The following is a 72089-nucleotide window of genomic DNA, read 5'->3' on the forward strand; positions in this document are numbered from 1 at the left end:
CTGCTCGTAGCTCGCGTTCCTGTTTTCAAGCTTAATACTGCATGTGGCAACCACACTCTATTGCCATCATTTTTATTCTTTGCTCAAATAATTCCCATCTTTCCGTCACACTCCTTTCTGCGCTTTGAAATAATTCATGATATACTTCTTTGTGTTATCAACAAACCCTTCATGCGTAAATTATGTTAGTATTCAGTTTCTATGTTTCCCATACACCCTGAGCTACACCGGTGCTTGTGATTTGTTGTCAAGCTTGCCTTACGTAGACTTGATGTCGGGAAAGCAATTGCGTTAATACAAGTTATAAAGCGTTTTACAACAGCGAAAGAACAACCAGTCGTCGCGCAATGCGAATACACTCTAAGCCAAAAATGGCCAAAATGGGAGCAACGGCTGTTTTTACTCCTTCAGACCGACTGTTACTCTCCGAAAAGACCAAGCGGAACAAGATGGCCGACTTGTTCGAGAATGGGGGAGCAACTGTATTCATCTTAAGTTCGTAAGGGAGCAACGGAAGGAGGAACCGCTGTAAATGCTCTCGTCACGCAACGGTTACTCCCCGGCAGGACACCGCACACAAATATGCATGCCGCCCACATTGATATTCATGGGCCAGATTATTGTTTGTTCTGTGTGCCAAACTTCACCAAACCAAAACAGTGATTTATTTTAGCATCCGTAGATAATAAGATAGCAGCGCTGGCTGAACACAGAAGGCCTGAGAATACAGTACGGCAAATACCTAGCACACGCAGCAGCATAATGGAGAGTTGGCACGTCAAAGCGGACCGAACGCCGAAACACGTGCAAAACAACGATAAAAAAAGCCTAGACACGCCGTTCGTACGCGAAGTAAGGGCGTCAAAGTCGATCAAGCACCGAAACACGTGCATAAGGAGCCCCCCCCCCCCCCCCCCCGCCCAGATATATCGGTGAAGGAAAAAAAAAAAGCGGACCCAGACGCGCTTTTCATCAGCCATACACTTAGTAGCACGCTTCACCGTGTAGTTTGAGGGCAGAATGACAAATCTGCGCCATCTGCGCCCGCACGACAAGTGTGGCGCTAGTGTAGCAAACGATGTAAGTTACAAAGTAATTTTTATTCAGTGTTTATGTTGACTAGCACTAAATAAAATTACACTCAACTTTTTATATTTGTTTATGAGTTTTAGTGTACCTCAGTTTTTTTTTATAATTGTATTAGGAGAACACACTGAAATTATTGCGCTGACGCCTGTGCTGCCACTGCTCGACGTTTTTTTTTTTTTCGGCGCAACTAGGTTCGCGTTCGCACTACTTACTTATTTTCATATGGTCTGTGGTTGGCGAGCACATGGACGTGCCAGCTTGTGAGCTATGTTTTGATCGTGTGTGTGTGTCGCAGATTTGCGTTTCTACTTATTCGTGATGAAGGTTAGTGTATATTTATCTTTATGGAGCGCGAACTAGTTGTGGATTTTGCTGCTGGGGGGAACAAACACATCGTAAACACGTCTTCAGCTATCTGCAAGCCTGTTCGCTCGTCGGACAAAGGACTGAGCATGCATCAGCGTGCAGGTGAGTGGCATTTCCAGCAACATTTAATGCTCTTACAATACATTGTTGAGTGGTTGCGCTATTGAAAGAGAAATGATTTGCTCTTATTCACCGTATCCATTGCTAGCCGTATCGGACTAAATTACCTCTATTACCGCCTGCATACCCTCTTGCTTCCCCTGTCACCTCTGCAGTGCCAGTGTACTTTTGCAGTTAAAAGTTCATTTCCGCAACACTACCTCACTTGAAAAAACATTGGGGCGGGGTTGTAGCTGCATTCAAACTGGCACTTTTCTACCACTGACTTCATGTAATGTTAACGGCTGAGTGTTGGGGCCTTGGGCCGCATTTTTTAGAGATGTAAAGTGTATGTAAATCAGTAAGTGAACAAATCATTGTCGCATCACTTCACTGGCATAGCCAGGCGGTTGCGCACAGAATTTTTTTAGGCCGGGCGTAGGGAGCCCAAATTGACGACCATATTCGCTTGCCCGGCCTATTCAGATAAGCGGACCCCCCCCCCCCCCCTCCCCGCACGCCTAAAAAAAAAAAAAAAATCTGCCTACATCACTGCGTCACTTGCTTCACCTCTGCGCTGAACGTACTATTTTATAAGCGCACCATCAAGCCAGCAGTTTACATATTGACAGAACAATTGGAGGAGGAATGACCCAAATCTTTCAGATTTCTTTAGTGATGCAAAACCTTAGCAAAACTGAATATTGTAAAAGACAATCATAAATGCTGTATGTTCTCGTTAGCGCTGTCATTATTCTGTATCATGAAATCTTTATGCGCTGTGAAAACTTGGCATGCCGTTGAAGTCACATATCGACGTTAATACCAATCGACGAAAATTTCGACAACCTCAATAACGCCGTTTGTGATTTGCCGCATGCACATAATTAGGCTGATTCCCACTTGGCTGTTCTTAACCTGACTTCACTGCTACCAAATGAAACAATATTTGATGCATGTCTTTTACTTTTTTTTTTCAGGGATATGACACAAATTTGGTTATACTGCAGATAAAGATGCTCCTAACGATGCTAAAGTACAGAAAGCAAGTGAATTTTGGTAAGTGCAGACTTTTTGTACTACGTATATGAAAGCATCGCTTTTTAGGGGCAAACTGTGCATGTGTTGGCCAGAGAATAGTTCATTATGCCACATGGTTACACTGGCACTGACAATTCGACATGGCTCCGCTGGCCCGTGTGTGTGCTCACACTGTTACCTTTAAGATAAAATGTTTATGTTTCATTGCAGGGATTGCTGTTTGTACTAAAAAGCCAACTGCCAAGATTTGTTTACGCTGGTACTCCTAAAAGTGTGCTTTCCCTATTTACATGGATTTTGGCTTGCACAAAGCATAACACTTGGGCCTAGATTCACAAAGCTGTCCATGCGCAGGCCTTCATAACAGCGTTTCTTGACTTGCCTTTACCCTGTTTTCTGCAGATGTTTCGTGGGTTTAAAAGTGCCACAGCATGTTGACCTCCCCCACTCTGAAATATTCGCGTTCAAAGTTCCGCAAGAGTGGGCTCAACTTTCTTGTGCACCTCTTTGCTAGTCCAAGATACTGAAGTGTTATGCTCTTACTAGAGGTGACAGTGTTTCTAATGTTTGTATTTCCATCACATTGACCAAGTATGCGATCTTGGCTTGACTGGTAGCACATCCTCAACAAATGTCTTTGTGGCACATGTAGAAGGCAGTACAAAATAAATAGGCAGACATTCACACCGGGAGCTAACTTCTAATAATGCTTTTTTTTTTGGAAACCATGGTGTGCTTATTCCAATTTGTCTAACAAGCAGTAACCTGTTTGGCTGTGAACCAACAAGACGTTGAACTAATAAAAGCTTCACATCTTGTTGCTCTCAAATATATATGTATTGGCAAGCTATCTGTGACACTGTCAAACAAAGAATCAGAATATCTGTGCATGCCTTAAGATATATTGCTTCGTTTACATATCTCGCGGCTGTGACTCGTCAACCGAGTGAACAAATGCACCCTAGTTTTCTAAATTTAAAGCATTTTTTGAAGGTAGCACGGTCTACATTTATTTGTCTATAGTTTTGTCCAGCCGTTTGCGTCAGGTACAAAGAAATATACTGAAGATTATCATGTAGCCTCTGCAAATGGTTGCTTTCAAGCAGGCTTTGCATGCTTGGCTTGTGCCTACAGGTATTGCACAATTCAAGACGCAGCAGCGTATGATAGAACAGTAGAATCGAGAGCAACTATGTGCACGAGCTAAATAAGTATTTTAACATGAGCGGACAGTACGTGTTATTTGCCACACACATGACCTCATTTAGAATGCCCATTGGTGAATGGGCTCATAGAAATGTCACTCAGCTGTGTATAGGAAACAAGTTAACTGAACCTAAGGGTATCTTTAACTGCTACAAATGTGCCTTGTTGAGGTGCTGCACATTTTCTTCCAGAATATTGCTGTCTGAGACATCATGTGAAGAGCGTCTACCACATCAGCATTTATATGGCTTGCCAAGTAACGTTTGACCGAACCTTCCTTTTTTTTCACATTTCGCTTTGCAGTAGACATCCTAGAATATAAGCGCTGCTGCAGTGTGTGTGACTCATTGTTATGAATTGATCCTGGCATGTTTAACCTCACATTTCTATTTTTTTTTCTTGCAGCAATGAGATGCTTCACATATGCCTGCGGTGACGTTCTGCTGCGCTAGCCTGATGGAAACACCAGCTGCGAAACTTGAGTTCTTCAGAATTGGAGAAGTTGCCCTTCTCTCACCAATGATGACACAGACTGCCCTATGCTAGAAATTCAAGATTGTTTTTCCACGGATGACGCAGAAAACCTTTGATGTATTATGGTGTTTGTTTAGCGCTGGCTGTGGTGTGGCGAAGTCTACTTTTACGCGTGGTCACACGTCGCCTCATAAAAAGAACAATAAAGCATTTATTTTCCTTTCAATATTGTCCACTTTTTGTGTTAGAAGCACCCAAGCAGTGCTCTTCCAAGGAGCTCTCGCCATGTGTTAAGCGTGTGACAAGCATACTCGAGATAAATACTCATTTCCCCAAGGAGTAACTGGAAGCATGTGCAGTTGGTTTTCAGAGAGTAACTGCGAACACGTGAGAGGAACGGTAAAGAGTAACTGTTGCTCTTAGAAGAGCAACTGGTGGGAGTAATGGTTGGTCGGCAGGGAGCAACTGGTGGGAGTTACTGTTGGTCTGCAGGGAGGAACTGGAGGGAGTAACTGTTCATCCCCCGAAGGAGGAACTGAAAGTAGAGCAACGGTTCCTCCCTCTGCAGTTACTCCTTTTAGGGGAGTAATGGGAGTGGCAATGCAATTGCTCCCTGAAAGGAGCAACCCCTATACCCCTGTTGCTCCGTTTTGGCTTAGAGTGTAGCGTAACGAGTGGGCCGTCCAATGCTCTAAACCATCACAAAAGCTCGTCATTGTTCCCCTACTAACTGTGGGGCATACCTACTTCCTCATCGTCGTCAGCCACTGCATGGACAACTGGTACAAAATTCCTTGCAATTGTTTAGTGGATACCGCGCTTCTCAGAAGAATGACGAAAAATAGCATAGGCAATGCTGGCCTACTACCCAAAAGTTTTTTATTAATGCCCTAGTGGGTACCAAGCAAGTGTGCTTGCAGTAGTTACCTAAGGAGTGTTTTGAAAAGGCTTTGAAAGGCCGCTCTTCTAGCTTTCGCTGTGACTGTGCTGCACCTATATACCGCGAAGGCCAGGTGTTTTTTTTATTTTAGTCTGGTGCGAGCGAGTTGAAGTTCATTAGCCTAAAGTATGAACTGTTTTTAGTCTTCATCCACGGTACGTTGTGATCTTGAGAACGTCGTGGATTGTTAAGTGGTGGGTTTCCTGGAAGTTGCTTATTACGGCTCTAAAGGCATGCCTAATGTTATCTCTGTTATATTGGTAGCATTTTCTTCAACATAGCATTACACGTCACTTGTAACTAAACGCACGTACATACACAGCAGTTTTACATACACAGCAGCTCAAAAGCCTTCCTTGTTACAATGCCACCGACATCATAAAAACATAAATAAATATATCGACAAATAAATCAACAAATAAACAAATTTTACACTATGCACAGCATTTTGCTTTTTGCAGCAATGGAATCCTGCTTGTTCTGTCCACACTTTAATGCACATAAGTTTATGAGGTGATTTAGGGGCTGATACACTCATACGTATGGTCTCTTACGTGCATGAAAACGTACAGATTTTACATGTGATTCCCGCAGGCTGATACGCGATTATTGGCTCACAAACGTGAGTGTTTATGCATGTTAGTCACACATCATAGAAATTAAGGGCGCACAAGAGGAGCACAGAAAAGAGGTTGCGGCACACGAGCGCTGATTGTTTCAAGCCAGCGCCTGTGTGTCTCAGCTCCTCGTCTTTCGTCCTTTGCGCACGCTTTTCGCTCCTATCGTGAGACAGGTATAGACATGACGGCTACGAAAGTGCTAGACGTAATGCATTGCAACGTTGCCCTCCTGGCAGTGTGTAATAATCGAGCTTTACAGAATATTTGTCCACTTCCCGCCCATTTATATATATGTTATTCGCATGACCTGTGTCATAACGAAATCCACCGCGGTTGATCAGTGGCTAGAGTGCTCAGCTGCTGACCATATCGTGGTCTTGGGACGTAAAACATAAGATATTATTATTGAGTCACAACAACGTATACTTCGCACGCTTTAGGCGACATATGTATTTTGTGCTTACCTTACTATAATAATAATATCTAGGGTTTTACGTCACAATACCACGATATGATTATGAGAGACGCCATAGTGAAGTGCTCCAGAAATTTCGATCATCTGGTGTTCCTTAACGTGCACTAACATAGCACAGCGCATGGGCCTGTGCCACTTCGCCTCCATTGAAATGTGACTGCCACAACCGGGATCGAGCCCATGACCTTCAGGTCAGCAGCCGGGTACCGTAAACACTGCTCCACTGAGGCAGACTTCTGTTGAATTTAATTTTCGTACTGTCTTTTACACGATACTAAAACCACTGGTGCGCTTATGTCTCATTGCAACTGGTCATGCAGGCTGTACCGTAGGCGCCTGGACTCACGATACGGCAACTGTTACTGCCTCAACTGTCATGGGCAGGAGCAACACAACGCCTCCATCTTCAACTACCACACCGTTTCGGCACCGAACGCCGGTGAGAGAAATGACTATATGCAATTTGCCACAGTGAACTGTGTGCCGTCAATACTGTGATACTGCACGAAGCTGCTCAAAATATGTATCGATTTGTCTAAGGCCTTCCGATAGTAATGCTCGCTTCCAAGATGCCAAAAGACGTCATGGAGGATAGCGTAGAATTGTCATGGTTGTTATACTTGATAAGTTTGACGTTATCAGACAGTTATTCGGTCAATAAAACATCAATTTCATGAACGAAAACGCGCGTCTACTAGAATTATTCACACCGATAGCCTAAAGTGGCTAGTGGCGGGTTCAGTCTTATGTGCAATGATGAATCAACAGGTCAGCCAAGACTAAAGGAGAAAAAGATCGTATGCGCTTTCATCCAAGTTTAGCTTGGACACTGTTACTTTTACGCTGCGTAACTGTGGCGGCATTTAATATGTGAAGAAGTCGGATAGCATTGTATTCCTTTAAAGATAAAGTTCTTTTCACTTCCTAGCGTACGTCGAAACACACGCGAACATGCATGCATATCCCGCCAACTAGTGAACAACGAAAGTATGTTTACAGCTTCAAGAACGTGCAATGAGGTCAATGTTTCACAGCAGAATATCTGCATGGGCGATCGACGAGTGAGCGGCGTGGCTCATATTCAAAGGGTGGGCCCGGGATGAGAATATACGCTTCGGTGCCTATATCTAACGAGAGCGATTGATGAAGCTAACAAAGAAAAGGCGAAAGACTGCTGCAGTGTTAACGCAGGCTACCCACACACCCCAAAAGTAAGGAAAGCATGCCCGTTGCGTCTCATAATGGACGCTTGACGATCGCCACGTAGGTGAAGTCATACAATGAAGCACTCACGAGGACATAAATGACCCATAAATCACCCGTAGGTCGAAATTTAGCTGGTGTTGCAGTCGTGCACGAGTCTACAGTAAACACTTAGTCATGAATTTTTTTTTGCAATAGTGCCATAATAGCGTAGTTACACGTATTTGATGATATTAAAACATACCTCGCTTGTTTTTGCCATTTTCTTTGTTACGCAGCGTTCGCCAACTCGTCTCTCATACTGGGCGAGTGCTGAAATTCACAGAGAGGAGAGGCGGTTGTTTCTAGAAATTTGCGGGGTGCCCGCGACTCGTCGCGCTGCTGCGTTTGGCAATGTGGATTGTGACGGCATCAGGAACTTAAATCTGAACGTTTACTTGAAACCTTGCAAAATTATCAAAATTAGTTTAGGGGACCTTTAAGAAAGTGGAGTTTGAAGCACCAGCACAAGCTATATTTATTGTGAAGCCGTATTTGCTGGAAGTGATTGGACAGACAAAAAAAGAAAGTTCGGAAAAGCACATTCACGCCAAGACCACTGTTAGATATTGTTTCAGTGAAGAACAGCAAGTACCCAAAAACATTAAATAAAGCTCTGTGAGTGCAGCCTTACCACCTAAATAAAAAAACATGCACTATTCTGGCACCTTTGGCATTGCCTTTCGCTTGTCTGAATTTAAATTATTCTGAATGTTTAGGGACCGCGGTGACATACGTCTGTCTACCGAGCTCCAACTCTAGATAACTTTGTCACGCGGAGATAACAGCGAGATGGAGCTGCCTGCAAACCGTTCAAGTACTTCATTTGAAACTAAAGAGAGACAATTCTGACAGCTGGATTTTTTGTTTGACACCCAGAAGATAATGAAGCCAAGGGACAAGGGAGGTATAGAATACATTAATAGTACTGTTTAAAGTGTACTGTATTTGTGACACTGATGGAAATGAACTTAATTGGGCGGAAAGACAACTTGCCGTCAGCAAGGATATAACCTGCGACCTTTAGATTACGCACCCGGTGATTTTACCAATTGAGCTACGGCGGTGGTCGTTTTGTTCACTTTATGTGGTATTTATGCTCATGCAAACTCTACGAGTCTCGTTCCTGCCGTTGGTCAGCAAAAAATTTAGAGCTCACCCAGACTAACTCATGAACCACTCCTCGCCCATAGCGATCACTCGAACTCACACTTACCTCTGTGTTTCTTCAACCACCCTCATTCGGACGCAGACTTGTTAAAATTTTAGGGCCGAAGCTTCTTACAGCGGCACCCGTTCGTCTCTCGTAGTCCTAGTAGTAGTCGTAGTGTGTAACAAGTCTTACATTTTGACCACCAAGGTGGTGCCGGTGAGAGATTTCTTCTGTGCGTTGTTGAACAATAAAAAATTCGCAGCGTGCGCGTTAACTAAAAGCCGAATTCTCCTGTCTCTCATTCCCCATTAGCAGCCATTGGCATGTACATTGAGCACTATCTGACAAGAAAGGGTTGCTACGTTATACTCGCTGGGCATAACCTTCTTGGTTTTAGAAAGGTTTAGCGAGCGTTGGGCCATAGTGCCATGGATACAGTGAACTAGTATATACCATGAACTCGAAGTGGTTAGAATGCCCGCTGGATGGCGGTGCATATGCGGAATATATGATGAAAAGATGCGAGATGGTGGTACTTGGAGTGTTTAATAGATGGACGAACGGACAAACAGACAGATGCATGGACAGACTCACGGATGCACCAACGCATGGACGCATGGATGGACGCAGGGGTGGATGCATGGACGAACGCAGGGACGGACACCCAGATAGACATGTGGACGCACGAACAGACGCACGCACGGACGGGCGAATGGACGCGCGGACGGTCACACAGACGGACGCATGGCCGGACGGATGCTTAGCACCATTCTCCCTCATTCACTCCGTGGATATGTTGCCATTTTTTTTCTCTCTCGAGCTCAGTCGGACTCAAGCTGACGAAAACATTAATCACTTGAACTCACCCGGACTCATATTCATGGCTCTATCTGACTAAGAGTGAGTCAGCTCATTTGTTCGTTAGCGTGCTATTAGCTGTTCATCCGAGGCGTCAATACTTTTCAGCCCCAACATTTCGAATAATCGGGACTTCACTTAATGCTTTGATCTCGTATTTTTAAATACGAGTTATCAGTGGTAGCGCCACTAAGAATATTTTTATTGAAAGGGATGCCTTACACGAGATCTTTTTACCAAGCCCTTCCTAAGAAAAAGAGTGGAGAAAAAGTACACCCACCTCACTCCCTGAATAACTCGCACATCTATTCAAACAATATTGAGCTGGTGAATGAACGCTACTTTGTTGACGTTGGAGTAGACGTAATTAGTATAAACGTGACCTGACGTAAGGCTGATAGTGATGCTGAAGCTAAGTAGATAGGACAAGAGGTTAGCAAAACAATGTGAACCTCACTCTGACTCATTCATGAAATATACCTCACCCTTAGGACTCACTCGAACTCGGACTTCCTTAAATTTCTACAAATGACACTCACTCGGACTCAGGCTGGCTCAATCTGAGTTTGAGTTAGTCCTCTTGATGAGTTCGCCGACCAATGGTTTTGGCAGAATTGACGCATTCAGGTAGTATGCGAGGGCTTATCGGTTAAATGTCCATGAGTTAATAGTTTACGTATTACGTGATGCCAGCTGGCGAAGAGAAAGTGCTCCACACTCGCTGTCATGGCAGCATGTGTCGCTGACCAATACTTAGAAATACCCTGCAAAGTGGACGTGGGGACGGATACCACCGTAGCTCATCGGGGAAGAGCATCGGACGCGTAATCGAATGGTTGCAGGTTCGGTTCCTGCCAACGCCAACTTGTATTTTCGTCCACTTTAATTACTTCGATTTTATATCACAATGCCTACAATACACTTAAAACAGCGTAATAACGTCTCTGATACTTTCCTTGGCTTCATTAGGTGCGAATTTTTATTTGAAACTGGACATTGAGACTGCTTAAAGAGTGAACGCAATTTACTCAACTTACGTCTTTTCTTGCAGCTCATTAGCTGCCCTACCTCCAGCCTATTGTATTGCATGCTAACTGTTACTAAGTTTTCATTTTTGCGCCACGTTATTACCTTAACAAGGAGAAGCAAACACGACGACGCAGGCCTGACACTTACACTGGACGTGCAACCGCAAGAGTACCTGCCGACCAGCACTGCCATGGGTTTTTTGGTTATGGTGCACGGACGTGGCTTCAGGGCTGATGCTTGCGCCGACTCCGTCTTCGCACAGCCTGGTTACATCACATACATCGGCCTGATACAGGTGTGTACTGGCGTACTCTGAACCAGTTAGCATTTCTTATTGAATCACTTGTTAATTATTCGTTCATTAATAATTATTGAATTATTATTATGATGTGAAGCCTTTTGTAGATACGTGTGCCTAGTTTTATTTTAAAGGGAACCTGAATAAAGCGAAAGAAAAACTTACCATATTTCACGTCGTTGATAAAGCAGTGCATGCGTACGAGCCAACTCGTAATAATGATAACGGTGGAGAGGAGGCAATGGCTGATTATTTCTTTACTTGTTGCCAAAAACATATATTATGAGATTTAGTTCGTAAATGCCACATTGGTTGTCACGTCTAAAAACAACTGCAATGGCTTCAGTGGAGCAAGAAAATTCAGAACACAATCCTCGCGGCAAAGAGGTAAGAAAACAAACGATTGCGAGAAAAACCTCCACTAACGCACGCCATCGGTCACTGCCTCCTTGCTTCAATGCCCGCGTATACAGGCTGTCGATTGAAGTACAGTGACTCCGCTTTTCCCAATAGTAAGACAAACGAAGGCATTACATTATTCCTCTCGTGGTCAGAATCACACTAGCATTTTCAAGAAAGCACGTTTAGTTTAGTACAGATGCAGCGGCTTGCTGCATTCTTATTATTGCATTCCGTCATCTAAATGCCGGTTGTCAGAGAGGGCTAAGGTCCTGACGTCGTGCGTCCACAAGTGAATGACATTATCTCTATCTGAGTCACCATAGCCGCGTGACGTGCTACCGCAGGGGAGCTAAATGGTCTACTGACTTGTTTTATGCCTCGTGATGCATGTGCCTTTTGTAGTAAGTGGCCCAACACAGGTTTCCTTCTCCGTCATCATAATTGTGGAGGAACGGTGGGAGAACGATATGACGGAAATATGCAGATGTCCAACAACAAACCAGCCGTGTGAAATGTCGAAATTTGGCCATTGTGTGTCAAAACACGCTCACAATACTTTATCACCAAAGTATTGACTTTAAAACTTAACTAAGTTAGATTATCTACCAACATCACCGAGGCAGTATTAGTGCACATATGGAATAGCAAGTTCTCGTGCAATCATGTTTTGAACGAAAATAACTGTTGATTACAATACTCCCTCACGCAGCTGTTCTCGACACTATGAGAGTAGCATGGTTTTAAGTGTACTGCGCTATGAGTGTACTGCAGCTATAAGTGTACTGCGCTTTGCGTTCCGCAGAACACGGAACGTAAAGTAGGGAACGGAATTCAGGAATGCATGCGTTCATTGTAATTCATTCACCCTTGTGCTAATCATTGGCTCGGTCACGCAGCAGGACGACGCAAAACGGACGACTGAACTAGAGCATATTAATAGCGCTCTGCATATTACATAGCTGAGTTCATTCCGCAGATGAGAAATTTGACAATAAGAATGCATGGTCCATGCAACTACCTACGCGCACAAAATTAAATCATCGTCAATCATCATGATCATGATAACCTATAAAATCTCGACGAATGCCTCTTTCTTGTCTTAAACATGAATATTGGGCCTCTCGCCGTGCTCATCAAAACAGTGGAAAGCACGGAACTGCTCACACTTATAAATCGAATCTATTAGTCTTGTCAGCAGGCTGATCTTTTACTCGACATAGTGTGTGTTGTGCCGATAAATATTGATTTCTTCTTTTTTTTTGTCTAAAATTAGTTGTCTATACTGTACATTCATCGCGTGGGGCAGCTGTTAGAAGGCCTGCATCTTATTATTTTTTAAATATATTTCTACTCAAACTCTTCTAAGACCTTTCTTTTCCCTCCTCCCCCCATCATGCATAATAACAACTGGCAAATATACGTTGCCTGAACACTCTCCATACAACGAAGACGTTTCCCTCTTTCTCACCAGTGTACAACACTGGTGGAGAATATTCAAAAAGCTTATTATTACGGGCCTGGTAGCCAGCAGTGCTATTGGTGTGAATTACACTAGAGAAGTGAGTTGGGCTAGCTAGTGTGTACTGAGTACAGGTACAACTAATTAGCGCAAAACTTTATTGCTGCAAGACTCGAAGGCTATTCACGGCAATTGCATTTTTGACGGTCTTTGAGGGGGCTGAACAATATTGTTGAGGATTGTTTTTTTTTGCACTATGGGGACAATATACCCAGCAGATTTTAAAGTGATTAAAGCTAGTGTAATTATAGCGGAATCGTAAGCAACCATATACTGGTATCTCACTTGTGAACCTTAGCCTACAAGAACTTGGTCTGAAAGCTTCGAGGACACTATTCACGAGAATATCCTTGATTTCATAAACCCATTGCATTAAAATGAAAGAAAAATCATCCACATATCTAAACAATTTTGCAAGAAATGTTTTGTCAACGCACGCGTGTATTGCCAAAGTAGGAAAAAATCAATGGCTTAAAAGCGGCGCGAAGTGTGAAACAATACACCTTTTTAACAGAGCCTGGTATCACCATCAGAATAAAAAGTGTAAGGGAAAGAGAAAATCTAAACATTTCCATGACATTGCTGTTAGAGATCCACGAAATGCTCTGAAAGGCAATATGACCACAATTTTTTACGCATTGCCTAAACCCACTGCGTCTATTCGCTTAAGGCCACATAGCGGGTGCATAGCACTTTCTAAAAGATTTCGTGCACCAAGTGTTTGGCGTATATGCACTAGGGACAGGACGTCGCTATCGTGTTCAACTCTCGAAGCTTAAGGATCCCCCAATTTCTGACGCTTGAGGATATGCTGGACAGGCTACAGTGTCAGCCTTTTTGACACCAGTTCCGATCAAAGCAAGAAAGATTCCTTGGGAACTTCGAAGCATCATTTAAGCATAATATGAATTATCAGAGGGCCTTAATGATGTTCGTGTGGTGAAGAGTAGACTGTATGACCACCTGCTGCTTCCACTCAGCACCAGTCTGCGATTTTGCTCACTCTGTCTGCTTATTATGCAGTGAAGCTGTTTAAAACTAGACGTGATTGGCAAGCGCATCTTATCAGACAACTGTAATCATGATAAATTAGTATTTGCGACAAAAATTGGGTAAGTCCCGCTACTCAACACTGGTCCAGCAAAAATGAAGAAGGCGACTGTTCGAGTGACAAATCACAAACGGGTATATGCCATAGAAATAGGGTAAATACCACAAAGCAGAACTTCCATCTAAAACGAAGAAGGCAGCACTTCACCCAAGAAATGATGGCGGAATGATGGCGGAATGATGGCGACGAGCTGAAGACCGCGAGTACGTACAACGAGAGTACGCTAGGCAGCGGGAAAGGCAATGGCTACTGGTGTGTACGGATAGCTTTTCGTTTGACAACGCTTGCCGCAGCTGTGAAGCTAGCGGACTCAGGAGATGTGGTGGACTTTCCTCCGTATGTGACGCCGACGAGCTGCATCCGGTGGACTGCATCTTTGCTTGTAGGTGAAGTGAAAAAGAGCGACAGAAGCCAGAAAATCACAAAACCTGAGAGACCACCAAACAAATTTTTCCATCATGCAAAAGCTGATTATTCAATAAATAAAACCACCAAAAGATGAAATAGTCATGGCTAATTTTTAGTTAAACAGAATCGTATACAAATATTTCATTAGAGGACTGAATGCTGGGGAGTAATCAAACGAGCGTGTCTTACCTCTTTAGCCTTGGCCATCCTAGAATAGAAAGTTGTCACCGAGTATAAGCGCCCGTAGATGTACGGTAGCACGCTTGGTTTGAGCGCAGGCTTCTGTCTCCAGAGATCGGAGATCTGTGGTGTCTCTGAGACTATGTGCGGTTTGTTTAACAAGAATTTCTTTTCGTTGAGAATTAACGTAGGGAACAGACTTAACATCACCTATAGCTCAGGCCCAGCAATAACCTTGGGGCAACCTAAAAACGATCAGCAGCCCCCCAGCTAAGGTTTACCTAGAAGCAACCAGATTAGTCTTCGCAATGGCCCAGTTTTGCAGCTGCAAGCCGCGGCTTAGTTCACGCCTCGTCAATTTCTTTTCTGCCTATTTTTACATTTTCTCGTATTTTGTGAACATACCCGCCTTTCTCTTCTCTCCCTCTCTATTTCAGCGAAGGCGCGCAGCTCTTCCGGAGCCATATCAGCCTCCATGCAGAGACACCTGGCCCAGCAGACTCAAGTACTATCTGCAAAACACCACGCGCTACACTCGCGAAGTACGCACTGCTTTTTAAACCACATGTATTTACGCACTGTATCGAAAGTTTTTTTCCGGTGGGTGCAAGTTACTTTCAAGTTATTTGAACATAAACAAAATTATTACCACCATAGCGGCCTTATGGCTCTGCAAATATGACGTTAACCAAATACTGGGGCAGCACGTTTGACATATGGCCTTGTCAGGCACCTTGCAAACATGGTGGAAGAGAAAAGACCAGAGTCTGACACATTCACGTCTTTGCCGTGTCGAGCATGTTCTGGATAGCTAATTTATTGGAATAGGCGCCGCTCTCCCCGCCTTCACGTCTCCGCAGGAAGCTCATAATACACGCCAAGGAGCAAATATAAGTAAACCGAGCAGATATAAGTAAACTATATGAACAGCTTTGCTGACATGAAACGTCAAGCTGTGTTGAAGACCCATGGCAAAGTTTCTATCATTCACAAAGAATGGTGCTGTATTGAAGGCGACGACGGCTTATGAAAAAAGCAACCAGATTAGGTAGACGGTCGCAGTGAGTACTCACTGCGATCGTCAGGCATTTTTGTTTAGAGAGAGTGCTTAGTCAATGTATTTAGCCCTTTTAGATTAACTGCTCACTAAACTTCCCTTAGAATACATCCATCTTGTTTATGTTTTTATTGTCTCGACTAATTAGCACACAGTTGATTATTTAGGGCAAAATAACAGTGTTTAGGGAGTCACGAGAATTTTTTAACTGAAAGTTCCTGTTGCCTATGCAGGCCCATGCAAGAACCATACATGAGATAAAAAAATTCCTGAAAATGTGCAGCCAACATTTATGCGAGTGGTTTTGTATTCCTAAAATAAGCAAATTAAGAAGAGAAGAACATTTGTAGGGGCGTTGGTTCAAGCGACACACCGTCATTTTCAAGTATTTATATTCTGCTCAGCTTCTACCATGTTAAGAATGAATGAAGGCAGGGTAAATTTAGGGGCTCGTTTTGTTTGTTAGACACAATATTGATGAAACATAACTGACAGTGATGCCAAAAGAAGTATATGGGATGTTATTAGAAACAATTGTAATGTAAATCTGAAGAAAGAAAAGTAGACGCAAAGATAACATGCACCCGTCAGGATCCGAACCGGCGACCTTCGAATAACGCATTCGATGCTATAGATATCACTGAGCTACGGTATAATATAGTATATGTTTCAGAGCACAAATGTGTGGCACACTATGGCCTCCGAGATCGCGCGCCAGCTTGGAGGCATGGTCATGCACGCTCAAGAGAAACGATAGTTATAGCGCGAGAACAAAATGACGACACAGAGACGAGAAGGACACGAAGGACACGAGCGCTATGGACATAGCGCTCACATAGCGCTCGCATAGCGCTCGTGTCCTTCATGTCCTTCTTGTCTCTGTGTCGTCATTTTGTTCTCGCGCTATAACTATCGTCATGCCACACCAACTAGCTCAAGCTGCCACACTTCAAGAGAAACGCTTCGGCTGGTGATGAACATAGCGTAACGTATACGTCGGCGGCGGCAGTTCTCTTTATAAATGACTTTTTTCCGTTATACTGTCACCTACATTCCAGATAGTTAATTGCAAGCCTTTTCGCGATGTACGAGAGCTTTCTGAAACCTTTGAATGCTCTATATTAGATTATAGTTTGTCCAGAAAATAGTTATTGCCTACATACGGCTTACACACTTACGTTACTTGGCTATGTTGCTTGCCTATGTTGCTTGTAGCGTACTCGTGTCTTGTGTGTTTTTAATTTTTTCAAACATAGGACTGCTTGAAAATATGCCACCAAGAAATGATCCGGTCCAGATGCAAGTGCGAGTCCCAGAATTTGCCCTTCTCTTCACGCGAGGACCGTTTGAAGACGCCTGTGTGTGGAGGTTGGTTAATGTCTGCAGATAATATGTACTATAATATATCTGGTGCTTTACGGCGTAACTACGATGTGATTACGAAGCACGCTGCAGTGAAAGTATTTGGAAACTTCGAATGTCTGGTGTTCTATAACGTGCACTGACCTTGCGCAGTACACAGTCATCTAGCATTTCACTTCCTCCGAAATTCGACCATCGCTGCCGGTGTCGAACCAGCGACCTTCGGATGGGCACCCGAGCTCCGCAACTATTGTACTGCTGTGGCGCACACAGCAAGTGCGGTGGAAACATGTCAGAGGGGTGACGATGTTATACAGCGTAGAATATTACTTTTCATTTTCTACCTGCTATCGAGCTACATTGTTTCAAAATTTTGTATATAATACACATGAAACAGTACATGCTTCTACCATGGGCGGCACCGGGCTAGAGGTGCCGACCACGTACCTAGCGGTTTTTCATAATGGTTCGAGGGACACACAGACTCGGTGCTCTGCTGTATTCACCTACTCTACAGGTGCCCCCGTAGGTGGAGGTCTCTTGGCATTGATTAACTTCTCGCTCTATTGGCGAGCACGCGGTGTTGCTGTGAGGTGCATAGTTGTCGGTTATCCTGGCGGCAAAATAGATGAAAGCGCGCATCCGGCCAGGTGCTCGGCAGAACCTAGGTCACGTTGCTTGGGAGGTCACCTCAATAGTGGAAAATTGGGGGCAGGAAGCTGCCATGCCTGAAACAGAGGCCGCTTTTATTTTTAAGTATTCTGGTATATGCGTATAGCTTCATATATTTATATCCATGAGGCGCAAATCACGACGTAGTGTCTGCGAATAATTCAAACCCGCACAATATTCTGAAACACTCAATATTTTATTCTAAGATACAAAAGGAAGTGATGCGTTTCTTTTGTGAGAATCGCAGTAATTCATCGGGATTAGCGTGTGAATAATATTATTCTGCAGTGATAAACCAACTGCAAATTGTAACGAGCTGCCAAACATTGTAGTGCCTTCATCGATGCAATCGGCAACAATTAATGCAGTACATTGAGGTAAAGTACAGACACACAAGACTGCGCAGAAGGTTCGGTTGATCCTATGTGAATTGGAGCTGGTCATTTCTTAGCCGCAGGCCCAAAGAAAAAAAAGGAGAAAAGAGAACAAGATAGAATAATTGAAATTGTTGGGGTTTAACGTCTCAGAGACACCGCAGTGGAGGGCTCCGGAAGTTTCGACCACCTCGAGTTCTTTAACGAGTGTCTCAATCTAAGCACATATGGGCCTCAAGCATTTTCGCCTCCGTCGAAAATGCGGCCGCCGTGGCTGGGATTCGACAACGTGACCTGCGGGCCAGAAGCCGAGTGCCTTAACTGCCTGACCACCGTGGCGGGCGAAGAACAAGAAGAGAGGAGGCAGGAAGGTTAACCAGGCAGATGCCCGGTTTGCTACCCTGCGCTGTGGGAATGGGAAAGGGGAGAATAATGATGATAGATATGGGAAAGAGAGCGGACACGTTGTGTCCTCGTATACGGACAGTGGACACGGTGCCTCAAGGGGATGCAAAGTTCAGTAAATAGCTTGCATTACGACGTCAATCTTGCTGATACGGCATAATAACCAACAATAGACGTCTCGAGAACTCCATATAGTGAAAGCTTAAGTACTTCCCGACAAGTGTTCTTATCAATTTAATTATATTTGCCAGCCTGCTGATGGATAGCCTGTCGCATGAGCAAATTTATCGAATTTCAACGCAGAAAAACACTGGGACTGCGTTCGCCAAGTTCGTGCTATCATGGACCTGCCGTACGTGCAGCGATACTGCCGCTGTTTCCGGTCCTGCGTGTGAGTATTTCTCGGCCGTCCATATTGTGGCGACTCGTTTGATGAAACCAAGGCCGGTCGACATTAAACATCCGCTTTAATAAACAGCCGGTGACTCTGACTATGTTCAACAGCTGCATCACCGAATCGCAGCATTGAAATACGAAGAGTGAATACAACACTTCACGAATAGAATAGGGATGTTATATTTATCTAAATATGTAAGCATCAAAATCTCTTCTTGTTGTATCGTGAAAGTAGTCTGATTGTTCTTGTTATCTGTACTCATTCTGGCATTTCCCACTCTGGTGGAATACTTATAGCGTGTCGTCACAATTTTGGCTCACTATTTTCCCGAACCGGCTAGGTTGCTTGTGGCTATGTATGTATGTATAGAAGGGACGGCAGTGAGCGCGCCGAATGGAGGTAGAAGAGGACAATGACGATCGCGGGTGCGCAGTGGTACGCGGCAGACACTGGCTGCGAGCAGTTGCGGCCGAGGCTTAGAGAAATAAACAAGGATCCCGGTCTGGCACCGCGTTTTCCCGGCGTGGTTCTGGGCCGAGAAGCCCCTACAAACGCTATCGATTGCCTCACAAATAAATGAACGAATCACATGTAACGAATGGTTTTGTAAAATTAACAAATTGGTTGGTGTATTTTATTAAAGTTGTTGCAAGTGACAATTTTTTGCAGGGTTTCTCATTGTTTCATCCGAATGACTTGAGGGCTTCAAATTCTGCGGCTCAAAACGTTTCCAATCGCTTTTCTCAGTAATTATAGAATGACATCATTATAGGAGTTTACTGTCTGATAAATCAACTACATCAATGTTTCCGGACACCATAGTCCACTCACGTTACAGTGTTGCCGAACACAATTCACAGCGGAATAATTGCGCTTCACAGCGCATGCTCAAGCTTATGACGTGCGCTGATGTAACTTCCGTCACCCCGTATCATCCATTCGCCGTGTATACTTCCAATACACTTGTCGGGACGAGAGAGGAGAGAAACCTCTTGATGTATGTAACTGCGCTCTTTCTCAACGAATTCGAGAAGTTTTTGCGGCAATCTATTTGTAAGGCAATAAATTCTGTGGCTGAGGACGTTCAATCGTTACTTAGAAAATAGATTCAAGACTCCTTTAAGACTTACTCAACTTCAGTGTTGACGACTAGTTTTCAAGTACACATCGATCACTGACTTATGTACTTTCGTTTTTCCACGCAGGGATGTCGACCATTACAAGGAACTCTCCTTCGCAGCCATCCCTCAGGTAAACATAACAAAAAGGTAACTCTATCGCATGGGTTACAGAAACTCCCAACACAATTATTTGGGCTTTCTGAACAGACAGCATGCACCGAGGTCCTTGAAACCACCACACGAAACAAGTAAACTTTGTGACGTCGCGTGTTAATGTTATCATTGGATCACTGGCAAGTCTTCTCGCTATCGACGCACAGAAGCCAATGAAAGTCTGGCCGTAGCGCTATCCATTGAAGCACCTTAAGTGCGACACGATTGCGCTGCATTTACGCCATCAAGGCCGCCAAATTGGTGAACCAGTACGCTATCAAGCTGCGACCATAACGTCACGTGCAAACTATTTATGAAAACATTGTTGCACATGATCTGTTAGTACCAGCACGTGCCATTTAATCCTTAGAGCTGCGAAGTGCAATGGTAAACCAATAAAGTGAAATCTCACGCAAGTGTTTATGGGAGCAGCTATGTGTGCGTTTCAGAAAACATGGGAATTACAGTGAGCCAGAAGCAGCCGAAACAACCAGGATGATATCGTAAGAAGAAATTATAGCACAGAGGAATTCGACATCCCACCAGTAACGACAGGAAAAATAAGGAAAGTCGTAGAAAAAATGCACAGAAGCTAAGCCACTGGTGAGGATAAGGTAACAACAGACCTGCTGAAAGTTGGCGGAGAAATTGTGTTAGAAAAACTAGCAACCTTATATACAAAGTGTCTCTTGACGGGAAGAGTACCAGAGTCTTGGAAGAACGCCAACATTCTTTGAATTCATAAAGAAAGAGACATCGAGGACTTGAAAAATTATAGGCCGATCAGCTTACTGTCCGTTCTCTACAAACTATTTACAGAAATAATAGCTATAATAAAATTAAGGAGACGTTAAAGTTAAATCAACCAGCCTAACAAGCAGAATTTCTTACAGGCTACTGCACAATAGGCCATATTCACTCTATTAATTAGGTAATAGAGAAATGCGCGACATACTACCAAATCCTTTACATAGCTTTCATATATTACAAGAAGGCGTTTGACTCAGTCGAAACATAAGCAAGCGCTGCGGAATGAGGGCATCGACGAATCCTACATAAAAATACTGGAAGAACTCTACAGTGGATTAACAGCCACCATAGTTCCCCATAAAGAAAGCGGCAGAATCCCAATAAAGGAGGGTGTAGTGCAGGGAGACATGATCTCTGCAATGCTATTCACCGCGTGTTTAAAGGAGGTTATCAAGACCATAGATTGAGAAGAGTTAAAGATAAAAGTTAATGGAGAGTATTTTAGCAACCTGATATTTGCTGAAGACATTGCCTTGACGATTAACTCACGAGACAAATTACAGCTCATGATTACTGACCAGGACACGGAAAGCACTATAGGTCTGAAAATTACTACGCACAAATATAAAAATAATGTGCAACAGTCCTTGCAGCAAAGATCACTTTGCGATAGGTGGAGATAAGTTGTAAAGGAATACGCCTACTTAGGACAACTAGTCGTTCAGCTTGGGAGCCGAAAAACGAGGCGGACTGCTTGCAAGCGGAAGCCAAAAAACTTTATTCGCTCTCCCCAAGTGCGATATATACGCTTGGTGGACTGGAGTACCTTCCTGTAGCCACATGCTATACAAGGAACACTGACAGTTCCCTCTACATCCCACCTTTTGACATCTTATGGGGCAGGTCCTTAAAAGTTCAAACGTCGGGGCAACCTCACTATACGACCACTGCGGGTCAGCGTCACAGTTTTCCATGGCGTTACTTCTGGTAGCACGGGTTCTTGCGGAGCTTAAGGTTGCAAGTTCTCGGGAGGGGTTGGCGGAAAAGCTGCTAGTTGGGCTGGACTCGTTTCTGTCGAATGAGGCACCAGGTGTCGACGATTACGCTGAAGAACGCCCCCGGTCGTCTGAACAAGGCAGGACCGTGGACGCTGCGCCAGGGAAACCATCAATTGCAGGCAGCTTAAGTAGGTGTGTACGCCGACGGTCAACCACATGCAATGTCTGCACTGTGGCTCTGTCGCGCCACTGCAAAGTTGCTTTGAAGGTACCGAACGTGAAAAGTCTGTTCACCAGGGCCTAAGACTTCCCATTCAACGGAATCTAGCGCCCGCGGTCGACCTGGGAAAGACGGCGAGACCACAGACACTTCTGCGCCAGGGTATATCTTAAACTCGGCCGACTGCTCGTTAACAAGTATTTCCGTGGACCTTGCTCGGCCTGAATCCACGTTGTAAAGTTTGATGAATCCGAGCAGGTAATTTCTGCTCTTCTTCATACAAACTTCAGCGAAATACCCTACCTTTCTGCAATAGTAGCACACCGATGTTTGAGTCAGACAGTCTTTGCGAGGGTGTCGCCGACGCTCACAAAAGCGACATGATAACGCAGCCGAGTGTTCAGATTGTTAGCGAGAACAGTACGAAGAAGTGGGCGTATCATTTCGATTAGCCGAGTCGATGTTCAGTGTTTGAGCAAGTGCGTTATCAACAGCGAATATTTGGCGGGATAACCGCTCTTTCTCTGCGTCCTCATGAATGCTGGCTTGGCACAGCGATTATTTGGTGGTAGGTTTTGTGCAGCGGCATAATTGATCAAACAGCCTCTCGTCACTTATGCCTACGACAAATCTGTCACGAACAAGACGGTGCCCGACAAGCGGGCTGTTGTAGCTGCAGCGCTTTACCACGTTACGTAAGCCGCGCCGTGGGGGTCTAGTGGCTAAGGTACTCGGCTGCTGACCCGCAGGTCGCGGGTTCGAATCCAGGCTACGGCGGCTGCATTTACAATAGAGGCGGAAATGTTGTAGGCCCGTGTGCTCAGATTTGGGTTCACGTTAAAGAACCCCAGGTGGTCGAAATTTCCGGAGCCCTCCACTACGGCGTCTCTCATAATCATAGGGTGGTTTTGGGACGTTAAACCTCACATATCAATCATTACCAGGTTACGTAATGCCGTGAAAACGTTCCCAACAGATTCGCCTGGCTTCTCAATGCAATGGTGAGAACGGCTACTTTCGTATATCTCATTCAAAGTGCACGAAGTGCGAATCCAATTATTATTTGACAGATCCCATACAGTAAAGAAGTGTCCGTACCGAGGCCTTGTCACAGACATTGTGCAGGCCGGCCACGAAGGCGTAGTCTTGGAACGTTGAAATCCCCGTTGGCCATTCTCCAGGGTTAGAAAACATCAAGTTTGCTGGAGGACGCCGGCCAGTATGCTCGCCTGAACGTTGTTCACCAGGGTTAGAAAACATCAAGTTTGCTGGAGGACGCCGGCCAGTATGCTCGCCTGAACGTTGTTCACTTTGGCTTCGGTGGGGGTGGATATCGCGTCGTTAGGCATGTCGGATTAACGGCGTGATTCCACTTCTGACACCACGTTCAGCGCGGGAGCCGAAAAATGAGGTAGATTGCTGGCAAGCGGAAACCAAAAGAACTCTCCCTCTCCCCGAATCCTGTATATACGCTCGGTAGACTGTATTGCCTCCTTGTGGCCAAATGCTGCAAGGAAGACGAGCAGTGTCCTCTACAGTAGTAACCACGGAGCCGAATCATGAGAGTGAAATAACTAGAAGAATAAGAATGAGGTGGATCACATTCGGCAAGCATTCTCAAATCGTGAATGGTAGTCTGCCACTAACCCTCAAGAGGAAGGTATAAACAGCTGCATCTTGCCGGCACTTACCTTACGTTGCAGAAACATGGAGGCTTACAAAGAGGATTCAGCTTAAACTGAGGACAACGCAGCCAGTGATGGAAAGGAAAATTATAGGTGTAACCTTAAGAGACAAGAAGAGAGCAGAGTGCGTCAGGGAACAAACCGCAGTAAAGGCTATCATAGTTGAAAAAAAAAAGAAGAAGAAATGGACATGAGCCGGGCACGTAGCACGTATACAGGCAAGATAACCGCCGGATTCCCAGAGAAGTTAAACAACACACGAAGGGGAGACAAAAATTTAGGTGGGCCGATGGAGATTGAAAATTTCGCAGGTATAACGGGGAAGCAGATAGCACAAGACCGGGTTGATTGGCGTGCGTACCTGGGAGAGGCCGTTGCCCAGCAATGGGTGCAGTCAGGCCTATGATGATAATGGTGATGAGAAGCCTTGTATATCACTTTAATTAGGATAGTGTGCGGCCCATGGATTCCTTCACAATTCTTTCTCTTGGATCGGTGTGAATAACTGACTTTTAGAGTATGTAATTATTTGAAAATTCAAGCAGTCCCATTTCCCCACATTCAACCTTTAATGCTCTATGTTCTTTGAGTGTTTGAGTTTTCTTTGAGTGTCCTTTGAGAGGCCTGGGGTGCGGCCTCACCGGTAACCACCGCCGGGAACGCACTCCCTCACCAGAGAAGGATTGGCCACCCTGGTGCAGTATCTGGCCACTACCTCCCACATGCATACGTCAAATAACTCACGGCCCTCAGTTCCCAGCAGCTGCGAAGCAACTGACCATGGCAGCGGTCAGATCTGCAACGCAGCAGAGGGTGCTAAGAATCTCTGGACTACAGGCCGCCTTTGGAACCTGAACTTGGCAACGTTTAACGCTAGAACCTTATCTAGTGAGGGAAGTGTAGCTGTACTATTCGAGGAGCTATAGGGTGTTAAATGGGATATAATAGGGCTCAGTGAGGTTAGGAGGACAGATGAGGCCTATACTGTGCTACAGAATGGGCACGTCCTTTGCTATCGGGGCTTGGCAGACAGAAGAGAACTGGGAGTGGGGTTCCTAATTCACAGAAACATAGCTGGCAACATAGAGGAATACTATAGCTATAATGAAAGGGTGGTAGGTATTGTAATTAAACTGAATAAAAGATACAAGATGAAGGTAGTACAGGCTTACGCGCCTACATCCAGCCATGATGACGCTTCAGTCGAAAGCTTTTATGAAGACGTGGAATCGGCAATGAGTAAGGTAAAAACACAGTATACTTTAGTGATGGGCGACGTTAATGCAAAGGTAGGGAAGAAGCAGGCTGGAGACCAGGCAGTAGGAGATTATGGCATCGGCACTAGAAACGCCAGAGGAGAGCTATTAGTAGAATTCGCAGAACGCAATAATTTGCGGATTTTGAATACCTTCTACCAAAAACGAGAAAACCGCAAGTGGACATGGAGGAGCCCTAATGGCGAAAATAAGAACGAAATAGACTTTATAATGAGTGCACACCCAGGAATCGTGCAGGATGTGGAAGTGGTTGGCAAGGTACGATGCAATGACCATACAATGGTACGGTCTCGAATTCGCCTAGCCTTGAAGAAGGAACGACAGAAACTGATACGCAAGAAGCCAATCAATGAGCTGGCACTGAGGGGGAAAGTACAGGTATTTAGAGTGTCGCTGCAGAACAGGTACTCGGCTCTTAGTGAGGAAACCAACCTCAGCATAGATACAATGAATGATCATCTGACGAGTATCATTACGGAGTGTGCAGTGGAAGTTGGAGGCAGGGTAGTTAGACAGGACACTGGCAAGCTTTCCCAGGAAACGAAGAACCTAATTAAGAAGCATCAAATCATCAAAGTGTCAAGTACAACAGACAAAATAGAACTGGCAGAGCTTTCGAAGTTGATTAATAGACGTAAAGTATGCGATGTAAGAAGGTATAACATGGAGAGAATTGAACACGCTCTGAAAAACGGACGAAGCGTCAAAGCAGGGAAGAGGAAACTTGGAATAGGCAAAAGTCGGATGTATGCACTAAGGGACAAAGAAGGCAAAATAACTACCAATATGGATAGGATAGTTAAAATGGCGGAGGAGTTTTACAGAGATCTGTAGAGTAGCCGAGACAACCACGACCTTAATACTATAAGAACTAGCAGTAACCCAGATGCCACTCCACCAGTAATGATAGAAGAAGTCAGAAAAGCTTTGGAGAGCATGCAAAGAGGCAAAACTGCCGGTGACGATCAGGTAACATCAAATCTGCTGAAAGATGGAGCACAGATTATGTTAGAAAAACTAGCCACCCTGTTTACGAGGTGTCTCCTGACGGGAAGGGTACCGGAGTCTTGGAAGAACGCTAACATCATCTTAATACATAAGAAAGGAGATGATAAGGGCTTGAAGAATTACAGGCCGATCAGCTTGCTCTCTGTAGTATACAAGCTATTTACAAAGGTAATTGCTAACAGAGTAAAGAAAACATTAGAATTGAATCAACCAAAGGAACAGGCAGGATTTCGAACAGGCTACTCAACAATTGACCACATTCATACTATCAATCAGGTAATAGATAAATGCTCCGAGTATAACCAACCACTATACATAGCCTTCATAGATTAAGAGAAGGCGTTTGATTCAGTAGAAATATCAGCCGTCATGCAGACACTGCGGAATCAGGGCGTAGATGAAGTATATATAAACATTCTGGAAGAAATATACAGAGGATCAACTGCTACCATAGTGCTTCATAAAGAAAGCAACAGAATGCCAATCAAGAAGGGTGTAAGGCAGGGGAACACAATCTTCCCAATGCTATTTACCACGTGCTTACAGGGGGTTTTCAGAAGCCTAGAATGGGAACAGTTAGGGATAAGAGTTAATGGAGAATACCTTAGTAACCTGCGCTTCGCCGATGACATTGCATTGCTGAGTAACTCAGGGGACGAATTACAACTCATGATTACGGAGTTGGACAAGGAGAGCAGAAAGGTGGGTCTTAAAATTAATCTGCAGAAAACGAAAGTAATGTACAACTACCTCGGAAAGGAGCAGGGCTTCGAGATAGGTAATAGTGCACTTGAAGTTGTAAAAGACTATGTCTACTTAGGGCAGGTAATAACCGCAGAGCCTAACCACGAGATTGAAGTAACTAGAAGAATAAGAATGGGGTGGAGCACATTCGGCAAGCACTCTCAAATTACGACAGGTAGATTGCCACTATCCCTCAAGAGGAAGGTATATAACAGCTGTATCTTGCCGGTACTTAGCTAAGGAGCAGAAACCTGGAAACTTACAAAGAGGGTTCAGCTTAAATTGAGAACGACGCAGCGAGCAATGGAAAAAAAAATGGTAGGTGTAACCTTAAGAGACAAGAAGAGAGCAGAGTGTATTAGGGGACCAACGGGGGTTAAGGATATCATAGTTGAAATAAAGAAGAGGAAATGGACATGGGCCGGGCATGTAGGGCGTAGACAGGATAACCGCTGGTCATTAAGGGTAACTAACTGGATTCCCAGAGAAGGGAAGCGGGTTAGGGGGAGACAGAAGGTTAGGTGGGCAGATGAGATTAAGAAGTTTGCGGGTGTAAATTGGCAGCAGCAAGCACAGGACCGGGTTAACTGGCGGAACATGGGAGAGGCCTTTGTCCTGCAGCAGACGTAGTCAAGCTGATGATGATAATGATGATGATCAGATCAGCTCACGCAGTTCAGAATGCGGCTCCGTTTTGTATGAAAGAAGAGCCGAAACACAACACTAAACAATGCTACGAGTTAGTTCTCTGTCATATATGCATGGGGATTAGCCAAGCTCATATTACCCAACATTCTCATGGTGGCTGAAAAATCTCAGCATAGCTGTTCGCACTCGCAAACGTGGTACGGAACTCTAGGCCTTGAACCGAGATATTAAATGACACACTCTACACAAACACTCTTACGGAGAAAAAAATTACGGCATATTCACGGGGTGAATGATGATGAATGGGCGATGATCCGGAGGGATTCATCGGTAAACTGTGAATCTTCCGTGTAATTCGCCCAGTCGATCATCATGTAAAGACGTGAGAAACGCTGTGTGTGTATATACACAAATCAACTTTTATTTGTTCTTAGACGATGGATGGCTTGCGATGTCCCTTCATTATGACGGTTTTATGGTCTGTGAAATGAAGGGAGAGCGGTTCTGTCTGCGAGCGCGTGCTGCTGCCGCCTTGCGCTCTCTCCGCTGTGCAGCCTTATCCATCCGGCGACTCCGAGCGCGCGCCAACAGCGAACGGATTTTATTACAACGATCCCCCTAGCGTACGTCGCCGCACTAAATCGAAGGATTGCCTTCAATCAATGACACGCGCCATATGTGACATCATTCCTATTTTATAAGATCTCGCATCTTTCATCAACTACAAGTACCACCATCTAGTAAACACTGCAAGAACTAAACGAGAGGTGGCTACATACAGGAGACGGTGCCGCCATCTAGTGAACACTGCAAGAACTAAACTAGAGGTGGCTACATACAGGGGATGGTACCGCCATCTAGTGAACACTGCAAGAACTAAACTAGAGGTGGCTACATACAGGCTACAGCGGACGCACAGCCCACGCCCTAAGGAGCTTCGCCCCTAAAACAACAGCAACGAACATGTGAATTCTTTCCTTACATGTATTCGTAATGGTTTTAGCTCATGAGTGGACCAACCACATTGGCTTACCGATGATATATGAAAATTGAAGATTGCCTTGAATTTTATCTCGCGAACTGCTACGGCGCAGGAGCTTTTGTGAACAGGGGTAGCGCTGGTTTCAATTGTTCTCACGCTTTTACAATTGCATCAGGCTTAGGTTACGCGCCTTGCGCGGCATTCTTTATTTCTGTATATGGTATGTATAGTAATCTAATTTCCCTTTTGCTATTTTTCTAGGATTTCCACAGCAACCAAACTACTGTACGGAAAAGGTGCGTTTTTCTTTTGAGCACGCTGTCGTTCTTGCTTATGTAGTTATGACAAAACTTCGCTTTTCGAGTAATAACACACATCATTTTTGTGCGTGAGTGTGTGATTGTGTTTGTGTGGGCGTGCATGTACGTGCGCGCATGTGTGTGTGCGTGTGTGTATGTGTGAGTACGTGTGCGCGCGCGGTGGGTGCGTGCGTACGTGCGTCCTGCTTCCCTATAGGCACCATAAATGTCATCTATATGGTGTCATTTAGTGACACCATAGGTGTCATTATAGTTGTCATCTATGTCTTAATATGGGAGTCTTCATTACCTTTTACGATGCACGAATGATAACCAAGGTCTACTTAGCAGACCGTATTTGTGGGTTCAATGAAGGTTCATGCGTTCCGCGTGCACGCAGCAATTTCAATGCGAGCGCACTTATGTGGACACTCTCAACGGGTTTTTGCCGTCGCCGTCATGTCACGTATAGACGAAATGAGCCAGCCCGTCTCCGTCACACGGAGATGGGCCGTCACTTACATCACCTCGCTGGGGAAGCATGTTGTCGAAGCAGGGAGAAAACAACGAGAAAGGGGGAGAGGCATTCTAGCAGCAACTGTGAACTTAAAGTTTAGGGGCATGGTTGCCATCGCTGGCGCACACGCTGTCTCGCTATCTCGGCAGCCATCGGTGTGCGGCGCGCATATCCTTCGAGGTGCTGCACTGTCAAAGCGAAGAGACTGTGCGAAACGTGTCCCTGGAGCACCCTCATTACTTTGCACCAGCATTTTGTAGAGTCGCGTGAGATAGTATTCGAAAGAGTTAGCTGCCAACCTCACACCGTATAACATTACAATTTGTTGCTATTACATTCATTACTACGCCCTCGCTGTTAAATTGTTAATCTATTTTATAGCCTTCTCAATTGAAAAAAAAAGCAAAGAAAAAACTATATCAGCATCGCACAAGTGCTGTCAAGACTAAATAAAGAGCATAGGTGGATGGCCTAACTTATCTCGATTTACTTTCTTTCTCTTTCTTTTAGTTCATTCCATCTCTCTTAGTTTCTTGTGTCACTTTTTTGTAGCTATTTCTTTCTACCCATTTCTATCTTATTGTATTTTTACTGTCTCACTCTTTGCACTTTTATATCTCTGTTTTCATTTCTCTCTCTTTAGTTTCTTCCTTGCCCTTCTTTGTTTCTCTTTATATCTCTTTTTTTTCGCTCTATCTGTCTTGCTCTCTGTTTTTCTCATTCTATTTGCGTCTGTTTTTCATCTCTTTTTTGTGTCCATATCTTTCTTTTCTGTATTTTTTTCTTCACTTTATTTTTATTTTTCTCTCTCTCGATCAACGTATATCTGTATTTTTATCTTTTATGTCATGATTTCCTTAAGTTTGTCTATATTTCTCTTCCTCTTTCTTTCTTACAACCGTTCACTACCATGAAATGCAGCATAATTTTTTTCTTGTGTAATTCTTCCTATCTATCTCTCCATATTTTGATTCCTTATTCTCCTTTCCCAGGTGTAGGATAGCAAACCGGACGCGTGTATGGTTAGCCTTCCTGCCTTTCCTTCCTCTTCTTTTTCTATTCTTTCCACTATTCTTTTTCTTTCGTTTCTTTGTCTCTTTCTCTCTCTCACGTGTTTGATTTCATACAACACTGGCACCTTCTGTATACATGGTAGTGGGGCTTGTTGACCCGCAGGTCGCACGTTGGATCCCACCTGCGGCCGTCGAATTTCGGTGCAGCTGAAGTGATAGCGACCCGTGTACTGTGCGACCCTAGCACACGTCAAAGAGAGAAACACCAGCTGGTGAAAATTTCCCAAGCCCTCCACTACGGCCCACTTCATAGATATATCGGGGTTTGTGGCGTGTAAAGTGCCAACCACTTACACGCGTATGCTCGCGTCTACGCGTCAAAAGCGTCAAATGCGCCTCTCGGCGTCGGCGTCGGAGGGGCATACGCGGGGAGGCGCGAGGGATCAAGCCGGGCTTGATATTTTTGTACGCGTACGCTACGTCACCACGCGTACAGCGGCGCCAACCAACCAGGAGCCGCGCGCCAACCAACCAGAGGCCGCGATGACTCCGAATGCTGTGCCTAATGGCCGCCGCTTCGAAAGCACGGCCGAGTGCTGAAAGCAAGCTGGGAAACTACTCCAAACGTTCCTGAATGACCACTTCGTAATCTAGAACGACAACGAAACGATGAACGACTGCGAGTACTACCAGCGTGACACGGTCTTGTGCCGAGTTCGAGCGACGTCGACAAATCCAGCAAATGCCGGTCGGCTATGCTAGCGCCGGTCCCGAGTGCGATCGTCGGCGGAGCAAAAGGAGCAAGTCGGTGTTCTTGTGCTTTGATCTTTGACTTTCTGTGCTAAAAACGAGTGTAAACAGACTTCGGAGGTTCGAAAGTTTGAGCGTGAACCCTCGCCTACCCCGGAGGCAATTCAGATCGGTGTCATCTGCATCCAGCGCAGGCCTCTACCATCTAGTTCGTATGAACCAGCACATGCGAGGAACATCGGCTGAAAAAACTCTACGGTAGTTTCCGTCGCAACATAGACACCATATACGACGCCCGAAATATCGCGTAGTTAATACGGAGCCGTTTTTATCTGCACTGTGTTTGTTTACAACATCGGTATTCATCATCGCTGAAAGCGAACCTCGCACTAGCCAACACATTTCCGTGATGTGAAAACGTACGTACATATAGAAGTGTATTCGCGGATTGTACGACGCTGAAACATTCGTTGGCTTCGGTGCAAATCGTTTTCGTGTGTTGCCAAGCTAATAACAAGCGTGCGTTGGTTGGTAGCAGTGTGAGGTGACTTCGTGTCGGATACCACCAACGCTGAAACATTCAGCTGTCAGCGGTCTCATTTCCATTCACGTACAAGACAGAAACTCGAGCGTGCGTTGCTGTGGTGATCGAAAAAGAAAGTTGCATGATTAAGAGCTGCTGGTATTGCCTGCTATTTCACTTCTCGCTTCTTCTGCTTCTCAGTCACGCTCAGTAGCACATACGTTGTTTGGAGGCATTCTAACACACATTCTTAATTTATAGTTCATTCTGATACTCATAGCTATAGGCATACAATGGCGCTTCTCCGTTGTTTTACAGTTTACTATAACATAACGTGCGTTCTGTTTACAGCTGGAGAGATAACTGAAAACCTTGTAAGAAGCACCTGATTTGAAATCAGCTGCACGATGACACGATTGTTGGAAGAGAAGATCAACACATGTATGCACAGAATGAATGAAGGTGCACTAGTATGGTACTGCACTTTGTATAGAAGAAATGCAAAAAGAACCTCATGTGACTTATGAGACCTTTCAGAGCTGTGCATGTATTTATCTGTCCCTCCAGACTATACTGAGCTGAAGATATTATTCGATGGTTCCGAACTTTGAATATTTGTATGTGTTTCCAAGGAGTCCTTCATTTCTGTTCAGTTTTTTAGTATATGCATTAACTTGGATTATATATATACATGCACTTAAGCATATTCAGTTTAGTTCTGTTGGAAAACTTGCCAAAACTTTTGTACGGTGCTCTGGTTCAATCCTATGATCGATATCTGTGCCATCAAAAATTTTTGGCATGCTTTATTGTATTATAGGGTATTTTGGCAATTGATGACATGTGAAAGCCACAGTGCTTGGCTGTAATCTCAAAACCAATGTCTGTCTCATCAAGAAGTGTCAGATGCATTTTGTAGATGTTAAAAGATATTTAAACTACCAGCAAAGTGCTGAAGTCTTCAACACAGCACTGATCCGCAATCAAGATCCAGCTCAGAAGTCATTTGTAGAGCTCTCTAACACGTTCAAATAAAGTTATCAAACACTGGATTGATCTACTTGGTTTGATTCCTAATACCAGTGTGTCTGACTTTTTGGAGGCACTTGTATTATAATAATGTCCTATTTCTCTCATTTATTACAGGGGTGCACTCAAGGGTAGTGATATTTGTTTACCTTAGCACACTAATTGTGATATTACTGTTTAAATACTTTCATTTTGTATATACGTACGCCACTTTTTCAGTAGCCTCACTTTAAGCTGCCGTATTTGAAAATAAATAAATATACCATCCGAAAGTGTTCCACGTTGTGCTCCTCGGTTCCAACCTGGTCACTAATATCTGTTGCATCATGATGTGTCGGATGTGTTTTATTGCATTGGAGAACATTTTGGCTGCCTTCCATGAAGGGTTCAGTTCCAGTATTATGACCGATATCTGTGACTTCATAAACAATTGGGTGTCGCTTGTCGTTTTAGAAAATACTTTGACTGAAGACAACGTCCAGAAGTCTTCCATTAAGGATTCAGTTCCAATATTATGACTGATATCTGTGACTTCATGAACAGTTGGGCGTCGTCTGTCGTTTCAGAGAAATCTTTGACTTAAGACAACGTCCAGAAGTCTTCTATTAAGGATTCAGTTCCGATATTAAAACCGATATCTGTGACTTCATGAACAGTTGGGTGCCGTCTGTCGTTTTAGAGAATACTTTGACTGAAGACAACGTCCAGAAGTCTTGCATTAAGGTTTCAGTTCTAATATTATGACCGATATATGTGACTTCATGAAGAGTTGGGTGTCGTTTTAGAGAATACTTTGACTAAAGACAACGTCCAGCAGTCTTCCATACAGGGTTCAGTTCTAATATTATGACCGCTATCTGTGACTTCATGAACAGTTGGGTGTCGTCTGTCGTTTTAGAGAATACTTTCACTAAAGACAACGTTTGGAAGTCTTGCATTAAGATTTCAGTTCTAATATTATGACCGATATCCGTGACTTCATGAACAGTTGGGTGTCATTTGTCGTTTTAGAGAATACTTTGACTAAAGAAAACGTCTAGAAGTCTTCCATACAGGGGTCAGTTGCAATATTATGACCGATATCTGTCACATTATGAAGTGTCAGGCACAGTTAGTTGCATTAGAGCACATTTCGACTATGGAAAATGCCCGAAGGCATTCTACGCAGTATTTGGTTCCTATTTTATGACCAATATCTAATGTATCAATAAGAAACAGGTGTGCTTTGTTGCGTTAGAGGACATTTAGAACACACACATCAGCCGAAAGCCTGCTACTCTGGCCTGAATTGAAGTCTTATGACTGACCTAAATCTGTCAGATCATGAAGTTGCAGGCGTGATTATTAAGTTGACTGATATAAAATATGTTGTGTAAATGTACTGAAGGTACCAACATATTCAAGATAATGTTAGTCAATTTGGTAGTGCAGGTATAGAAACCCGGTGGTTTGTAAACCTGATCAGGAGGGCAGCTGCCGCCTCATTCACCGCAGAAAGGAGGGGGGGGGGGAAAGCTCAATGTCAACTCTATAAAATAACATAATAGGGAGGGGGCGCTAAGTCAGCCCTGGGGAGGGGCTCTGGGACAAACTTTTGCCCCTCCCCCCTCCTTAAGGAGAACCCTGCACACACGTATGATAGACGTACAGTATGCTAGACGCGAATGTTCATTCGCGGGAGTGGCGCACGCACTGATGTTGATTTCTGGTGCATACCGCTGTAGTTACTTTGGGCACTGAAATGTCAAGTACTTCTGAAGGTTTAAACTGTGGTGGGTGAAGCACTATCAATTTTTTAACTTGTTCTCATATCGTCTAAAACATATAAACCCGCTCCGGTTAAGAACGTGCCGTTCTGTGCTGAACTTAGACAGTTCTAAGCCAAAAGGTCAAGCAACATTGTGCATCGGCATTGGACGCGTGGGCGTAAACGCGGTTGACGCGTGTGAGTGGTTGCGCGCCCTTTTCCTCCACAGGCGCGACTAGACGCTTTTGACGCGTAGGCGCGTGCATACGCGTGCCAGTGGTTGGCACTTAAAAGCCAGGATACCATCCGTAGGCGTTGCACAATACCTGGGCCACATACCCTGACAAGGAGTTTCTCGGTGACATCGCAGAAACTACGGTGAGCTGTAACAAACTCTCTCCTGAAAAAATGTCCCTTGGTTTGCAGTGGCCTAGCGGAAAGTAAAGAAAGTGAGAAAGAAGGAGTGAAAATGAAGGATGCTTGCTACACATCTACGAAGGCAACTCAATACAGCACACCATGCTTATGCCGTGCCCGCCTATGAAAGAGCGTACAGTGCCATCAATGTATCAGAAATGTAAATGCTACGTACTGTGGAAAATAATGCTTTAACTCTATGAAAAAAAACAACACTTTGCTGGAAAGAAAAGCATTTTAGAAGGCATTTCTTAAGACAACCACGAAAATGCAAACAGAAAAGAAAGAAGTCCTTTCAGAAATATGCATCATCGTAGCGCTTACAAAAAAGCCGAGTGAATTGAAGGGCCAGAAATAGCCAACATTCACAGCATGCATAGGAAGTACTAAAAGTATGTACAACCTTTTGCTCTTGTTGAGGAATACGAAGTCTGTTCAAATACACCGCGGCGGTCGCATTCCGAAGGAGGTGCAATGATGAAGGCGGGTGGACTGTTCGGTGTTCTCTAAACAACAACAGATGGTGAAAATTTCAGCAGCTATGCATTACGGCGTGCCTCACAAGATAGGCGTCTTCGCAAAGATTCTTGTTCCTTTTCTTCTTCTTCGCTTGTTTGAGTCGGTTCGAGCCAGTTATATTGATTGAGTGACGTGAAATTTCTCCGATCCAAAATCGGAGCCATGCGCTTAAGCGTAGAAAAGTGTCACTCCTAACGTCGGAAGTTGGGTAGCAACAGTAATAAAAAAATAGTTATGTCGCAAGGGCACATGAACGAATGCGATAGCAACAAATTGGTGATTCAAACGACGTAAAGCTAGTAACTAGCTCCTTTAGAAACCGATCGGGCGTAACCCAACAAAACGCTGCCGTAAGGGAACGCGGCCTTGGCAGTAAAAGGAGTGACTTTCCCGTTGTCTACCATTTCGATCTCATAACACAACAGCAAGAATAAGAAACTTTTGGGTACAAGTGGCACATAATAAATCTATCGGTCCTAAACGACCGAAATCTTAAGCACCTTAGGTATTGTTTTGTTTGTTTTCTGGCCTAAGAGATCATGGCTCTTACCCACAAAGAGGATTGGCCACGCTGTACCTTATAACGGAAATCTAAATGCAAAAGGCTTGTTGAAGGAGAGAGAAATTATATCAGAACGAGAATAACAATAACGTACATTAAAGAGAAAAAGAAAGGGGTGAAAGGACTGGATAAACCAGATTTTAAAAAGTAGCAAAAAGAAGAAATTGGACAAAGAATTGGATTCCTCTGGTGGTACCGATAGCAATGTATCCTTCCGGTTGCCTGAACTTATTTATGTAGCGCGGACAGAATAACATTGCGGCCCGCACCCAACTCCTCTGGCTCCAAAAGATAAAAGGGTGTGTATATTTAGTGCCGATTCCAGCATACCATTGGTCCCTCGAGAATTATTCGGCGGAGTGGTGCGAAACGGCGACATGTGGAAAAGAAGTGATCTATTGTTCCCGGTTCATTGCAAACTGCACATACGTTAGTTATGGAGGGAGGATACAGATTTGTGAAGATAATAATTTAACCGAGGAACTCTGCAGTGAAAGATTGTGAGCGTCAGCTCACATTGACGGGAAAGGCATTTTGCGGTGTTCCATGTTAGCTGTTAGGTTTCCGCGAAATTGCACGTGGCGTACCGCTAGGCAATTGGAAATTACGTTAAAAAACTGCGACGCTGAATACCGCCGTTAAACATTTACTTACACAGGCCTGGATTCGTTCATTGCTCCCGTTGTAACTATTGCAGTCAAGCAGAAATGACAAATCATTTTTTTCATTGATTGTCGTCGATATAAAAAAATGAGGCAAAGATTCCTGAAACCATCTTTTCAAAAATGTGGCCTTGAGCTTTCCCCATTGGCATTACTCTCTCTCTCGCTCTCTTGGGGCGTCGGCACTGGGGAACGCAACAGGGCCACATATGGTACTGTATTTGATTTCATAAAAGAAGAAGAAAAGGTCATGTTAATGCTATAAGTACATTCATTTTTTATTATCGTCTATTTGTTCATATTATCTGTATTTATTTGTATACTTATGAAATTTCACATTTGTTTGATTAGCATTTCATTAAGAAACGAAACAAAAACAAAAAAAAACAAAATTGCCACACATATTTTACAGTCGAGTGTAAATGATCTTTTTTTCATATCCCCCTTTCTCTTTTTCTTTTTCCTCGTGTATAAACGTATCAACCTTGTGCTAATCTTCTCGCGCGTGATCGCACCCAGCTGATGGAAATGCGCAGCTCCTGCCCGCTCACTTAGAAAACCTTAGTAACGAAGAAGCGCGCAAAGCGGCCATTCGGTTAGCAAATCGCGTTTCGCTTTCTTTGGAAGTAGCCCCCCTGACAACAGAGGTGGTGACCCCTACAACGGGACTTAGGGATTCGCTCGCAGGATTTCAAGCTGGACGGTTGTGCCCTCGCGATCTCCGACTTCAGCGTAGCTCCCGCCGACTGGTTCGCCCTCCGCGGTCTCCTGACGCCGTGTAGCTCTCGCATTGTGGCACCCCGCCCTTGGACTGCTTCGACCGGATCCCCACTTTCCTATCTCCTTCTTTTTCCTCTCGTTGGCTGTCTTCTTCTGCTTCTACTTTCCTTCTATTCTTTTTATCCCTCCTTCCCCCCACCCCTATAAGGCACTGCGCCGTGTCGCCTGAAGGCAGACAGAAATTAGGTGCCTTTTTCCTCTTCATTCTAATCACTACCACCACCACGGGACTTACGAACGTGTACCAAGATGACAGCAAATAATACCAAAAATCGCACAGCAACCTCACGATAGGGCAGGCCACTTTTCTCCGCCAATTACAACTAGCACCCTAAACACTCCTAACAGCTAAGTGAGCTAAGTGACAAAAGTTGCAATAACAATGCCATAGCAAACTAAAGTCACATCCTTGCAGAATGGTAGGGCTGTTCCCCACCGAGAGAGCTTCTGCAGCAGTTCCTCCAGAAACGCCATTAGAGGCCTTTTTATCCCCTTCTCACAGGCAAAAATCTGCAAGATGTAGACCAGCCGCCAGCTCCATTCCCTCAAAATTTGTTCTTAACAAGGTTGTATACTCGTACTGCCAGATACACACAGCCCACACCTCGACGGTAGCCGCCCCCCCCCCCCCCAATCCTCGTCACGGCTTTTTGGATTGCGGAAAATTGCCGGCGTGTCTTCATCTCCGCTTGAGTCGCTAGACTCGCCACCGTCGGCAGCCCTCAGCCGCTTTCACGCACACATAGAACATATGACGCGTGGTTGGATGTTATTCATACGGCACCTCACGGTAACGGCCAAAGGCACCGGGAGTTTCCGTGTATTTGCTATCACAGTAAAGCTATTCTTTATCGCATTCTCTTACATATAGTTGTATCACTCTGCACACAGAGTTAAAAAGGGTTGGACTTTCCGAAAAAAAAAATCTGTGGCACCAAAAGTACTGACGCACTTTCGTTAAAAGAAGAAAAAAGGAAGAGATACGCACGCACATTGCTGCCTGTACCGGTAAATGATGTAAAAATAATTTTGTATGATTTATCCCTACATAGCATAATAAACATTTTCTTGTTTTGTACTGGTTATTGGGGCACTTCAGCTACGTTTAATGTTTTCCTCTCTGCCTTTTGTTTTTAACCTTATTTTGTGACGTGTGCATCCAAATAAACTCCCATGCAGCTTCTTGTTCATGACCAGCGCTGAGAAAAGGTGCTAATATGCGTTGCGTCGGCTCCGTATTTTCTCGCAGGTTTCTAGCGCAGGTGGTGGTGTATTTCAAGACGCTGACGTTTGAGAGCGTCGCCTCGGTTCCGAAGTATGACGTGAGTATACCGTCAACAGTGCTAACAGGGGCGATGCCGCCCACTTAGTTTTGTGTAGAAAATGTTAAATGTTATACGGGAATGTTTCGACGACATGGTCAATAACCAAACGAAATCTACGCCGACGTGCATTGAGCGCACCGTGTCTAATCAAAATATCGGTTTTTATGGAGTAAAATTAGGAGAAGGGGAGAAAACTTAGCTAATTAACAAAAAGGTCTGAGCCTTAGACGAAATTGACAGTGGATTCATGTTATGTGTCTATTATAGAGAATATGCTTCGTGGGGAATCAATCTATTCGGGCACTTTTAGCAGGGCTAACAATTGGGGCGAAGTTAGCAAGTGCTCGCGTAAGACTGCGAATAGTGACCATGTACGTTTTTAAAATCCTGTTCGGTTGCTTGCTGTGGAGCGGGACGGCTCAGTGCTCTCCCATAGTTGAGTACGAAGTACTCGAAATCATTAAACATTTTTAAATGCGAAGCATTTCTTAGTGAACTTCGGCGACATTGAGCTTATCTATCTATCTATCTATCTATCTATCTATCTATCTATCTATCTATCTATCTATCTATCTATCTATCTATCTATCTATCTATCTATCTATCTATCTATCTATCTATCTATCTATCTATCTATCTATCTGTCTGTCTGTCTGTCTGTCTGTCTGTCTGTCTGTCTGTCTGTCTGTCTGTCTGTCTGTCTGCCTGCCTGTCTATCTATCTATCTATCTATCTATCTATCTATCTATCTATCTATCTATCTATCTATCTATCTATCTATCTATCTATCTATCTATCTATCTATCTATCTATCTATCTATCTATCTATCTATCTGTCTGTCTGTCTGTCTGTCTGTCTGTCTGTCTGTCTGTCTGTCTGTCTGTCTGTCTGTCTGTCTGTCTGTCTGTCTGTCTGTCTGTCTGTCTATCTATCTATCTATCTATCTATCTATCTATCTATCTATCTATCTATCTATCTATCTATCTATCTATCTATCTATCTATCTATCTATCTATCCGCCTACGACTTTTAGCTCTCCCGGCCATTTCGATAATGCTATCGATACCAAACTTGGTATGGCATAACATGAATGTATGAAGAACATATTTGACTAGTCATAACATGGAAATCACGACGTGGATGTCATGAGTCATGATTTACATTTCATGGTCCTGCAGCTCGTGCGGTGGTTTTGTTCACATGGTATATTGCCCAACTGGTATGATATGGCATGATTGCATGGCAAACACAAGTGACAGACCCTAACATGAAAATCATGGCATGCGTGTCATGTAACAACATGACTACATGGCATGCTCATGATGTGCTCGTGGCTGCTTCGCTAGCGTCACATATACCAAATTCGGTATTACAGTACGGGATAAATGACGAAGTTATGTGACCAGTGCAAACATGATAATCTTGAGATGCGTGTCATGGAACAACATGACTACATGCCACGCTCATGACGCGCTGGCGGCCGTTTCGTTAGCTTCACTTATTCCAAATTTACTATTACAGGACGTGAATGGAGGACAAAGCTATGATACTTGTGCAAACATGATAAACATGAGATCCGTGTCTTGTAACTACATGACTACATGCTACGCTCATTATGCGCTCGCGGCCGTTTCGTTTGCTTCACATGTACCAAACTCGGTATTGCATGACGCGAACGGACGACATAGGTAAAAGACACATCCAAACATGATAATAACGACATGCACATCATGTAACAGCATGACTACATGCCACACTGATGATGCGCTCGCGGCCGTTTCGCTAGCTTTGCATATGCCAGATTTGGTATTACGTGACGCCAATAAATGACAAAGGTATGTGACTGGTGCAAACATGGTAATCATGAGATGCGTGCCATTTGAGAACATGACTACATGCCACAGTCAAGCCGCCAGTACATTTCGACGTGACGCGGTGCGCATGCTCGCCGTTGTTCATTTCGTCGCGTCGCGCTGGCGTTTCCACGCCAGGCGCCGGTCCTGCCAATACTCGCAGGTGCGCGTCGCGCTTCGCTGCTTTGACTCATGAGCGTTTCAGCACGTCCAGCGTCCCTCCATCACGAAAATAGGGATACGCAGTGTTGTCTGGGTAACGCATCGGCGCGAAATGCAGCATGTCGCATTTGGCGCTGGTTGCCGTCGGGCCGCGCCGACGGACGCTGGTCCCGCCTGGCGTCAGACTATATAGTGCTCGCGTATTGCAAACGTAGCGTCGCTGTTCCCAGCGTTCGCACGCGTTAACGCTACATTGGAGTATATGGGACCCTTCATGATGCGCTCGCGGCCGTTTTGCTAGCTCCACATATACCAAATTTGATGTTACGTGACGTCAATGGATGACGACATATATGACTGGTGCAAACATTATAATCCTGACACGCGTGTCATGTAGGAACATAACAACTTACCACGCTCATAGCGTGCTCGTGCCCATTTCGCTATCTCGACATATACTAAATTTGGTATAACGTGACGTTAATGGAGGACGAATGTAAACGACACATCCAAACATAATAATCATGACACGGAAGTCATGTACGGCATCATTTACCTTCACCTCGTAACGTTGTGCTGGTTTTAAAGTGACATATCAACATTTATTATTAGTGCTTTACATATCGATTCCCACTCTACGTGGGATCTGCCAATTTCATTAAATGTCGAGCATTTTATAATCGCACCTACTAGCAAACTTAGCGTCGGCGGCGCGGTTGACACCACCGCTGCGCATGCTGCCATCTCATTCCCAATTTTTTTCCTTATCTGACGTGCAGAAGGGTACGCAGGAATATTTCTGAAATTAAATGGAAGAAACAAGATCTGACGTCCCTTTCTCCAACAGAAAAAAAAACTACAGCATTGATATAACATCAATTGTATAAACCGTGACCAGTCGGCAGCTTACTTAATAAATGGCTGCTATTGGATCAAACGTTCGTTTAGACTTCCACTCCCAAATTTTCTCTTCTCTAAGCAGAATGCCAGCGACGCATGCACGCAGCGTAACCACGGGAACGCCGCAGCGCTCTGCTTTCTGCCGTGGTCTCCGCCGCTCGAGGAACCCACATTAAACGCGCCCCCTCGCGGTTGCCGGGCGCCTGAGGCGGCACTCGCTGGTTTCGCTGGGGAGCGCAGCGATTGGGACGAGTGAAGAGAACCACGCCGCGCACCCGCAATCTCGGAGGCCATGCTTAAAGCATAGAGTTTTCTCAAATTAACTGGAGGGGACTCTGGCGTTGCGATCCTTCAGCGACCATAGGAATGATGCGTATTACACGAATTTGCCTAGTCTTCGCCCTTGCGGGGGGCGAATCGCACTTGTGGCTTCGTTTATTGCTGTGTTTCGGTTTTGTTACGAAGAACAGAACGAACCCTTTTGATCTTCTTTACACTATTTGAAATGGTAAGCGTAAAATATTTAGGGGGTGATGCACAACCATTGAACACTTGCTGATTTTCGTTTCGTGAGGAAACAGCTTCAAGCCACACGAACACACAACGGAGCTAGAAGTGCAAACATCAGACAAATACATGTCCTACCCATCATTCCCATGCTCGCTGAAGCACCGTGCGTTGCAGCTCTCGAAGACACTAGCGCTAGAGTTCCCTCTAGTGCATATTCATGAACCTCTAAGGCTTAAAGTGCTTCGCTGTTGAAAAGAAAGCTGAGTGCTCATTATGATGCCAACTAAAAGCAATTGTTTGTCATGATTGAGCTCAGGAATTTATATGGCTAAAGAATCGTCAAACGTGTCTCCATACATATTGTGAAGAGAAATTATTCTGCTTTTTTTACCGTGTCGCATGAACCAATTGTTTTCCATGATTTTTTTTGGCCCCGGGCAATGTTCACACCACTCAGAGCCAAAGCTCTTAATTAACTCCCGCAAAACAAATATTTGTGAATTTGGTTGCCTGCTTTTTGGATGGGCGATAGCTCTAATGCCCACACAGTGGCATTATGTTCACTTATGAGGAAAAAACATTAATATGATACATCGGAACTGCATATCATAGAGCCCGGTGTATGACTTAAAAACTTTAAAATTAAGTAAAAATGTTGGCTAAAGTGAATTGGCTGACAAGACAACTCCTGCGCCTCGGCGGACACAACTGAGACAAACAGTCACAGCTTCCGAACAGATATTTACTTACGCTATTCAAAAAATCTTGTTGTTCTTGTGATTTGAACCTTTGAGAACTTTCCTATTTGGAACACTGTTTTATTCTTCTGAAAAGCACGCGTCCTTAAACTCTTGACGAATTTCACACTTTATCAGCAATTTAAGGGCTCAGGGGCATGACCGAACAGCCTGATGATGAAATAACTGTATTGAATATCCGGCGAATGGAAAATCCGGGCCTGGGGCCGCCTAGATGGCCGCTTTGAGATGGTGCGCTGCCTCCAGGACTCCAGGGCTCCTTTGGAGCGCTGCCTCCAGGACTGGCTGGACGGCCCAAAGTTGGTTCGTGAGTTCTGAGCTTGACGTAATATCTTGGCCCGCGCCATCCCTCCTTGCTTTCATTGCGACGAAAGAAGAGTGAATGCGATTGCAGTGTGTGGTAAATGATCGGGCGTACTGAAAGGATTCTAAAATTTTTCGGCGGTGGTGAATTTGTAAACCATTAAGCTCATTTACTGAATACGTTTCATGACTACTCGAAAAAGTGCTGCAGGGTCCTTTTTAATGTAAGCAGCGTACCTATATTACAACCAGTTTCCGCCAGTTTCTTGGGAACAATAAGCGACACAGCTTGTGAAAGTACGTTGTCTGCCGCTGCAGCTAAAGGAGTAGCCCGAGCAGAGGCTCAACGCCACCGGCACCAGAATGCAGAGGTAAATGAAAGTACCTGAACAGTTGCGCTCCGAAACAGCATTTGACAATATCGTAATCGTCGGAAATTTTGTTATTTCCATGTCCTCTATCAGAGATGGAGTTCGATTTGATTTGAATTTCCTGCTCAACGTCACTCTCTTTTTGTGATGGCTCTCCGCGTGAAACATAGCATTTGCAAGCTGAAGAAGGTCATTGAAAGTTGGGCTATCCTTAGTGGCTAGTTGAACTGCGCAATGCCCGAGTTTTTCTATTCTTGAAAGATTTCTGCTGCCTTGACGTTGTCTTCTCAACTGCAACCTCAAATCTCAAATGAGCTGACTGACTGTGAAAATTTAATAGTTATAGAACGGATCCATGATGTTCAAAGGGAGCTTCTTTCCCAGGGTGATTGTGTTGATGGTTCAAATATAAGCATTAAAAACCAATATGACGCCCTTGCTCAATCACCAGCATCGCCCACTTGTTTCGATTATTGTGATAACCATATCGACGTAAAAGAGAAATTTTATGATACGGCTAAAGAGGAGCGGTGCACATCCATTCTCTTCAAGACGACAGTGTTCTCGTTTTAATTTAGATGTAAAGCGAAGTTCTGCCAATATCCACCAGGTGGAGAAGCCTAAATTTTCCTGGTTAACCCGTGGTTAGATCAAATGGGAAGACGACCTCTCCTGAAAGCCTTTACTAACGAGTTCAAATATTGTAGCTGTACAATTTCATCAATCAAAAAACTTTATTTTTTACGCGTGGATTTTTCGTCTAATTATGTGCCACAAAGTTGGTACACGAGATTTTACTTAGTCTGTCTTATTACTCTATGTTTCCAACTGCAGTGGAATCGAGTGCTGAACAGCTTTTGCGGCATCAACGGTATGTGCCTGGGCGTCTCCTTCTTCATGTTCTTCAGCATGCTAGACGCCATCCTCCAGGCGATGTGGTCGTGCTGCAGGTCATGCTGTGATCGTCATCGAGGCCATCAGACGAGCGCAGCGTCGATCCTCACTCCATACCATGTATAATGGGATTCTTGTGTCTTGACTAAGAACCAGCAAGACGCTGCCTTGATTCTAAAGAGGAATAGGGTGTTCCTGAAACACTAGTGCCCGCCCACAGGTAGACGATAATAAGCCATAGTAAATTACACAAGCGGGACCCTCCCTTCTCCACTGAACGTCTGACACTGGAATGTTTCTTAGGCGAAAACTTCAGGCAATATTGATGCTATACGTGTGTCACTTGCAAAACTAAAAGGCCATATAAACATATTTGTTATGAGTAAAGTCACTCGTGGATTCATCCACTCACTCCTCTGGCAATGTTCAGTGCTCCCTTTCTAGCGTCAATGGCTCGCTCGATATGAGTCAAGATCGCATGCGCTATTGTCCAATTGTCCAACGGTGTGGCATTACAGCATTACACCAGACCCCAGACCGTGGTGCCTTCTTTTGCTTTTCAGGATTAATTTTATTGCGATAGCATATATATATATATATATATATATATATATATATATATATATATATATATATATATATATATATATATATATATATATATATATAAACGCATGAAGGAAAACAATCGATAAAAACACTCCGGTGAGCGGAATCAAACGTCCGACCTCTCGCCCCTGAGCATTTGGCGTTGCCCACTGAGCCATTAAGGAGCACCTCCTTCATTGTACAAACGGCAAGCTATTTATATTTACCACATACCGCTGGCGGGGCAGATCTCGGGGGAAAATAGCGTGTTTTGAGCATTACCAGCGAGTTGACGCAATGAGCGCGCTCTGCTTTGGCTCGGAGCCCAGCTCATCGCGATGCGCCGACGCTCGCTCATCTGCCACGCGGACCGATTTTCACCGGACTTTCACCGGACCAATTTAGTTGTAGTTGCCGGGCGCACAAAGGTCACTTCGCTTGCTGCACAGCCCCGTTTGCGAAAAGAGCACGCTCTTTATACACAGAGTTTTAACAACTAGGACACTTGTTAGTTAATTTGCACTCATCGTACCTGTGATTACGTTCTGTGCGTCGTTTTCGTTTAAACAGCACGCTAATTGTCGAGCTGTAAACGTTGTTAGTTCGCTCTCCCGTGAGCGCTGTTTTCGTGCGTCATTTGTGCGTGAGCAGCGCGCTGCACGTTTTGATCTGCTCGCCATTCTCAGCGTTACATTCCAAGTAGTTGCAATCGCACTCATTGTTTCGCCCTTGCAGCGAAACTGTGACTTTTTATCTATGGATTTTCTCCTTTTCAATTACTTTTTTCTATGTTGACGGGAGTACAAATCAACAACACGAATTCGAAACCAAGACATATCAAATAAACGATACCCAAACAATGCACACATCATGTCCTCTGACAACCAGGGATGACCTGACGTTTGCATGCACCGACGACCGACGTGCTAAAAATCTCGGAAACCACGCCATATGACGTGGACTTTGCAGTCATGCCGAGAGATGGCGTAGCGTGCCCGAAACGAGAGAGTGGCTGATCGCCACATGTACTGGAAGGATATGGAAAAAGTTTACACGTGGCGTGCTTCCGCGAATGCAAGGCGCACTGTGTGTCGCTATATGGCCCCGACGTCAATCATACTTACGTCAACAAGCTTCGTCAGATGTACATTTCAAATTCTGTTCAGCAATAATCAATGTTATCTGCCCTCGTCGAACTAACTTAGGGGTATGAACAAATTTTGACTTCTGTCATGACGTCAACATACTGATATGCACCTTCATTTTCTTATTTTGACGTGTTAGAAAGTTTCACCCACACACACTGTTTGCACCGTTCTGCGTGGCCGCGCCCACGCGTTCAGTCGACTATTGAACTATTGGTGCCCGATGAGTTTCATGACCACTGTCAGTGTCTAGCGTGCAGAGGTGAGCGCAGTGTTCCCCTTTAAGGAGGCAAAGCCAATGTAGGGGGCTGAATTTGCAGCCCCCCCCCCCCCTTAGGTGACCAGGGAGCACACCCCCTGCCCCCCTCTCATGTGAACGCCTATGCCAGCGTGTATCGGTTGTACTTTGTTTTTTCATTTCCCGGGCATGACTTTTCCCAATAACAATTTTTTTCTTTAACAGTAGACCTGACTGCCTACTTCTACACAAGTATTGTGAATGAGTTATGTGGAAACCCGCAAGATGGCGGAAGGGCTAAGAAGACAACCGCCCGTTCGTAACACGAAGTCGCAAGAAAATGCACACGGATTTCTCAGAAAACAATATTAGTTACCGAAAAAATTCGTCCAGGTTCGGGGTTTGAACCTGAGACCGACGTTTTTCCGGGGTGGTCGCTCGGCCAACTGAGCTAACCAAGAGGCTAGCAGTTCACAGCGCGATGGCGTATTCATCGATAACTCGAAGCACATGGACACGTGTTGCGAATGAGTTCTGCGGAAACCCTCAGTGTGACAGAAGGGTTAATAGAGGTAAGAAGACAACGGTAAGACAATGTGACAAAAGTGTCGATGAGGCCAGGTCCTACACATTGAAATAGGCGGCCAGTTCCGTTTATGATATGCGGATTTAAGCTTCTAGGGGCGAAACTTCTTAAGGTCGAGACTTTACCGTTGGTGGCTTTGGTGTTGTGTGCTGTATGGCAGTGCGACAACTTTATCGAGTCGATGGAGCTGCAGCATGTCGACGGCCGTCGACTCGATGGCCTTTCAGAAGTCTCCATGTAGTATAAGACTCATGCTATTGTTTACCGTATGAGCGAGCGTATATTCATATATTAGTGCGTACACATACTTTGTGAGGCCAGTTCTCGAATACGCTTACACAGTGTGGTTTCCGCATGCGCAGACCAACATAGACAAATTAGAGGCAATACAAAGGAAGGCTGTTAGGTTCATCCACAACAAATACAGACGCTCATATTCGCCAACAGATCTTTTCGTTCAGTCCGGCTTACAAACACTGTCCACAAGAGCGAAACACGCTCGCATAAAATTTCTGTTACAGCTACTAAAATATACCTACATGCAGGATATATTCTTCAAAATACGTCTCACGTTCACAGGTCGGCAAACACGTAATAAGCATGCCCGCACATCGACAGAATACGTTTGCAAAAAGGACGCGTTTAAGTATTCATTCTTCCCGCTCGCAATAGCAGAATGAAGTCAACTTGATGCTGCTATCACTAACACAGAATCATTATCTGAATTTACGTCCCAAAATAGAAAAAAAAAACTGTGCGCGCATAATCAGAATTATGTATCAAAGGTCATAGTAGCGATAAAGCGATCAAGGTTCGGTTCTTTTTTCAACATTTTGAAGCGTTCTCTCAAAGTTTACAATTCAAGTTTTTAATACGTTTTCAGTCCCAATACTAAAGTTATCGTAACTACATTCATCCAGTGTTCAATATACGTCATATCCTTCCCTCTTTTTTTTTGCGCTCAGTTTGATGTCAGAATTGCATAATATTTAAAACTTGCATTAGTTTTGTGTTCATTTTATATGTCAAATATCACAATATTATTGAAATATTTTCCTCCTGCATTCTACCATTTTATTGACGATATCCATGTTCTCTTGTTATGTGTGTAAGTGTTTGTTTTCATCTGACTCGCTCACTGTACTCCGTGCCGACTGGTTGTGCCCTCACATTCTCCGACGATTGCGCAGCTCTGGCCTACTGGGCTGACCTTACGCCATCTCCAAACGCTGACAAGAGCCCTCACCAGTAGTCCCCCGTCCTCGGACTCCTGCGACTGTCTCCATCTTTCCTATTTTCTCCTCGCTTCCGTCATTCGCTGTCCCTGCGCCTCACTCTCTCCTTTCTCTCTCTATTTCTACCTTTTAGTCCTATCCTTTTAATCCCTCTTTTACCCCCACCCCTTGTGAGCTAATGTTGAGGTGTTATCCCCCTGAGAGACAGTTGCGGGTCTCTTTTTTCTTTTCACTTAAAATCACGCCCCCTCCCCTTGTTTCGACCTATGCTTTTGTTCGTTAATTTTTTAAATGAAAAATCATTGTACTGCCCAACTGCCACGCTCTCGAAAGAGAGGAGCAGTATTGTAAATAAACAAATAAACAAATAAATAAATTGATTGATTTTGCGACATTTTATTACGGTGAAGAAAAAATTTCACCCCAGCCACATTCGCTATGCATGCTTCACATAACATAATACCATAGCAAGGGAAATCATCAAACTCTTTTTTTGTTCATAGTTGTGGTGCAACCTCACTAACTGTGGCATAAAATCTCGAACGGCCTTCCTTACTTTACATTCGCTTTGCCTAGAGTTCAGGGCACCTTTGCATACGTACTGTCTTACTATTGTTTTGTTCTTGTTTTGTTCTTCCTAAAAAAAAAAAACAATGGCACGTATACCCACTCTGAGAGATTGCTCAAGAACGCGTAGTTGAAAATCAGAATGATTATTCGAAAATGTTAGAAGACTTTAAAAAAATTGCTTCATTCTGTGTCTTCTTCATTCTCTTATTACAATGGCAAATGTTTGAAAAAATCTTACCACTGCTTTTTTGCACACGCCGTTACTTATCTGGTTCAACTCTGAGTATGAATACATTCAATCATTTTCTTAATGAAGTGAAAACTAGCTTACCTTATTTATTAAACTTTTTTAGCATAACCTATTCACCTGCATCTATTGAATTTCACCGGGCAGTGCCCTATTGTACGCGTGTGCAATCGCTGAAGAAAGAATACAAGGAAGAGCATCGGTCCGTGGGTGTGAGCGACGGCCGAAGGTGAAAAAGAATAAGAACAGTTTGCTACGATCGCCACAGTTTTAGTACCGCCGCAGTTGAGACTCCTGAGATTACTATGGGTTCCGGGTCACTGTGGATTAAGATTAAATGAATTGGCCGATTCCTTAGCACGAGCCGCACTTGATGGGCCAGTTTTGTCCATACTGCCAGATGTAGAATATATCACGGCTATAAGATATCGAAAATCAGCAATCTCCACTGATACGATAGAAAAAGTAATTACATGGACAGACTATAGCCACCTCATGTTTCCATGGCAACCCCACTGGAGTCAGTCCCGAAAGCTCGAAGTCTTAATTACTAAATTTCGATGTCGTGTCCCCCCCCCCCCCTAAACCTGTATCTACCCAGAGCTGGTCAGACAACATCACCCCTCTGCGCATTCTGCGGAGAAATGGAATCACTAGGTCATTATTTTTTGTATTGTCGCCGCTACGAGATACTTAGAAAAAGGTTACTAGTTATGCCATTTCGGAAATTAGGGCTTAGATTGACGGCGGAAACGGCGCTAAGCTTTGGCGCCTCAGCTTTGGGACATTGCCACAGGGATGCTTTCAATGCCGTTTGCGATTATATTCAGGCAACCAAGCGTATACCCTTGTGATCTTCAATCAAAAAAAATTATTTATTACTCTCAAGAGCAGAGTGAAGTAAACGCAGCTGAGTGGTAAACATAACACCTAAAATCTCAAAATTGCTCAACTTGATTTTTTTTCGTTTGCTCTTTTTATGTTGTTTTTATTTTTACATTAGTCTTATTGTAATACCAATTCATTGCACGTAGTTAAAATGATCACAGAAAAACTGCACTACACTTTCTTGGCCAATCCCCCTGAGTGGATATGAGCCAACCTCCCAGGGAAACAAAACAAACAAAACAACAAAACGATCGCCACGCATCGCCAGCGTCGTCAGTCCGACAGATACTGCAGGCAAGAAGTGATGCACGGCTTAGAAATGGCAGAGGCTGCGAAGCCACAGAAGCTGAAGCCGGCTCTGGCGGCGAAACCCAGCTACACCGTCACCAACCTAGACACGCTCTTCGACGACAATCTTGAAGGCGCAGGCCAAGCTGTGAAGGTCGCGGAAGTGAGCGACATGTTTCCAAGCGCACCGTTTGCCAACCAGAGGCGATTGAAACGGGATGACAAGATTGCTCGCCAGAGACGCGTCAACCTGATGATCGGCGCCGCCATCCTCTTGATTGCCGTGATCTTCTTGGCAACCTTGGGCGCGTCGCTGTTCACGAAGGAGGTATCCTCGCAGCAACCGACCGCGACCACGCTACCGAATGTCACCGTTAATATCGACAACGTTGACAGTGAGGACACCGGCAATGACGCGAAGGCTAGAATCGAATCCGACGAAGACAGCGACACCCGTGCGACGGCCCAGCCACACACAGTCAGTCCTGTTCCTTTGGAAGATGAGGAGACCGTCCAGGCAGCGGAAGACCACGTGGGCTCACCGGCGAAGCACTACGACACTGAAGATGCCGATGACGCAAGCACGACCGGCCATTCTTCCATGAATGGTACCTTTGAAAGCCGCTTCGCGTACGAATAAACGATGTGACGCTACCGCAGGACAAGCATTCATTCCTATAAAGTTCAGCGGGAAGTAATCATTTTGGTAATTCGGCGAGAGGCAGGCTATAATTCTTCGTAGTTTACCTTTGTCGTCCAATGTGATAAGTGGGCATACGGTGACGGCAGCTTAATGTGAGGTCACGGTTTAGTGATGGAGGCCAAATGCGAATGGCCCGTGTATGTTCAAAGAACACCGTATGGTCCGGAGCCCTCCACTACAGCATGCCTTATAATCATATCGCGGTTTGGGCAGGCGTAACGCTACAAATTTGCGTCATTAAATTTAGCGAAGCTCACCTTCAAGTTTGCAAATTGACAGCAACTCTGACCGCAATGTTTGGCTGGACTGCACACTCGAAGGCACCTGCGCACTCAACGTATGTCTAATGCCAAACGAAATTTCCAATGCAATCCTGTCGACGTTATTTCCAGCAGTTTCTATAATGTCAGACACAACTGTTTCAAGAAAGCTTTAAAGTGGTTTCAGGTATGTGAAAGGGAAGCCGAACGTTCCATTCACTTGTCGCATGTACGCAACAGTGCATCACGACACGACATTACGGAGGCTTCCGGCACATTCTGAGAGGTATTTATTATGAGAGAAAAGCTGAAGAGTCGGCCTGAATTAATTTTACGACTTGCTACTCAGCGTTAGGTAAAGGAAGAAGTAGTAGAAAAGTAGAGAGAAGGTGTTGGTTATGATGAGGATGAAGGTGATGACAGATCAAAACCTTGAATGCCCAAAAGTTATTTTCAGTCATTTTTGAGTTCTGTCTCACGCAAAAAAATTTTCAGAGCTTTGAACATATTGTCACGATGAGTCACGAGTACTGGGGGATTTATTAAACCACCAGGTAGCTAGCACTAGGACGATGCGCCAGTCGTGGCTGGCTCTCGAGCAAAGAAGCACGCGATCTTCTTTTTTCCTCCAGATTGAGAGCCGCTCTTTCTGTCAACCCACTACGTGCTGGTGCATTATCCCCCTTCCGAAAAGAAAAAAAACATGTACCAAAAAGATTAAAGGAAAGCACATAGCAGCACCGCGATGCTACTACATAGGCACGTGAAAAAAATGGAAATTCGGATGAAGTGAAAGTAAAAATTGAAGAGCGTGCCAACATAGGAAACGTCAATGAACGAGAAAGTAAGTTCACAAAATAAACAAAAAACACAAAGAACGCTGTACGGTAAAGGAAAAGTTACGAACAACGCGCAATAAATGGCTTCATGCGCAACACATGAACGACGTCCGGCCTCAGCCGTGTCCTGCTCCGTGCATGGGGTGTTGAGTCCGGAACCACTTCGTAGTTCACGTCACTGACGCGGCGTAACACTTTATATGGGCCAAAGTACCGGCTCAGCAACTTTTCACTAAGGCCACGGCGGCGGACGGGCGTCCACACCCAAACTTGATCTCCGGGGCTGTAAAACACTTCTCTGTGGCGGGTATTATAGCGTCGTGCGTCTGCCTGCTGTTGCTGGCCGATGTGCAGTCGCGCGAGCTGCCGGGCTTCCTCAGCACGCTCTGCGAATTCTTCGGCGTCTGTTGCCAACTCGTCTTCGTCCTGACACGGTAGCATTGAGTCTAGCATGGTCTGCACTTCGCGGCCGTAGAGAAGCCGAAATGGCGTGAATCGCGTGGTCTCTTGCACGGCGGTATTATACGCGAAGGTCACGTAAGGCAAGATACGGTCCCATGTTTTGTGCTGTACGTCGATGTACATTGAGATCATGTCTGCGAGGGTGCTGAGGAAGCGTCACACTCTGTTCAGAAATACGGAGTACGTCGACACGCCTTCCACCATCCTGCACGTTGATTGCTCGCTGGGCTGAGAACGTGACGCGGTGCTCTTGCAGATCAATGATAGCTCCATTTTCTTGTAGAAAGTCAACTCCCAGAATGACGTCACGGGAACATTCGCGTAGAACAAGGCAGCTTGCTACGAATGTGTACCCTTGAATCTGTACTCTAGTTGTGCAGACACCCAGTGGAGTAACGACGTGGCCACCAGCTGTCCGAATCTGCGAGTTATGCCACGGCGTGATGACTTTCTTCAGCTGCGTTGTCAGTTTCCCGCTCAGTATGAAATAGTCTGCGCCGGTGTCCACTAACGCATTAACTGCACAACCATCAATTGTCACTGCTATGTCGAGTGAAAGTCGGCCATCCTTTGCAGCAGTATGTGATGTCGGACCGGTTTCTGTACAGTTCTGCGTCAATAGGAGGTCTTGAGCGCTTCGACGTTCAGCGCCCCCGCCCCCAGAGGTCACTTTGGCTAGTTTTCCCTGCGGGGGCTGGGAGACCGTGTGGTAGAATACCGCTGGGGCGTTGATGAAAATCGCCTCGGTGATGGCGAGCGCGACTGGCGCCCGGCAGATGGTGGTGCATGCTGCTGGGAGAGGTATTTTTCGATGTCGCGCGGTCTCTGGCCGTAACGGGGTGGCGGTGAGTACGCAGAGAAGCCGCGAAGCCCAAGACGGCGATATGGGCACTGGCGGTACAAGTGATCAGCTTCTCCGCAGTGAAAGCACAGAGGCCGGCGATCAGGTGTGCGCCAAACACCAGACTTTCGAGGAGACGTGCGCCGATCGTCGATGTACTGAACTGGTTGCACTGAACGATGGGCGACAGAAGCACCAGGGACAAAGGCCAACGGTGGTGGCGTGTACGTGCCTTCGTAGTACGGTATGTGCTGCGCTGACTGTAGTGAAACAGCAGGAACAGGATGGACGAATAATGGCGGCGTTGCAGCAGGGCGTTTCAAGGCTTCCACGTAGGTTGTCTCACGGCGGTATTCAGCAGGAGCTCGCACAGCTGTATCATGAGGCAAGGTGTCCCGGAGGGCCTGGTGCAGCTCATCCTTGATCACAGTTGCAATAGAGTTCACTATCACAGTTGCAATAGAGTTCACTGTAGGAGGAGGTGTTACACCAGCCTTTTGTAACTCTTCACGTACTATATCACGGATGAGTTCACGTAGACAGTCGTTGTTGGTTCTAGTGGCGGTGAAAATGTCGGCAGTAGACATGCCACTGACTTGCCGGTCGTATTGGTTGGATCGCTGCTGCAGCATTTTTTCCATTGTCACGGCCTCAGACAAGAACTCCACGACCGTCTTCGGAGGACTTCGCACGAGGCCGGCAAAAAGCTGGTCCTTGACACCGCGCATCAAGTGACGCAACTTCTTGTCCTCCGTTATTCTTGAATCGGCCCGTCGGAGGAGGCGCGTCATGTCTTCGACGAACGTGGTCACAGTTTCGTTTGGCAGCTGGACGCGGGCCAGAATAGCTCGTTCAGCTCGTTCTTGGCGATCAGCACTGGCATACGTCTGCAGAAGTCTACGAGAGAATTCGGGCCACGTCGTCAGCTGTTCCTCTCGGTTTTGATACCACGCACGTGCCCCGTCTTCGAGATAGAAGTAGACACGACCCAGTTTCGCCGCGTCGTCCCACTGATTCAAGGTGGCTACGCACTCGAAATCCGCCAACCAGTCCTCAACGTCCTCGTGCTCCGAGCCATGGAACGTCGCCGGTGCGCGTGGGCTTTCCAACGTGTAGCGGTTCGACGTCGTGCTTCCCGTGCCGGTTGCCGAGGTTTGCACCGAAGCGCTGGTCATGTTTGTCGACGTGGTGGGAGCAGTATCGTCGGCTTACAGAGGCAATCCCCTAATTCGGCGGCTGGTCCGATGCACGGGAGTATTGACTGGCACTGGACTCGTATCGCGGCTTCCTGGGGGGGTCTGCAGCATCCGTGAGACTACCCAGCACTTCCACCAGTTTGTCACGATGAGTCACAAGTACTGGGGGATTTATTAAACCACCAGGTAGCTAGCACTAGGACGATGCGTCAGTCGTGGCTGGCTCTCGAGCAAAGAAGCACGCGATCTTCTTTTTTCCTCCAGATTGAGAGCCGCTCTTGCTGTCAACCCACTACGTGCTGGTGGCAATATTTCGCTGATGTCGACATGTGTAGTCAAAAAAAAACTTTTTCTAATACTTGTATCTTGATAGTATTCAATAAAAAGATGGTCATCGATTTTCTTTGTCTGCTATATCATGGGCAGCCGCACAAGAGGTGTTCAGTGGTCCCTGGAGTTCCACATACCTCGCAATTCGGACTGTCTGCATGGTCGATAAAGGGCATGTAGCGATGAGTGAACGCCCCTAGGTGCAGTATGTGCCTTGAACTGCACCTTTTAACTGTCGGCGGTATTTTGACTTGATTTCAGTAAATCAGTAAGTATTAGACTGCTCCCTATAAGTTGTGCTTGTGATGGGGATGGCAAGGTAGGTATGTTCTTTTTGGATAACTTGAGGCGGAAGCAGTGTCCATCATTTGGCTCTTAACCATCTAGGGTAATGTACACCTCTGGCCACCTAATGTTATATTGGCAGCTGCTTTATGTTGAACTATGGGGAATTGTGTGCTCTACAGGCAAGTGTGTTTAGTTTTAAACGTAGGTGCCGTTTTCTTTTCAAGTTACAAAGTACAGTACAAGTCAACAGTTTTTGCAATTCGCTTTTAATTAATTTAACTGCCAAAACCAAGAACGCTGCTTGAGTGACATGGGAAGTGCATGGTGAAGGAACGGCCACTCCTAGGATGCCTCAATATATAGGTTGAAATGCTTTGCAAAATTCAAAGACGTGATTGTGGCAGGTGCTTCGTTTAGTTTGGTGAGCAATGACATAACCTTTAATAACAAACATCTACGCCGAACGACAAAAAAAGGTAGACATTAAGTTTACACTACCACAAAGAGCCATCTTTCAATTTCTTTAGATTTTCATGAATATCAGATCATTCAGTCCCTTTAGCACGAAATAACAGCTCATAGCTTGATACAATTAGAGTTGTAATCCAAACCATAGCAAAGAGGCACTACTTTTTCTTTATGTCGCACGAAGAAGAAAACGAAGATTAAAAGTGGAGCCATGGCTTGTCATCGTCGGTATTAGCTTTACGGCAAGTTAACCCTCCGCAGCTCTGTCATCATCGAAACATTTGGTGAGCGACTGCTAAAATCAGACTGTAACATGTCTGCCAGTACTGACCAGCAGAATGCCCAAGAACAACCGCCTCAGCCGCTGCTGCCGACCCCTGTGTCAAAGCAACCGCTGCCACACGATTGCATCACCACCAACCTCGACACTCTTTTCGAGGACGAGGGCAAGTACACGACGCCGGCACAGCAGCCCTTATTAATCAAAAAAGCACCGTCGCAGGCACTCAAGAGCGTTACGGTAGATCCTGAGCGTGGAAGCCCCTTGGAGATCGCCAAGGCGAGGGCGGCAGCTCGAGAGCTTTTGAAAATCGAGGCCACACACTCTCGCCAAAGATTGGTCAATATGCTCTGTGGTGTGACTGCATTCTTCACTGTGGCCCTCTTGCTGACTACCGTGGGTACGTCATTGTTCTCGAGGCAGGCGTATAGACCGCACCTTGGCACTACCCAGGTGGACGCCTACAATTCCAGCGCGGACGGCTTCAAGGACGATTCCCGATACGATAGTGACGCGCGCACGAAGGATAAACAATCGATGAAGACACCTTCAGAGCTCAGACAGAGAACCACACCGCAAGTCGCGGTAGAGAGGCTGGAACGTTTAAAAGCGTTCTAGCCTCTGTAGTCGCGGTGATTTTCCTCATGACGGCTTCGTCCAGGTGGTAGGTCGTCGCGAAGGTTCATCGAAGGGCTCTTGGGAGGCGCTTCGAGTGGCTGAAGCCAACAGAGCTGGAAGCGCTATATCTTCTGTATCCGCATAGAGGCGGCATTCACGATCAATTCGACGCAATAATAAATGAACGATTGAGAGACTGCGAAACAAATAGCTATAGGTATACTCTCGTGAAATAAATATGTACGGTAATATAGTTAGCAACACCAATAAAGCATTGTGTTGTAGGAACTGTGAGGTGACCCCACCGCGGTGATCTAGTGGCTAAGGTATTCGGCTGATAACCCGCAGGTCGCAGGTTCGAATCCCAGCTGCGGCGGCTGCATTTCCTATGGAGGCGGTAATGTTGTAGGGCCATGTGTTCAGATTTGGGTGCACGTTAAAGAACCCCGGGTGGTCGAAATTTCCGGAGCCTTCCACTACGGCATCTCTCATAATCATATGGTGATTTTGAGATGGTAAACCCCACATATCAATAAATCAATCAGAACTGTGAGGCATGTCACCTACATGAGTGACATTACTTTAACACGACAGCGTTAAGGAGCTTGTTTTGCGGAAATTCCGGCGTCGGCGTCGTTCGTTGTGAGCGAAAAAACATCTTATGCGTGAGCGAAAGATCGAAAACAACGCAAATAAAATAAAATTCTCGGTAAGAGTGGCGACCGAACCACGTTCGTTCGGGTTCGAGTGAAGATCTAACCCGGGTCATTGGCGTGCCAAACGGATGTTTTACGACATGGCTACGCCTCTGCTTGTGAATACAGTGAAAAGAACTTCCTCTGCTTGGAAATTCAGTGCAAGTATCTTTCATGCTTTACGCACACACACACGCCCCCCGTATGCATGCTTAAAGGAGCCCTGTAACACTTTTTGAACGTGGTCAGAAAACGCTGCTGATTGGTAGTAGAAGCTCCCGACAACACGCGAGCTAAATAATAAGCACAGCACGTGGCCTGGAATTCACAATAAATTATCAAAGTCAGCTTAAAATTGCTTTCTCTTCTCTCGATAAATCACGTTATATGCCCAAGAATTAGATGCGAATGACCCACCTATCAGCTGTTGGCTGATTTGAACATGGCGCGCTCGCTCGTTACAAAGATCGCCGCGGGACGCCGCTACTTGTCCACGCGTGCGTGCGCGATCATAGTGAAAAAAGCGTTGCATTCGAAGAAAAAAAAAGGAAAGAAAAAAAGTGCTCAAGATCACAAAGCTCGCGTGACTTCTTTTTTTTTTTATGGCCTGCCACCCCTCCCTGCTTAGCTTCCAGCGCTTTCGTGGGAACGAGAGAAGATAGAATGCAATTGCAGCTTGCGACAAACCTTTGTTACTCCACTCGCAGTGGACGGATTCTTAAAATTTTTGTGGCGTTGAATTCATGAGGCAACAAGCTCTTCCAGTGAATTCATTCCATGGTTACTTGAAAAATGTTTTTCAGTGCCACTTTAACGATGCAACACGAAATATTGCAGCAATAATACACGGTCCAAGCGTCCATTGCTAGCAGCTGTCCCATCATTTAATTATCCCTATAGTTTTAAGGCCTTAAGCCAGTTACCCCCTACAAAAGGAACACATGCTACTGCGCCTATTTCCTTAAGGCCACGTAGGAGGTGCATAGCAAGTTCACACAGGTTTCATACACTAAAAGTGCGCACTAAGAATTAAAAACTATGGGTACAAGTGAAGATTGAACACGGCCTGTATGCGTGGCACACAAATGTTCTACCCCGTGCCCACATATTTGCTTGAAAAACAGAGAAAATAAATTCTGTCCGCAAAAGCCACCTTTCATTCGTGCGAAACAGCATGCATCCACATGCGCATTCAGGAACGTGACATCGCTATCGCATTCAACTCTTAATGGCGAAGCTTAAAGGTCCTCCAATTTTACCATAGACAACATAGAATATATACCAGGGGCCGGAAAAGTTGTTTTATTTTGCGCGATTTGGCGAGCTCTGAGGAGATTCTCACACCGCCCATTCTCTTTGGCTTGAGTAGCAGGTTTACCATGATTCGCTTATCCTGTTTTACAGTGACTGAGCTTTGATAGCAGGAGCGCCACTGCTTTGAAATTCAAAACTGGTGTGCCCTCGAACAATCGAATGAAGAAACACGAGCAGCAACTTAGATATAGCGACCTTAAATAAAGGGGCACCCGCGCACTCAGGCAGGCTGGCCGAGACACACGTAGATGTAGCTTGGGAAATACTCATTTGGACCAATACATTTTAGATGCAAAGCCCCTCTTTGACTAGCTTGTGTAACGCTGTCCATCCGTGTCCCCGTGCCAACGCACTACACCGCGTTCCCCCGGCCGCAGTTGTTTGAATGATGCCAAGTAGGTGAAGTCGCAGCTGCTCGTTGACGTCACTCTCTCCCTTTTCCTCAGCACATGGCCTCCGAGATGCGCCCGAGGCCTTGCGCAGCAGCTGCTGACTCCTTCCAACACACCTAGGTGGCATTGCTCCTCCACCCACTTGCAACACACTTCTCTCTCGCTTCACCCTCTCTACCATCCGCAACGCTCGACCGCACGTCGAGTGGAAACATTCTTTCGGCTCGTTTATCTGCCATGAAACTTACATGAAACCCAACGCACCTCCTGTGTATTCTGTGTATTCGCGTTTCAAATAAAAGTTTGCTCGAGTAAGGGCTACACTGAGTTTCGCCTCAAACCATTCTTCTAGCACCCGCATCGACGCCCGTTTCCGCCGGGCCAACGGCGTGCGCACTGCTGCTGCTTCGCATGCCATCATGGTTCCCTTCGGGGAGATGGTCCGTACATTTTCTCGTTGTACTCTGACCCAAACGACTTTCACACACTGTGCATTTCGAAAAGCTGTACTCGTACACTGAAAATTCATGAGTCGAAAGTCAGCATTTGTTATTATTGACCAAACCGGACCCATTTTGTCAGCAGACCATCGATCACGCTCGCTCAAGCCACCGTCACGCTAACGGAGCGCTGTTTAATTGCCATTCTTTATTGCTTTTGCTTCGCTTGTCGTCCATGACCAATGGTGTGCAGACTCGGACTCTTGCAGAAAGTTCTCTTTACACTTTCTGGTTCCGCTCGTACTTTCTCGTGAATGTTCAAGCTTAGGGCATTGTTCAAACGGAAGCACTCCCAAAAAGCTTAACAATTAGAACATCGGCCACTCGTGAAGCTGGACACATTATGAGCAATGATGTGCCAGATAGTGAAAGAGCTTGCGAAGCCTGTGATTATGTCTCTTCCATTGACCTAGAGGACCATTTCCCTTACTGCGTGGTGCCCGCTCGTTAAGCTGTCCAGTTTACGTGGCAGTAATTATATACGACTTATCACATTTGTCCCAAGGCAAGACACTTCGACAGTAGTGCACTGTTGTATCGTGCGGCGGACGCGCCACACGGAACCACATATTGGCGACGAGGATCGGATCCACGTGAATCCGGCCGAAGGTGGGCATACGACCCATAGCCACTTGTGCTAGCATGTTCAGCACCCTGGATACAGCCCACCGATACTCCATTTCTGCGGATTACCAGATTGTGACCACCGAGACCATTCATATTGGGATACGCGTCTGACTCGGTCCTCCGGTTCGGATACAAGCTTCCTTCACAGCGATGTACGCTTCGATACCTCCACCCGTGTTCCTGCAGTACCCCTATAGGCCGCCTATTCCATGGCGACAGTGGCGTCCAATTCTTCAAGTTTACATTGATGGTGCTGCCACGGACGCCACGCCGGAGCACAAGAAGGCGTTACTACTGAACGCGCTAGGCGTGGAAGGTTTGAACTCCTACCTGCTGCTGTGGAGGATGAACCGTTTCTGGCCCTAGACCATGCAAGCCCCGCGGACGCCGTGCAAGACGCGTATGCTGCAACGCTCCATCAGTTGCACGCGATTTTCGACGAGCAAGCCATTTAATCTCTAGAATGTATTGAACTGCGGTCTCGGCCGGTTGTTGCCGTAGCGTCTTGAATGAAGCACGCAACGAAGGGCCATCCAGCGGCTTGAGGAGGCTTTGGCGAAGCAACGGAGAAAAACTCCCAAGCATTTCTCCGAGGGTGAACATGGTTAAGTGCGAATGCACGGGGTGATGCTATGAGGCGGAGTAAAGTTAAAATCCGGTGGCATTCGCCAGTGAGTTAACGTAAACTCCCCCGTGTGACCACATTGCGATTCCCAGGAACCATTAGACTCTGTCGGGAAATCTTGCTGAGTTTGCGCGTATATGTGAGAGCTAATTCGCACTATAATGATGTTTATGTCAGCGGCCCGCTTCGCCCGCTTGCGCTCGGCATCACGGGCCCTTCGCCGCGCTGCCTTGTCTTCAACCGGCGCGACATCTTCAACGACGCGTGCAGTGCTCGCATTCGATTGCGTTGTACTCGTTGTTGGAGGTATCGCCGTCGAGGTTGATGCCTGGGATAAATCCATACCTATGACGAATTGCTGATCTCGAGCAAGTTGTGCGCGTGCAGCCACGGAGCCGCGGGCGGAGCGCGCGCAACCACGCGGTGTGTGACGTCGCTGCGCCGGAGAGGAGCGCCTGTGTGACAGACGCTCCTCTCCGTTCCTCGCGCCGTTGCTAGGAAAGAGGTGGAGGCGCACCACGGACGGTGGATTCAGGGTCGCTTATGAAGTGAATTCGCACCTAAAAGGAGCCAACGACCCGTCTAACGGGCGCGGAGGCACCCGAGTAACTGTCGCCTAGTCCGTGCACAACATCCTCGAGGTCTAGGCTCTGAGATTATTGGACTCTAATATATAGCCGTAGATTTAAGATAGGGAACATCCGCGCCCTGCAAGGACGGGGACTTCCTACACACCGGATGTATAAATAAATGTTATTTCTCTCTCTCTCTCTCTGTCACTGCTTCGCTGATAGGGATACTCCAGAATACGCGAGCTATGAAGCATGCAGCTGCCGCTATGGTTCAGGGCGGTTATGGTGCTCAGCTGGCGATCCGAAAGACGGGGACTCGACTCCTGCCACTGCGGCCGCATTTTGATGAACGCGAAATACCAGAGATTGTCAGTCAATGTTAAAGGTGGTTGAAATTATCAGGAACATTCTACAACTGCCTCTATCATTGCTTAAGTCGCTTTGGGATGTTATACCCCTGTCACACGGCCACGACTAAACTCCGTTGAACACCGTCAACAAAAATCTCCCCTAGGTGGTTCGACGGAGAAAGAGTTGTGGCAGTGTCACACGGAAATGACAAGTTTGTAACAGTTGCTGCGAGGGGGTCAGCTGGCGCTGTTTGATTTTCGTAAAAGAATTCTCATTTCTTCTCTACTGATTTTTTGTGAGTCCTCGTTATGCAGTTTGTTACAAAAAAAAACACTATTAAGTAGGTATGCGACTAACGAATCATTAAAAATAATTTCAAATAAAAACGCATTTGCTAAATGTAGCTATGCTGCTAGTGACGCTGACCACATTGTGATTTTAGTTATTTTGTTGCCTGTGTACTTGCCCGGTACGAAATTTCTTATGCTTCCTTCCTCGTGAGCGCACATTTTGTGTTCTTCAGCCATGAGTGACACAGCGGACGACGTGAGGAAGTGATACAATATTGCGCTGGTAATGACGTTGATCGGCTGGCTCCGGCCGGCCCGACTCGCGAGGCGTCGGTGTTGAGAGTAAGTGAACTCTGGCGGGCGTAAATATATGTAAACAAACACGCGTTGTGAATGAGTACTGCAACGAAAGAAGGTATAAGATTGCCAAAATGTATTATTCTTTCACTGCGGCCACTTAGTGCTCGAAATTTCTTCTCTGACCTCTAGACTGCTGGGGACGAGAGTACCTTGTTTCGCTGCGAAAGGAGATCCTTTCGTCCTTTGCGAAACGCTCCGTTTACCTTCGTTTGGGTAAGGGTGGCCGTGTGACACAGACCGCATCTTCGTTGTCGTAAGGACCAGGGAGTTAAATGGTCTTCGTGGGTGCCCGTGTGACAGGGGTATTACACTAGAAAAATAATGAAAGAAAGATTTACCAATCAATCAATCAATCAATCAATCAATCAATCAATCTACAAATCAACCACGTAGCCTAGAAAACGCTACGTATTCTTTGTACGCCACTCGATCAACTTGAAAGACTAGCGCTAAACAGGCTCCTTGGGCACTATATAGTGACAAATGACGAAGAAAATGCTTATTTGGTGGTTGTTATATGCTTGTATATTAAAATGCGCATTTGTCCACAGCCACTTTCTGCCAATCTGGAAGCGCTGGTGCTTCAAACATTATCGCTTAATTCGGCTGTTTCGTGTGTATGATATAGAATTAGTCGAAGCAGGGACTCTGTCATACACTGCCGGGGTTTCCTCGCAGGAGAGGGCATACGCAGTCACCGCGTCGTTATCGACATCCAATCGGGACGAGGGTTCGGCTGTCGCTTCGAACTTGATGTCAGCGTCGTTACCGATGTCAGCGATGTCTTTAAATGTGTAATTTCTAGCTCCGTTACTCGTACTCTGGCTTTCCGTAGACACAGATCGCCTTTCGCCTGTCTGGGAGAACAATGATGCACCCGCTGTGACCAAGGCAAATACGATTACCACGAAGATGACCCCTCCCCAGATCAGGTTGAGTCTCCGCTGCTACACTTGCTCGTCAACTTTCGGGTGCTTCTTTTCTACCATCAGCGCCCGGGTGAATCTGCGTTGGTCAATCATTAACGGTGGATTGCCTACAATGCTTTTGAGTGTCTGTGGCTGTCCTGTGATTGCCGAAGAGCGTTGCTTAGCTGGCGCATCGACATAGCCGTCAGGAAAAAGTGAGTCGAGATTGGAGAAGAGCTTGCCTGTGAGTGGTCTCGACAATGATGGTTGTGGTAGTAGCCGCGCTGAAAACAGTGGCTTCAACGATGGTGGTCTGGACTGTTGCTTCAATGACGGTGGTGTGGGCTGCTGCTTCAGCGATGGTGGTGTAGGCTGTTGCTTTAACGACGGATGTATGCGCTGCTGCTTCAGTTCATGGGGTGTGGACTGCTGCTTCAGGGTGAGTGTGGTTACCTGCGGCTTCAGTAACGATGGTGTTGACTGTTTCTGCAATGACGGTGGTGACGGTGGTGAGGATTGTTGATTCGATGACAGTGGTATGAACTTCATATGGCCCGTCGAAGAGACCTTTCTTGATGGCATAGTGCCGCACGGCTTAGCACTTGAAGGAGTTCAAACGTTTCGGTTTTCGCTTGAGAAGCTTTGCAATGAAAACAGCCACAACAAATTCTTTGTTCTTCTTGTTCAGTAATGATGCTTACCCACTTGGGAATATTATTACGTTTACGAGCGAGGTGAGGTTGTTGTTGCCTTTAACATGGCTCTTACCCACTAAGGGGGGTCGGTCAAGAGTTGATTGTACGAATTTGTTAGGCTTTTCGATTATAGAATTTTGATAACCAAAAGATCAATGTACGCGTACGTTAGAAAATGGGCAATAATTGTCTTACACACATTCCTATCAGACTCAACAAAAGGGGGGGGGGGGAGTTAGTAGGCTATCGCTATAGCTCAGCCCCCTTTCCACAGGTGGCGGCCAGACCTTTCAGTCTTGGCGACGTGTCCAACCAGCTAGGCCACCCAGAGTTGCTCATCCAGGCACATGATCAGCAGCATAGCCTCGCACTGCTCGGGCGTAGTTTTCTTAAATGTAGGACTGGTGCTGTTTTTAATGGCGTGCGACAACGGGACATGCCAAGATAATATGGTCGAGGTTGACGAGAGTCACCCCGCAAGCTTTGCGCCGTGGTGTATAAACGTCTGATGCGACTATACGGCGTTGGTGTGGGCATATCTCCGCAGTAGACTCCATGTTTTCGACTGGTGCTTACTAAGGGACTTGTTACGGGGTGGGCGCTTCAGTCTTGCTGTATACGGTAAGAAATAAGAATTCCACCATAAGAGACTATTTTGTCTTTCGCGTGACCACTCCTGGACTCGAATTTTTCGTAACTTGCTTGACCCTTTATGAGGGTAGTTGCTCTGATGACGGGTGACATATACGGTGGATGGCGTCTCGGGCAGTGTTGGGAGTGACTTTATTCCCGGCAAGACTGGAATGACGTGATGCCCAGCATAAGTGAACTTCACGGCGACGAAAAAGGTGTGCCTGTGAGTATGCAGTTTGCTTGCAAGTGTGTGGTTTGCTTGTGGCAGTTCAGTATTCTACCACAGTGCTTGAAACTACACTGGAAACTTACCTTATGTAGGTTTTTGTCAGTTGGGGAATGACGTCAGCATGTGCAATAAAGCGCTTTAGAAGAGTAAACGAACAACTATAGGCGTCACGCATTGAGGATTGCGCAAATAGTGGGTCATCGAATGCTTGCAGTGTCCTTGCACTAAGTCACATCATCAACAAAGAGCTCATAATGACTTACGTGTAGCGGATGGTATGCTTCAACGGAGTATGAAGAATATATAGGAACTGTAGACGCTTTCCCACGTCCCAAAAGTCATGATGAAGTATGGAGCAGTGAATATCATGCTCGTGAACCTTTGAGTTACTGTATAACCTGAAGGTAGCATACAGACTAACTCTAGTCAAACTGTATAGTTGTTTATCCTAAAGCGTTTAAAAAAGCTGTGTACTAAGACTGCTCTTCCAGCTTTTGCTGTGACTGTGCTGCGTGTTCCTTGCCGGCCTGGTGTTTTTTTTGCCACTGTAATCATGTCATCAACACAACTGATATTTATAATTTACCTAAAATGTACTTAGGCGACTATCCTCGGTATTCAGCAATATAATTTGTATTTTCCTGTTACAGATCAGAACGTTTTGTTTAAGCTTGAACTAGATTGTATAACAATGCTAAATAGCAACGAAAGAACGAAAGAGCAACTTCGGCAAGTTTGAGCATATCTATCTATCTATCTATCTATCTATCTATCTATCTATCTATCTATCTATCTATCTATCTATCTATCTATCTATCTATCTATCTATCTATCTATCTATCTATCTATCTATCTATCTATCTATCTATCTATCTATCTATCTATCCACCTACGACTTTTAGCTCTCCTGGCCATATCAATAATCGTATCGACACCAATCTTGGTAATGACATAACACGACTGTATGAAGAACATATTACTAGTGATAACATGAAAATCATGACATATATGTCATGAATGTCGTGACTTACATTTCATGGTCCTGCAGCTCATGGTCCTGCAGGTTTCGTTCACATGGCATGCTGCAAAACTGGTATGGTAATACATGACTGTATGGCGAACCCAAGCGACAGACTCTAACATGAAAATCATGACATGCGTGTCATGTAACAACATGACTACATGCCAAGCTCAAGATGCACTCGCGGCTGTTTCGCTAGCGTCACATATACCAAATCTGGTATTACGGCACGTGAATGGATGACGAAGGTATGAGACTGGTGCAAACATGATAATCATAAGGTACATGTCATGTAACAACATGACTACATGCCACGTTCATGATACATACTCTGGCGGATGTTTCGCTAGCTTCACTTATACCAAATGTGGTATTACGGGACGGGAATGGAGGACGACGGTATGATACTGGTTCAAACACGATGAACATGAGATGCGTGTCATGTAACAACATGACTACATGCTAAGCTCATGATGCGCTCGCGGCCGTTTCGCTAGCTTCACATGTACCAAATTTGACATTACGTGACGCCAATGGATGACGAAAGTATGTGACTGGTGAAAACATGAGATGCGTGTCATGTGAGAACATGACTACATCCCACAGCCAAGGTGCCAATACATTTTGACATGACGGGGTGCACGTGCTCGCCAGCGTGCATTTCGTCGCATCACGCCGGCGTTGCCACGCCAGGCGCTGGTCCTGCCATATTCTCGCAGGCGTGCGCCGTGCTGCGTTGTTTTGACGCATGCGCGTTTCAACGCGTCCAACGCCCCTCCGTCACGAAAAGAAGGAGACACAGTGTTGTCTGGGTAACGCATCGGCATAGAGTAATTTTACTCTGTGGCATCGGCGCGAAATGCAGCCCGTCGCATTTCGCGCCGGTTGCCGTGGTGCCGCGCCAACGGACGCTGGTCGCACCTGGCGTCAGACAGTAGAGTGCTCGCGTTTCGCTAACGTAGCGTCGCTGTGCCCAGCGGGCGCGCGTGTCAACGCTACATTAGAGCATATTGGGTCCTTCATGATGCGCTCGCGGCCGTTTTGCTAGCTCCACATATACGGAATTCGGTGTTTAGGGACGTCAATGGATGACGATATATATGACTGGCGCAAACATGATAATTCTGAAACGGATGCCATGTATGAACATGACAACATACCACGCTCATAGCGTGATCGCGGCCGTTTCGCTAGCTCCACATATACTAAATTTGGTATCACGTGACGTTAATAGGGGACGAAGGTAAACGACACATCCAAACATGACAGTCATGACACGGAAGTCATGTACGGCATCATTTACCTCCACCTCGTAACGTTATGCTGATTTTAAAGTGACATATCAACATTTCTCATTTATACGCCGCATATCATCCATTCCTACTGAACGTGGGATCTGCCAATTTTTCTCGTTGTTGGCATCCCTTCTAGGCTTGTTTCTTTGTTTGCTTTCCTTGAATATATGGCACGTACCCACTCCGGGGAATTGGCCAGGAATGCTTGCTGGTGTCTTGCTTTTTTTGTTTTGACCCCCCTGTGAGGGATCGGCCATGAAACCATCGGGTAATATAAAAGTGGAGTTTTTTCTAATTTTGAAAAGAGATAACAAAGAAATCGATCACCACAGGAATAACAAAGAAGGCTTAAGAATGACTTGTCTGTATTGTCACGGGGTCGTGACGTGGCCAAAGAGAGGAAACTTCGTGTTGAGATTTAACTGTTTATTTGGGCGAACCTGTGCCCGGTAAAGGGAAAGTCTAATTACAGCAGCAGTCTTGAACAGGTAGCAGTCTCGGACTGATAGCGGCGAACGCAGCGTCGGCCTTTGATCAACAACTCACAAGCGGCGAAGCGCGTCGGCATTTATACCCTTGCCGTCGAATGTTCTAGCGTTATCGCTGGCGGTGGCGTAGGTTGCAGAACAATCTGTACCGTTCGCACAGTGGGCGTGATCTTATCGAAATGATCTACTACAGTCCGGAACATTCTAGAAACCTGCAGGCGTGGTTTGCGCCGAGAATCGTGTGGTATATCGGAACGATAACAAAAACTTGGGAAATGGAACGTGGCATTACACCCTTCTGAAAAAAGGCATCGTTCCGATGCTTTAACTAGATGAAGGTAAAATAATAATGCAAGAAAGTACAATGAATAAATTACAATACAACAATAATACAAAAAAACACTGTTTCAGTTTGTTAACGTGCATGAAACGGCTTGAGGCGCGCGACATGGACGACTTCAGGTCGCGATCGGCGTCGTTGAGAGTTCGTGATGCCGTCGGGGACAACCTCGTAATCAAGTGGGCCGAGACGTCGAACCACCTTGTACGGTCCGAAGTACCGTCGCAGAAGTTTTTCACTTAGTCCACGTCGGCGTATCGGCGTCCACACCCAAACACGTTCACCGGGCTGGTATTCGACGAAGCGTCGTCGAAGGTTGTAACGGTGGCTGTCGGTCGTCTGTTTATTCTTGATACGGGGACGCGCAAGTTGTCGGGCTTCTTCGGCGCGTTGAAGGTACTCGCTCACATCGAGGTTTTCTTCGTCGGTGACGTTGGGTAACATGGCATCGAGCGTCGTTGCCGGGCTCCTTCCGTAGACCAATTTGTATGGAGATATCTGCGTCGTCTCCTGCACCGCCGTGTTGTATGCGAAGGTCACATACGGAAGAATGGCGTCCCACGTCTTGTGTTCAACATCGACGTACATTGACAGCATGTCGGCGATCGTCTTGTTAAGCCGCTCGGTGAGACCGTTGGTCTGTGGGTGGTACGCTGGCGTCCGGCGGTGGTTTGTTTGGCTGTATGCCAAGATCGCTTGAGTTAAGTCGGCAGTGAATGCCGTTCCTCTGTCGGTGATAAGGACCTCCGGGGCGCCGTGACGTAGGACGATATTTTCGACGAAGAACTTAGCTACCTCGGATGCACTGCCTTTTGGCAGGGCTTTTGTCTCGGCGTAGTGGGTGAGGTAGTCGGTAGCTACCACGATCCACTTGTTTCCGCAAGCCGACGTCGGGAACGGCCCCAGTTGGTCCATACCAATCTGCTGGAAAGGTCGGCAAGGTGGATCAATTGGCTGCAGAAGTCCCGCTGGCCTTGTCGGCGGTGTCTTGCGTCGCTGACAGTCCCGGCATGTCCTCACATAACGAGTGACGTCGGTGGTAAGACGTGGCCAGTAGTACCTTTCTTGTATCCTCGCGAGCGTGCGGGAAGCACCGAGGTGCCCTGCCGTCGGATCGTCGTGCAGGGCCTGCAGGAGTTCTGGTCGCAGAGCTGAAGGCACCACAAGGAGGTACTTAGCTCGAAGCGGTGAAAAGTTTTTCTTTTGTAGAAGACCGTTTCGTAGAAAGAATGACGCAAGTGCGCGTTTGAATACCTTCGGGACTTCGGCGGTCCTGCCTTCGAGGTATTCTATTAGGGCCTTAAGTTCCGGGTCGGCCCGCTGTCGTTCAGCGAAGTCGTCGGTAGTTATCGTTCCCAAGAAGTAGTCGTCATCCGAGTCGTCGGGTAGTGGTTGGTCGACAGGCGCACGAGAGAGACAGTCAGCGTCGGAGTGTTTTTTGCCGGACTTGTAAATGACAGTAATGTCATATTCTTGAAGTCTCAGGCTCCATCGTGCGAGGCGACCTGAAGGGTCCTTCAAGGTGGCTAGCCAACACAAGGCGTGGTGGTCGCTCACAACTTTGAAGGGCCTGCCGTAGAGGTAGGGGCGAAATTTCGACGTAGCCCAGATGATGGCGAGGCACTCCTTTTCTGTTGTGGAATAATTTGCTTCTGCTTTGGATAGCGATCGGCTGGCGTAACTAATAACCCTTTCAAGTCCATCAGCCCTCTGCACAAGAACGGCGCCAAGACCTACGCTGCTCGCGTCAGTATGTATTTCTGTCTCGGCGAATTCGTCGAAATGGGCAAGTAACGGAGGCGTCTGGAGGCGATGTTTAAGCTCCTGGAAAGCGTGTTCCTGTGGCGTTTCCCACTTGAACTCCGAGTCGGCCTTGGTAAGGTTAGTGAGAGGATCGGCGATGCGGGCGAAGTTTTTCACGAACCGCCTTTAATAGGCGCACAGGCCCAGAAATCGGCGCACGGCCTTCTTGTCAGTGGGCGGCGGGAAGTCGGCGATGGCGGCTGTTTTCCGTGGATCGGGACGAACTCCAGAATTGCTGATAACGTGCCCCAGAAACAAGAGCTCCTCATACGCAAATTTGCACTTTTCTGGCTTCAGTGTGAGTCCGGACGTCTTGATGGCTTGAAGTACAGCTTCAAGGCGCCGAAGATGCTCGTCGAAACTCGAGGAAAACACGACGACGTCGTCCAAGTACACAAGGCAAGTCTGCCGCTTCAATCCTGCCAGTACTGTATCCATAACGCGTTGAAAAGTTGCAGGCGCTGAGCAAAGGCCGAAGGGCATCACCTTAAACTCGAAGAGGTCGTCCGGTGTTATAAACGCGGTCTTCTCTCGGTCTCTTTCGTCGACTTCGATTTGCCAATAGCCAGTCTTGAGGTCCATATACGAGAAGTACTTGGCGTTATGGAGCCGATCAAGTGCGTCGTCTATTCGTGGGAGAGGATACACGTCCTTTCTTGTGATTTTGTTCAGGCGGCGATAATCGACGCAGAAACGTAGGGTCCCATCCTTTTTCTTCACTAACACAACGGGGGATGCCCACGGACTCTTGGACGGCTGGATAATGTCATCTCGCAGCATTTCATCAACTTGTCTCTTCATTGCCTCACGTTCTCGCGTCGAAACCCTGTACGGACTCTGACGGAGTGGTTTGGCATTTTCTTCGGTTATGATTCGATGTTTTGTGATTGGGGTCTGCCGAATTTTCGATGACGACGAAAAGCAATCTTAGTATTGCAGGAGCAGGGCCTTGAGCTGTTCTTGCTTATCGTTCGGAAGTCTGGGACTGACGTCAAAAGCTATTGGAGGGGCTTGGTTCCTTTGAGCAGGTTCCGCAGAATCGGCGAGGGCGAAAGCACTGGTGGCTTCGACGATTTCTTCGATGTATGCGACCGTTGTTCCTTTGTTCACATGTTTGTACTCATTGCTGAAATTCGTGAGCATAACCGTTGCTTTGCCTCCCCGCAGCTCTGCAATTCCTCTTGCGACGCAAATATTTCGGGTGACCAACAGATGCTGACTGCCTTCAACGACGCCTTCCAAGTCAGGCGATTTAGGAGCGCCGACTGAAATAATGACGCTTGAGCGAGGCGGAATGGTGACTTGTTCTTCCAGCACATTCAAGGCATGGTGTCCTGACGGCGTGCACGGCGGTAGTGCTTCTTTTGTGGATAACGTTATCGACCTTGTTTTTAGGTTGATGACAGCACCATGGAGGCATAAGAAGTCCATGCCAAGGATGACATCTCTCGAGCAACGCTGTAGAACTACGAAGTCTGTAGGATAAATACGGCCGTTAATGGTGACTCCCGCTGTGCAGATTCCTGCAGGCGTTACGAGATGACCTCCGGCTGTGCGGATTTCAGGGCCTTTCCAAGCTGTCCTAACTTTCTTTAACTTGGCGGCGAACGACCCACTGATGACAGAATAGTCGGCTCCAGTATCGACGAGAGCAGTCACACTGTGGCCGTCGATAAGAACGTCGAGGTCGCTAGTTCGCCGTCTCGCATTACAGTTAGGGCATGGCGTCGGGTCACGGCTGCGTCGGCTTGTTCCGCTGCTTCCATGTTGCGTCGTCCGGCCACCTTCGGTAAGTGAGCTTTTGCCTTCAGGGCTTTGCCTGGTTGGTGTTGTGTTCAAAAAGCTCCGTCGCGTCGTCGTCGTCGTCGGAGGATCTTCGGTAGTTCGTCGCACAGCAACCGCACCTCCATCAGTTGCTGCCCTTAGTTTCCCGGATACGGGCTAAGAGACCAGCCCCGCGTTGGGCTAGAGTACTGCCGGGGGTGCGGTGACATGCGGCGGCTGGGTGACGGCGAACGGGAAGGACTTCGTGGTGTCCATCGAGTTCCTGCCAGGTAGTCGGCGATGTCACGTGGCCGATCTCCTGGCTGCTGACGCGGTGCATTGACGGCGAAGCCACGCAGTCCCATCTGTCGGTACTGGCAACGGCGGTATGTGTGCCCGGCCTCGCCGCAGTGGTAGCAGAGCGGGCGGTTGTCAGGTGCACGCCAAATGTCCGTTTTCCTCGGTGCACTGCGCTGGCCCGCTGGGGAACGGTACGACGTCGTTGGGGGTGGTGGCGGTGGTGGCGTCTGGCGACGGAAGTGCGACGGGGCGGCGTTTTGGCGTGGACGGGGAGGAGCGTTGTGGCGCACTGCAGCGGCGTAGCTCATAGCTTCTGGCTCGGGTGGCGGTGTTTCGGGAATTCGAAGCGATTGCCGGACTTCTCGCACAATGTCGGCGATCGAATCCACTTGAGCGTGCGCCGAAGGCAACAGTTTGCGCAGCTCTTCCCGCACGATCGCTCGGATCGTTTCACGCAGGTCGTCGGAGTCACTGGTTTGAGCAGCAGCGCATTCTGGAGTCAGGCGACGATTATACTGTCTGGTGCGCATGTCCAGCGTTTTTTCGATGGTGGTCGCCT

At 46.1% G+C, this 72089-nt stretch overlaps 2 protein-coding genes and 1 long non-coding RNA gene across 3 annotated transcripts; all 3 read left to right on the forward strand.

The window, feature by feature from the left end:
* Positions 1-1286: 1286 nt before the first annotated feature.
* LOC142767655 (uncharacterized) lies at positions 1287-4501 on the forward strand. The gene is made up of 2 exons (XR_012885076.1): positions 1287-1557; positions 2535-4501. It is a non-coding gene; the product is annotated as an uncharacterized LOC142767655 (long non-coding RNA).
* A 1989-nt stretch (positions 4502-6490) lies between these two features.
* On the forward strand, positions 6491-17097 carry LOC119179039 (degenerin mec-10). The gene is made up of 6 exons (XM_075870135.1): positions 6491-6501; positions 6631-6749; positions 10727-10887; positions 14948-15052; positions 16824-16925; positions 17083-17097. Exons 1-6 carry the CDS (start codon positions 6491-6493, stop codon positions 17095-17097), a joined length of 513 nt encoding a protein of 170 aa, XP_075726250.1.
* Positions 17098-18687: 1590 nt separating this feature from the next.
* Positions 18688-44681, forward strand: ppk7 (pickpocket 7). The gene is made up of 5 exons (XM_075868313.1): positions 18688-18771; positions 19983-20028; positions 28625-28659; positions 38431-38503; positions 44199-44681. The coding sequence occupies exons 1-5, from the start codon at positions 18722-18724 to the stop codon at positions 44382-44384; spliced, it is 390 nt and encodes a 129-aa protein (XP_075724428.1). The 5' UTR covers positions 18688-18721; the 3' UTR covers positions 44385-44681.
* The last annotated feature ends 27408 nt before the right edge of the window (positions 44682-72089 follow it).

Source organism: Rhipicephalus microplus, chromosome 7 (genome assembly GCF_043290135.1).
Source record: "Rhipicephalus microplus isolate Deutch F79 chromosome 7, USDA_Rmic, whole genome shotgun sequence".
Classification (NCBI taxonomy): domain Eukaryota; kingdom Metazoa; phylum Arthropoda; class Arachnida; order Ixodida; family Ixodidae; genus Rhipicephalus; species Rhipicephalus microplus.

Coding starts and splice junctions, on each gene's coding strand:
- LOC119179039 (XM_075870135.1), top strand. Junction 10,888..14,947: donor CATACATCGGCCTGATACAG/GTGTGTACTGGC, acceptor TCTCTATTTCAG/CGAAGGCGCGCAGCTCTTCC. Junction 15,053..16,823: donor CCACGCGCTACACTCGCGAA/GTACGCACTGCT, acceptor TTTCAAACATAG/GACTGCTTGAAAATATGCCA.
- ppk7 (XM_075868313.1), top strand. CDS start 18,722: ATGGACCTGCCGTACGTGCAGCGATACTGCCGCTGTTTCCGGTCCTGC. Junction 20,029..28,624: donor CCTTCGCAGCCATCCCTCAG/GTAAACATAACA, acceptor CTATTTTTCTAG/GATTTCCACAGCAACCAAAC. Junction 28,660..38,430: donor CAAACTACTGTACGGAAAAG/GTGCGTTTTTCT, acceptor ATTTTCTCGCAG/GTTTCTAGCGCAGGTGGTGG.